The 72089-nt window shown below is 39.0% G+C and overlaps 1 protein-coding gene, 1 long non-coding RNA gene and 1 other non-coding gene across 3 annotated transcripts; 2 read left to right on the top strand and 1 right to left on the bottom strand.

Moving 5' to 3' along the window:
* The first annotated feature begins 39372 nt into the window (after positions 1-39372).
* LOC140885055 (uncharacterized) lies at positions 39373-40871 on the top strand. Its single transcript, XR_012150793.1, has 2 exons — positions 39373-39600; positions 40651-40871. It is a non-coding gene; the product is annotated as an uncharacterized lncRNA (long non-coding RNA).
* A 16144-nt stretch (positions 40872-57015) lies between these two features.
* Positions 57016-57558, bottom strand: LOC140877613 (uncharacterized). The gene is made up of 2 exons (XM_073281150.1): positions 57240-57558; positions 57016-57194 (listed from the first exon to the last, which is right to left on the bottom strand). The coding sequence occupies exons 1-2, from the start codon at positions 57556-57558 to the stop codon at positions 57016-57018; spliced, it is 498 nt and encodes a 165-aa protein (XP_073137251.1).
* A 6399-nt stretch (positions 57559-63957) lies between these two features.
* On the top strand, positions 63958-64063 carry LOC140885812 (small nucleolar RNA R71). Its single transcript, XR_012151228.1, has one exon. It is a non-coding gene; the product is annotated as a small nucleolar RNA R71 (small nucleolar RNA).
* The last annotated feature ends 8026 nt before the right edge of the window (positions 64064-72089 follow it).

The raw sequence follows: 72089 nt of genomic DNA, 5'->3' as shown, positions 1-72089 counted from the left end.
TTCCTGCCCCTCTTCCAAATTCGGATTCAGAGAAATTCTTTGGGACTCAACTTGAATAGGATTGACTTTTGGTTGGTAATCAATTTCAAGTGTTAGATTTTCATCCATTTCACTCAGATCCCTGGGAGATAAAGGATCCATCGGCTTTATAGAAGCAAGCTCACAATTCAACCTCGCAGTATCCTCTTCCATTTCTTGGTATTGGTCATTCGGGGACTCATTAATTTGTGTGCTATTAGACTTCAAAGGTTGAAATTTCCTTTCCCCCAAGTGGTACGACGCCCTGAGCCAGTTACCAAAAAAAAGGTTCAACTCGTACCTCAACTTACTTATCACAGTCACGTAGTACATGTCCTATCCTACCTCAAGTAAAACAAAAGTTTGGAAGGTGTTCATAGACTAGGAAAACGCATATCTCTTCCTTTGAACCTTCCGGTTGGACCCATATTCCTTGGCCTAATAGCTGAGAGATATCATGAGCTACCCTGATACGAGCAAATTTCCATGTATAGTTACCGTTCTCCCCTGCATCCACTTCAATAACCCTTCCTATTCTTGATCCAATATTAAGAAGGATGTACAAATACATGTAGGCCAGTGGAACATTATGACACTGCACCCAAATGGGTATTTAATCAAATACCATATCTGCTGCTTTTTGTAACCCAATCAGAACTTTAAAAACCACTAGGTCCTTGAAAAAATTACATGGAACATCTAATAGAGCATGTATACGGTCAAGGGGTGAGGTTAATTACAGAAGAAAAATGTTCTCACCAATAACCTCATTGTTCACCTACTTTCTGACCTATAAGTGCGAGGCATTTGACTCCTAAATGTTTCTCGATTAACTGCTTTGGGAGATAGCACCTTACCCACGAGACATGACTCCAACCTTTGATGCCCAAGAGATGCTAGATCTATTGTGATGATGAATGGTTCTTCAACATTTCTTGTTGAAAGCTTCAATGAACTAACGCGCCTGGCTATTTCCTCTGGATCCATGGTAAACCCTTCCTGGTTGAACTAGGAAAACACCTATTTTCAGATAGGAAATCGCCTCACATCAGAACCAAAGGGGAAGGAGAGAGAATTAACAAATTCGCGTGAGACTATATTATTGATTGATTATCGTGTGAACAGAGCCATACAATACGCCAGATTCACTCTAGCTTCTTCTTTATCTCAAGAAACTCTATCTGAATACATGTTTACTCTCTAGTAGACTCGGTGGATTAGCTTCTTCATAAAACTTCTTCTTGCTCGTGTGTCTCACTGAGTTCATTACCAAATTATCCTTTTTTATATCTCAAGGTCCAATTTATCATTTGTCTTCTTGAACCACTAGTGCAAGGAGCAGTTATGAGAGCCAGATCATCATATTTGGATTTGATAAACATCATGAACTCAGTAATGGATTGAGAGCCTTTGGCTGGATTGCAAAGTTGTGTCTCTAATTGTGCTATGTAGCCATGAGAGAGCTTGCCATAAGTGAGATCAAGGGTGTTTCAGGCTGCTGCAGATGTGCTGGAAGTCATAATGAACATAATCGAGGATGGAGATAATGATCCAATGATGGCCTTCAATATACACGATCCGATGATTCGGCGTTTGAGTGTTAAAGACCATGACCGATTTGGCCGGACATGGATGAGAACCATAAAAAATCCAAGAAGATCATGACCAGTGAGGAGGGTCTTGTTGAAGAAAAAATTAAGTTTTGGTGTTTAACAATTAAAGGCAAAATAAGACGACTGATAAAAATTTACTCAACTGAACAATATCAGTCGACAACAGAATCAGTCACACGCTACATTGGATATCTCTACGAAGATTACGATATTTTCTCGACTGAATCTAGCAAAGTATTTGAAGATTGAAGTCAACGACGGAACTCAACACCTTGACTGAACCATGACTGGATAAATATATCCAATCAATCAAGTGCACTCAACTGAAGATCGGGTGACTGACAGCAATCAAAGAACAATAAAAAAAATAGTTTCAGTCAATCCAAACTTTCCTAAACTATTAGATTCAAGTTATTTGAAATATTATCATATATTGAAAAAGACAAAAGAGTATAACAGAATGGTGCAATAGGGTAGTGTGCAAAGATGTACTTTGAAATCGATGGTTATAAATAGGGATGAAGATCAGTTGAGGGAAGCACTCTTGAACTGTAGTAGCCCGACTCTTAATTAAGATAATCAACTACCTAATCATGTTTAATTGTTCAAAACACAATTAAGGAACCCTCGTTTGGGTAATTAGAAGGTAATAATCAAGGGCTTGAGCAGTTCGTAAGATTCGAACTTGGACCAAGACAAGATCGGTGGATCCAAAGTGTTCGGATGACAATGTATAGGATCGGAGATACCGAGCAGTTCGGAAGTTCCGTACTGCAGATCGGAAGATCCGAACCCTACTCCGACAGTCAAGCATGGGCTTATAATTGGTGATTTTACTTGAGAGAGTTTGGAAGTTCTGAATTCAAGTTTGGAAGGTTCGAACTCTGCAAGCATCAGTGAGTTGTCCAATAAAAGAACACACATTCGGTGGTTAGAGATCAGAAGCTCCGAAGTACGTTCGGAAGCTCCGAATGAGGGATCGGACATTCAGATCGTTGCCTATATAGAGGGACCGAGAACTTCATTTTCCTTGCTCATTCCAACCTCTTCTCTCTAGATTCTAGCAAGATTTTTAGTGTTTTCAGGCATCGGTTTAATGTCTAGTCGATAACGAGGCATTAACGAGATCGTAGTGGAAATTTGCCTAGAGTTTGAGGCCGTCGCCATCAAAGGGATAAATACGGACTCATGTATAATGCTAAACTCTGATATGCTTCTATGAGTAGCTATTAGTATAGTTAAGGCTTTTAGTATGCAAAGAGTGATATGTTGATTACTTGCTTATAGGCTTGGAATTTGAGTACCTGAGTTGCTAAGTTGCTTGAGTTACTCGAGTTGATGTACCAATATACTATATGAGATATCCTGGTTGAGTATGCATGTTATATATTTGCCAGTTTATATGTCATATTTTATGTGCATATATTATGCCACGATTATTATGTTGCATAAATTATCATGTTGAGCCAGTACCTTAATATAACACGTAGAGGGGTCGCTCAGCCCTGACTACTTGAGTGGATGGTTGGATCCGATGGTATTGGATTAGATCACAGATATCCATAGTTTTATTATGGTGTGTGAGACAACTCTTGATGCGACGGATCAGTGTGCTACATACTATGACACCACTTGACTGAGCAAGATTTTTACCGTGATAGGTTTTTGGTACCCGTTCATTTACATTAACATTTATAGCATGTGTATACTTATACTTCTGTACTGGCCTTTATCGCTCACATCCTTGGTTTTATCTTGGACACCCTATTCCGTAGGACAGGGCTTAGACTGGATGGACCAGAAGGTAGCGGTCGTTGAGCTACAGCAGTCCCGAGGTTGGCGTTGCTTCCGGTATCATATTTTGATTTGAAGATATTATATTTTTAATACTTTATTCGATGGGGTTTTATAAAAAATGTTTCACCGATTGGTTTAAGAGCCGGTTGTATTCCGTCGGTTGTTTCGTTGTTTCGATTTATTTCCATTGTTTAGTGGTTATTACGTTTGAAGTTTTAATTTTGATGCCTAAGTATGATTAGTAGGTGATTCCGGAGCAGGTCAATACATGAACACTTATTATTTTCAAAGCTACTATTGTGATCAAGTTTTCAGTTGATGTATCAAAGTCTCAAAGTTTACACAACTCAAAAGCACATTTATTCAAATTAGATATTTGATCATCGGTGATCACATTTGTGCTAAAATATTCAAGTCTTTCATACATTTTTGTAAGTCAAGGACCAAATTTGTGTTCAGTCCAGGAGTTTCAGTTTAAGGCAGTGTTAAGTCCTTGCTAAATTGGGTTGTACAAGGAGTTGTATCACTGAAATATTCTAGTATAAACCTTTCAAGTTGAAGAAGGGGTGACTTAGGAGTTTCAATCTCTGAACATCCATAAAAAACTATTGTGTTCTTACATTTCAGTCAACTCTTTCTACTTTGTGGTCTATCTGTTAAGTTGTTCTTATCCCACACATTTCATTTGTTAATCACTTAATTTCATTTGTTGATCAATTAACATCGACAGTCAAGAAGGAACAAGTCATTTAGTTGTAACCACAACTGAACTAAGTCTTTAATTCAAAAAAAATAGCAAGTGTTGTATTCACCCCCCTCTACACGCACTTCCAGATTCAACAAGTGGTATCAGAGCGAGGATACATTCTTGCTTTGAACACACATCAAGATTTCGTCATATAACAAGATCCCGATGTTCTCAAAAGAAGAATTTGATGATTGGAAGATTAGAATGCAGGCTCACTTGGAAACTCAAGACGATGACTTGTAGTATGTCATCACAGATGGTCCAATCACTACAAAGTAAATACTATTGTTCCTATCAGCAGTGGTGCAACTCGAATGATTGAAAATACAAGAGGTAAATGGACTACTGCCGATAAAAAGAAAGCTAATCTATATAACGTGGCTATTGAAATTCTTTACAAATCTCTTGATAGGAATACCTTTAGTAAAATCAAGATGTGCGAGACCGCAAAGGAAATTTGGGAGAAGCTAATCCAGTTGTATGAAGGCAATGAGAAAACCAAAGAGAACAATCTATCATATCAGTCACCACTAAAAAATTGAGAACATAAAGATGACGACTGGAGAGTCTATGTCTGAATTCGATGAACATATTAGCATCATCATCATTGAGTTGGTAGCACTGGGAAAAATCTATCCAAACTGAGACATCATCGTGAAAGTCATGCGTGGACTGCCAAAAGAATGGGATGTCAAGACTATGAACATGAGAGAACCAAAATATCTGAATAAACTTTAGTTACATGATCTATTTTCAGACCTGAAGTCTTGTAGTAACCCGATGCCAATCGAGAAATTAAACTATCTAAGCATGTTTAATTGGTCAAAACATTATTAAGGAAATCTTATTCGAGTAAAATAAGTAGAAAATCGGATTCAAGACGTTCAGAAATATCCCAAAGGGTATCTAGGGTCTGAGAAGTTCGGAAGGTCCGAACTAGAGCATGTTAAGTTCGGAAGATCTGAACTAGTTCAGATGGAAATGTTATGTTCGGAAGCACCGAGAAGTTTGAAAGCTCTGAACTCGAGATCAGAACATCCGAACTCTTCCAGACAAGACAGGATATGGGTTTCTGATTGATGATTTGACTCAAGAGAGTTCGGAAGGTCCGAACTCTGCAAGCAGCAGTAGGTTGTACAATCAAATGACACACGGTTGGTGGGTATAAATCGGAAGCTCCATTGTGAAATCGAAAGCTCCAAAGTGTTTTTAGAAGCTCCGAAGCAGAGATCGGAAGTTCCGAACTTCTGTCTATAAATAGGGGTCGAGACCCTCATTAAAAAATGCAAATTTCTAGCTTTCCTCTCTCGTTCTTAGTCATAGCAAAGTTCTGCCTAAGATTTGGGGCCATCGCCATCAGTGGGCTATCAAGGACGTAGGTAATACTCCGAGATTATTGATAATTTTGGGAGTATCTATTAGCTTAGTTAAGACTTTTAAAATGGTGTAAGTGATGCAATATACATTTGATTATAAGCTTGGATACTAGGCTGTTCACCTAGACTTGACCTATAGAGGTACGTAAGTACTGACTGAGATATTCAGCTGAATATACATTCTTATGTGTTATATTTTATCTGTCATGATATGCATGTATATATTACTGTTCATATGTTACATGTCCATATATCACGTTGATCCAAATCTCCTTTGAGATAGCCATGTTTAGCAGGGTCTCTTAGCCATAGTTTGGGGAGTTTTGGACATCATGAGACACATCGCCGATGGGCTTAGAAGTATGTGATGTTTCCAGGATATTTTTGGATCCATTTCCAGATGATTGTGCTAGTTACCTAGAGGGGTATTTCCGAGTTCGTACTATGAACTCCGGCGCCTCCAGTTTGAGCATGAGTTTTCCCTATTTATCCAGTTACCCAGTTCATGTCATATGCATACACATATAGGTTTGTATACTCATATTTGTTATACTATACGTTATCGCTCACATCTTTGTTTTCATCTTGGACATCCCATTCTACAAGGCATGCCTCAGGTTGGATGATTCAGGCAGGAGTGAGCCCCGAGGCAAGGAGCAGTGCCATTGAGTTGTCGGTTATTTGGTTTGGTTGTTTTATCTGGGATTGTATTTGATACACTTATTCGATATGGTTGTACTTTATCCAGTATTATAACTAATGTTTTCGTTTTAGGTTTGATGTATTCCAGTTTCCGCTGAATTATCTGATTATTGTTAATTAAGATTTAATTTCATGCTTAGAATTTGAATTAATAGGTGATTCCAGTGCGGGTTACGACAAATTTTATGAGTTTTAGCTTAGAGCAGAGTAGGAGATCAGTCAACCACTTTAGTCACCTAGGTGCTCGTAGCAGTGAGACTGGAACAATCAGTCTCAGTTTAAAAACTGCAGAACAATTGAACAATGATGCGATGTCACTATTCTTGGAAAAGTATGGAAACCTTCTAAGAAATAATCAAGGAATTTTCCACCAACCACTATTCCAAGAAACCTTATTAGAAGGAGTCAGTTGAGGACTCTGGAGCTTGCTACAACTGTGGCAAGACTGGTCATTTCATTGCCGATTGCAGAAAGCCAAAAAAAGATGACAAGCGAGCAGTCGAGAAAGACTAGAGAATAGTTGAGAGGAGAAGGATATCCAAGGATGATAGGAGGACTCACAAAAAGAAGCACGAAGCTCTTGTGGCTGAGGACAAAAAAGCCAAATGTGCGGATACTGAGAGTGACTCTTCAGAATGCTCTACTAGTTCTCGTGATGATGAGGAAGTCGAATGCCTTGTGAATGATGACAGTCAACCATCAACAATCAAACATGTATCTGAATTTAGTTATGAATATTTTACATGAGAAGATTTGATCACTGCACTGCAGATATGGTAAATGAGTACCAAAGACTATCTTTGTCACTTGATCAAGTTAAGGCAAAGAAACATGACCTATCAGACACCTCGACTGAGCCCAGTTGGGAATAGTCAGTCGAGAGGATAAGCCTTGAAGTAGAGATTTCTAGGCTTAAAACTTAAAATGATAAAGTCTAGGCTGATTAGCAGAAGATGAGCAATGAGAATCAAAGGTTAACTGATCTGATTAAAACCTGGAACAAGTATTCACTGACCCTCACTAAGTTGCATGAGTTGCAAAGGCTAGTGGGAGAAAAGACTATTCTAGACTGTGCAATAATGAGTGCACTACTGAGTCGAGTACTTGTCCAAAACTGGACATGTTCGAAGGAAAATACATTCACTTTGTGAAATCCACTATGGGATATGAGCATGGTGACATTACCCCAAAGATTGAGCAACCAGTAAAATCTCAAGAAACTGGAAGGAGATTTGGGATTGACTATGTGCCAAAAAGATCGACTGATAGGCACGATTGGAAGCCTTTGCAGACCAGTCTATCTCAGCATCACTCAATGAATGGTCCACATAAAAACTACTACAACTCCAGACCAGTTCAGAGGAGATATAAGCAATTGAAGGATTTGGGGAAAGTAAAAAAATACACAGTGTCAAGCACACACAGATCAAGTTCTGTATCTTTACCTGCATGCGCACACACACACACACACACACTTTTGGATGCACACAAAGGTCATTCAATTAGGGTGATACAAGTGTGGGTTCCCAAAGGCCTAATCTTTGATGGAACCAAATAGATGTGGGGACCATATCATTCAACTCTGTGGTTGCAGATACAAAAGGAATCAAAGGAATTACAATCATTGATGTGATACCTTGACAATGATTGATCCAGGCGCAGGATAGGAAATTCACAACTGCTCACTAAACTGAACCATTGCTCAGGACAACAAATCAGATTTGGACAATTCCAAAAGTAGAACCGTGGGTAAGGGTAAGATTATCCATTGTAAAATTATTATTTAAGATGTTTTAATTGTTAATCTCTTAAAGTATAATTTGATAAGCATCAGTCAACTGTGAGATAAAAAGTACTCATGCGAGTTCATGAAAAAAAGTTGTCTGGTAAAATCCTCTTCTGGTGATATACTCTTAACAGGTGTGGTAACACATATAAAGTGAGTTGGATGTACCAACCAATTGAGCCAGTCGGCTTCGTAGCTGCTAATCAAAAAAAGAACTGGCTCTATCACAAACGACTGAATTACCTTAATTTCAAGGATATTGCTAGTCTGAGCAAGTAGGCCTTGGTCACTGGTCTGCCAAAATTAGATTTTAACAAAGACAAAGTTTGCGTTGCTTGTCAGCTTGGAAAGAAAATTTTATCATCTTTTAAAAACAAAAGTTGTAACTCATCAACCCAATGCTTAGGACTGCTTCGCATGAACTTGTTTGGTCTTATACCAGTCATGAGCTTAGGGGGAATGAATTAAACTCTAATAGTTGTAGATGACTATTCACATTTCACTTGGGTCAATTTTTTGAAATCAAAAGAACAAGCTGCTTCTCAACTGATAAAACTTTTTAAACGCCTTTTAAATGAAAAATGTTTTGGGATTTACAATTAAGAAGTGATAGGGGAATTTAATTTTCCAATTGTCTTCATTTTTAGAATATCATGGGATCAAACACGAGTTCTCAACAGCTAGAACACCATAGAAAAATGGTATTTCAGAAAGGATAAATAGTTCTCTAAAAGAGGTTGCTAGTACTATGTTGGATGATTCTGAGGTGTCTCAACGTTGTTGAGCAGAAGCACTGAACACAGCTTGATACACCCAAAAAAGTTCAATGATTAATAAAAAGTTTGGAAAGACACCATATGTTACCTGAAATAGCAAACATCGTGTGATATCCTACTTTAAGGTGTTTGGCTGCAAGTGCTTCATTCATAACAAAGGTAAAAGTTATTAGATTGTATTTGGTTCTAATTCAGATGAGGTTATCTTTATGGTTACTCTTTTGTTAGCAAAGCTTATCGAGTTTTTAACAAAAGAACTCTGAATTTTGAAGGATTGTGCAAGTTATTTTTGATGAAACAACCTCGACTGACATGATGACTGATCTAACTCAACTGACCAATCACCTAAAGATACAACTCTGTAAGATGACAGTGAAGATGATGTCCGATTAAGGACACTCCAGTCTCCAAAACCTGATATTATAGAGCAAACAGTTGACCAAGTTGATCCAGTCGCTCCGACAATCGATGTACATGTAACTGAGGAGTATCTGACTGATGGACAGATGACTAATTTCAATCCATTCGAAGGGAATGCAACTGAAACCACTCCAACTAATCATATTCCACCAATCAACAAAGTTGATTTAGATTACAGATGGAAGAAATAGCATCCACACACTCTTGTTATAGGTAACCCATCTGATCCAGTCAAGACCATAGGGAAACTACTCAATCTATTTATTCATTTAGCTTTTATTTCTCAAAACGAACCTAAGAAAATTGAGGAAGATCTTACTGATCCAAGCTGGATAGAAGCTATGCAAGAAAAGCTGAATCAATTCACCCGTAACCATGTCTGGGACTTAGTTCCAAGACCTAGCCATCAATCAGTTATAGGTACAAGATGGGTGTACATGAACAATCTCAATGAATATGGAATATTCGTGAGAAACAAAGCACGACTAGTTGCCTGGATTTAGACAAGAAGAAAGAATTAAATTCAATGCAACTTATGCCCAGTGTCATGACTAGAGACCATACAAATGTTTCTTGTTTATGCCTCTTTCAAGAACTTTAAAGTATATCAAATGGATGTGAATAGTGTATTCCTGAATGGACAACTACAAGTAGAAGTATATGTTAAGCAGTCCCCTTATTTCATCAGTCATCAATTTCCAGACCAAGTTTATCATTTATTAAAGCTCTATATGGACTGAAACAGGCTCCAAGATCTTGGTATGAAACACTTCCCAAATTCTTAATCGATCATGATTTTACAATAGAAATAGTGTGTAACACCCGGTATTTTAATACGTAAATTCGCATGCATAATTAGGAAATTTATTTATTTAAAATTTTAGATTATTGGTTAAATATTTATGTGAAATTATTTGTGCATGTTTTAAGTTATTTTTAAGCATTTAACCCATAATTAGTGATTTTCATGATTTATGCAAATTTAATTATTTTATCGCGTAGACGGGACCATGGACGGACGAGATGACAACTTTCTATCCAATTTATTTCATGAGCATTTTTAGAGCCCAAAAATATTATTTTGAGTTTTATTTCCTCAAAATTATCAGTATTTAATTTTATATACTTTTTGGAGTCCGTTTTTATTCAAAATAAGCCAAAATAATAACTTTTTACTATCTTTAAAATTTCCTTAATTATATATTTCGGGATTTTATTAAAGTTATCAGATTTTAAATATTATTTAGAGCTTTTAAGTTATATATTTCATAATTAAAATCCTTGTTAATATTTTTAATTATTCCAAAACTTTATTTTAATTAAAAACACCCTAATTCTACCCCCAAACCCCACGACCCAAAGCATTCAGCCGCCACCTCCTTGTTCTTCAGCCTTCCTCATCAGATAGCAATCTCCAAGGGTTCCATAGCCGAGATTTCTTCGAAGCTTCGAGTTGTTCATCGTCCCGTTGTCCCGAAATCGTCACCTTCGCTTTTTTTTCTCTTCAAACATCGGTGAAAGGCATGTTTTTCTTCTACTTTTTCACGCAAATCAGTTTATATCATGTATTTTGGGTGTAGCATTGATTTTTCTTCAAATTTTCAGATTAAGGATCGGTTTTTGTTGTTTGAAGCTTGTGTATGCGGTTGTTCATTCATCTCACAATTTTTCCTTGACATGGCTTGTTCTAGCTGCTGGTTATGGTTGGAAAGAGGTCTAAGGTGGGTCTAGGCTCGAGTGGCTCGAGCCAAACGAGCCCAAAAATCAGCCATGGACGTTCGGCTCTTGTAGTGCGCAGATTAGGGCTTCGTGGAAGGGGGCTCGGGTTCGGTTCTGTGGGTTGCATGAGGTTGGGTCTGGACTGTGGTTCGGACCGCCCAGACATGGGCCACGTCTGGGCGGTGCTGCTCCGGCCAGTGGCGGCCGGAGCAGGGCGGCCGCAGCTCTAGAAGAGCTGCTGCCCATCGCCGAACGAGAAGGAGGTAAGGGGAATGGGTTTCGGGTTTAGGGTTTTTATTGCGGGTCCGGGTCGAGTTATGGGTCCGGGTCGGGTCTGGAAGTAAGTGGGTTAAGTTAGTTGGGTCCGGGTCCTGGTTAAGTTAGTTGGGCTCGGGTATTTTATTTTTTTAAGTTAATTAATAAGTTTAAGTGTTTAATTGGGCTAATTAGTTTAATTAAATTAATGGGCTATATTTAATTTTCTTAGTGGGCTTAAATAATTAATTTAAGTTAGTCCACTAATTTTTATGGGCTTTAGAGCCCATGAAAATTATTGGGCCAGTCTTTGGGCTTTTGGGCCCATTGGGCCAGAATAGAGTGTTATTGGGCCAGGAAATTTTATTGGGCTTAGAAATGTGTTAATGGGCTTTTGTATGTTAATGGGCCAGTTTCAATGTTAGTGGGCCAGATTTAAGAAAGTGGGCTTGAGCGTTTAGGGCCACCAGTTCAGTACAACCCATGAGAAATTGCATGTGTCCTGAATATATATTTAATTATTTTTATGCATGGAAGTTATTTTTAATATTTATATGTTAGTATGAAATTAAATTAAATATATATGAAGGACACACATTTTATTTAAGTACATGCATTCATAAAATAATTTTTATGCATGATTTAATGTTTAAGGTTGAGCAAAAGAAAATAATTTTATGTTGGAAGTTGAAGTAGTGTGACAATTTAAGGGAGATTCGTCCCCATATGTGAACTATTGAAGGGCAGTTTACTGCCAATTTAAGAGGTGATTCGTCACGGCCACGTACGTTGGTTTACCATGCTGATCAGTATTTAATGTATGTATGGTTACACTATGGAGACGACCTTTCGATGTTAGAAAATACTTTGCTCAACAATGTTTATGTATTATTATGATATTCAAGTTTAATTTAAGTTTATGTTATGTTCATGATATTTTTAAGCATGCTCATTCATGTATATGTTATGTATTAGTATTAAAGTGATTTAAATTATTTTAAACCCTTGTTATGTTAGCATGTTGGGCCTCTAGGCTCACTACACTGATATGGTGCAGGTGAGTACGTAGAGAAAGATGTAGTACCCACCGGCGGCGAGGACCTATGAGCGGACAAGCAGTAACCCCGTGACCGTTCTCTGAGTCTACGTCATGTTTTGAATATTTTTATCATGTCATACATTTTATTTATTTTCAGTGGTGGATATTATTACTCATTTTATTTAAATATTTTCAGTGCATGCAAATTTTATTTATTTTGCTTATGTCAGTATTTTATTAAATGTTTGACTCAGATATTTAATTTATTAAAGGTTGCATTTTTATTTAAGTTATTTATTTTTAATTCTATTTATTCTGTGCATATATGTATGGGCATGTATGTACATATTTTTACTTAGTAAGTGTAAAAAAAAAAAAAAAAATTTCCGCATAGTTATTTATATTTAGAGAGTTAGGGTCGTTTCAGTTGGTATCAGAGCACGGTTCTTGGAGGGGTCATTACTGCTATGCGAGCTCAGAAATCCACGCTACCGGTCTGTAAGTTTTAAGTGTTTATAGCATGATTTACTTTTAAGAATTTAAGTTAGCATTAATGTTAAAAGAACTTAGCTATGCATGGCGGTTTACGTAGAGATATATGTGGTGGTGCAGAATGCCTCCCAGACCTGTGAACAGACGTGAGGGATCTCCACCTCCACCCCAGGATCCACTTGCAGCATTGGAGCAGGCCAATGCTAATATGATGGCAGGGATTACTGCTCTGTTGGAGCAGCAGGCTGCACGTCCTAGATTGTCCCACGAGGAGGACGTAGCTGAGCGGTTCCAGAAGAAGGGAATGAAGGAGTTCACTGGTACCACCGATCCATTGGTGGCTGAGGGGTGGATTCGCTCTTTGGAGTCCATCTTTGCATACATGGGGATTACTGACGCCGACAGGGTGAACTGTGCGACTTATATGATGAAGGGAGATGCAGCTCTTTGGTGGGAGGGTGCTGCCAGGGGAGTACATCTTCCTACATTGACTTGGGCAGAGTTTAGGCGTATCTTCTACGCCAAGTATTTCACGGAGGATGTGCGCAGTCGCATGATCCGGGAGTTTATGAGTCTCCGGCAGGGGGACATGTCAGTGATTGAGTATGTGAGTCAGTTCGAGAGGGGCTGTCATTTTGTGCCTCTGATTTCAGACAGTCCACCAGAGAAGATGAGGCAGTTTGTGGAGGGACTGAAGGCGGATATCAAGCATGACGTACGTATGATGGACGTCGCTACATATGAGGTGGCAGTTAGTAGAGCACTGAGGTCAGAGGAGGGTAGGAGAGAGATACAGCGAGAGCAGCAGGGGAAGAGACAGATTCAGTCTGGATTTCAGCGACCATCTTCGCAGCCTCCTGCAAAGAAGCAGTATACTGGGCCATCTAAGGGCCCGAACCAGCAGCAGAGGCCACAGCAGCAGAGGCCACAACAGCCGAGGGGCGGGGCCCCTAATACTGGAGGTTTTCCTACTTGCCCGAAGTGTCAGAAGATGCATTCGGGACCTTGTCTTCTGGGAGCAGGAGTTTGTTTCCACTGTAGAGAGCCAGGGCACCAGATAGCTAATTGCCCGAGGAAGAAGAACACCACTGGTAGAGTGTTCGTTATGCAGGCAGAGGAGGCAGACCCAGATACCTCCTTGATCTCCGGTATATCTTACCCTTAGTATTTTATGATTTCTTCCTTTGGCTAAGAATTTCGATTTTTTTTTCTTGTGGAATATTTGTTATTTGGGATTTCCTATCTGCATGTTAGAATAAGAAGCATGTTTTACTTATGATTAGAATTAAGGGTTATTAGTGACTCATCTTTGGGGGAAAGTTTAGTAGTGGTATGAAATTGTTGGGATTCTTCTGCGTGTAGGGAGAATTCTAGTTGGAGGCAACTCCACGTTTGTGTTGCTAGATTCAAGGGCTACGCATTCGTTTATCTCCCTGGAGTTTATCAGACGGATAGGCATCACACCTGAGATTGTTGACAGTGGTTATGATGTCACTATGCCGTCAGGACAGATTATTTCTACCTCTAATGTCATTCGAGAACTGGAGTTGGAGCTTCAGGGGCACTCCATTCGCGCAGATGTGGTGGTTTTGCCGTTGAGTGGATTTGATTTGATATTGGGTATGGACTGGTTGACAGTCAATGGAGCTTCGATTGACTTTCGTCGGAGATCAGTGTCAGTGAAACCATCAGAAGGCGACCCGTTTACCTTCCATGCATCTCAGAGCAGTGATATTCCTCAGGTGATATTTCTTATTCAGGCGAGGAAGCTGTTGAAACGGGGTTGCCAAGGTTTTCTAGCAAGTATTGTCACGGCCTCAGGACCATCTAGCAGATCATTATCAGAGATAGAGGTGGTTTGTGACTTTTCGGACGTCTTTCCGGAGGATGTTGCAAGAATTCCACCAGTGAGAGATGTGGAGTTCAGCATCAACTTAGTGCCAGACACCGTGCCTATCTCTAAGGCACCATACAGACTTGCTCCTACCGAGATGAAAGAGTTGAAGGAGCAGATACAGGAGTTATTAGAGAAAGGCTTTGTTCATCCTAGCTTTTCTCCATGGGGAGCTCCAGTATTATTTGTGAAGAAGAAGGATGGCAGTATGAGATTGTGCATCGATTATCGAGAGCTCAACAGGGTCACAGTGAAGAATAAGTACCCACTACCGAGAATAGAGGACCTATTTGATCAGTTATAGGGAGCTTCGGTGTTCTCCAAGATCGACCTGTGATCTAGTTATCATCAGCTGCAAGTTAGAGATGCAGATGTGTCCAAGACTGCTTTTCGGACACATTATGGGCATTACGAGTTCTTAGTGATGCCATTTGGGATGACCAATGCTCCAGCGGTTTTCATGGATCTCATGAACTGGGTTTTTCAGCCGTATCTTGATCAGTTCATCATAGTCTTCATTGATGAAATCTTGATCTACTCTAGGAGCGTTGAGGAGCATAGGCAGCATCTACAGACAGCCTTGTAGACTTTGAGGGAGCATCGTTTGTATGACAAGTTCAGCAAGTGCAAGTTTTGGCTCGAGCAGGTGGCATTTCTTGGCCACATTATTTCGAGAGATGGGATTGCAGTGGATCAGTCGAAGGTTGAGGCAGTGCAGAAATGGGGTATTCCGAGGAATGATTTGAAGATTCGCAGTTTCTTGGGTTTGGCAGGATATTATAGGAAGTTCATCAAGGGTTTTTCCTCTATTGCAGTACCCTTGACTTCCTTAACCAAGAAGAACACGAAGTTTATTTGGAGTTCAGACTGTTAGAGGAGTTTCGATTAGCTGAAGGAAGCACTCACTACTGCACCGGTTTTAGCGATGACAGTACCACACGAGGAGTTAGTGGTGTACACCGACGCGTCTAAGCTAGGTTAAGGCGCAGTACTTATGCAGTGTGGTAAGGTTATTGCTTATGCGTTGAGGCAGTTGAAGATTCATGAGCAGAACTACCCGACACATGACTTGAAGTTAGCAGCAGTGGTCTTCGCTTTGAAAATCTGGAGGCACTATCTGTATGGCGAGAAGTGCAAGATTTTCACTGATCACAAGAGCCTCAAGTACTTCTTCACTCAGAAGGAGTTGAACATGAGGCAACGGAGATGGTTGGAGTTGGTGAATGATTACGACTGTGACATTAGCTACCATCCAGGTAAAGCTAATGTAGTGGCCGATGATTTGAGTCGGAAGTCGTCAGTGGTATCGTGTTTGTCAGTGCAGTTACCACTGCAGAATGAGATTCAGAGGTTTGATTTGGAGTTTTACTCGAGTGGTCATGCACCAAGCTTGTCAGTGTTGACGGTGCAGCCAATTCTACGGGATCGGATCAGAGAGGGACAGTCTACAGATGAGGAGTTGCAGTGTTGGAGACAGTGAGATGAGGCCAAGGGTGGTCTTCTGTATACAGTTGTGGATGGCATTGTTTAGTACCGAGGTAGGATGTGGGTACCGAATGTCGATCAGTTGAGAGCTGAGATTCTAGCAGAGGCTGACACATCTCCGTACTCCATTCACCCCGGAAGTACGAAGATTTACCGAGATTTGCAGCTATTGTATTGGTGGCCCGGGATGAAGAGAGACATCGGGAGAGTTGTGTCAGAATGCTTGACATGTCAGCAGGTCAAGGCTGAGCATCAGCGTCTAGCAGGACTTCTTAGACCTCTTCCTATTCCGGAATGGAAATGGGAGAACATTACGATGGACTTTGTAGTTGGTTTACCGAGGAGTGCCAGAGGTTGCACAACTATTTGGGTGATCGTGGATAGACTCACCAAGTCAGCTCATTTCTTACCGGTGAGGACTACTTACTCGTTGACACAGTATGCAGAGCTTTAAAAGGAGATTGTTAGACTGCATGGCATACCAGTGTCGATAGTATCAGACAGAGATCCGAGATTTACGTATGCGTTTTGGAAGATTTTGCACACTGCATTGGGGACTAGACTTTTGTTCAGTACAGCGTTCCATCCCAGACATATGGACAGTCTGAGAGGGTGATACAGATTCTTGAGGATTTACTGAGAGCCTGTGTCATCAATTTTCAGGGCTCATGGGAGACTTGATTGCCGTTAGTGGAGTTTACCTATAACAACAGTTTTCAGTCGTCTATAGGTATGGCTCCTTATGCAGCATTGTACGGGAGGAGATGCAGATCTCCTGTTCATTGGGATGAGGATGGTAAGAGGATTTTACTTGGTCCTGAGATCGTGCAGCAGACAGCTGACATTGTGACTCAGATTCGGGATCGAATGAGGACTGCTCAGAGTCGTCAGAAGAGTTACGCAGATACTCGACGACGAGATTTGGAGTTCGCAGTAGGTGATCACGTGTTTCTGAGAGTGTCACCTATGAAGGGAGTGGTACGATTTGGCCGGAGAGGGAAGCTTAATCCAAGGTATATAGGGCCATTCGAAATCTTGGAGAGAGTTGGCACGTTGGCCTACCGTTTAGCTCTACCGCCAGGGCTTGCAGCAGTGCACAACGTCTTCCATGTATCCATGCTTCGGAGATATGTCTCTAACCCGTCGCATGTGTTGGATTTCGAGCCCTTGCAGTTGCCACCTGATCTAGTTTATGAGGAGAGGTCAGTACGGATCTTGGCTAGGGAGGAGCGGAGACTTAGGACGCGAGTCATACCGATGGTCAGAGTCCAGCGGCTGAATTACTCGGAGGAGGAAGCTACTTGGGAGACCGAGGCAGACATGAGGACTCGCTACCCGGAGTTGTTCGGGTTAGTACCTTAATTTCGAGGATGAAATCCAATTTAAGGGGGGGAGAATTGTAACACCCGGTATTTTAATACGTAAATTCGCATGCATAATTAGGAAATTTATTTATTTAAAATTTTAGATTATGGGTTAAATATTTATGTGAAATTATTTGTGCATGTTTTAAGTTATTTTTAAGCATTTAACCCATAATTAGTGATTTTCATGATTTATGGAAATTTAATTATTTTATCGCGTAGACGGGACCATGGACGGACGAGATGACAACTTTCTATCCAATTTATTTCATGAGCATTTTTAGAGCCCAAAAATATTATTTTGAGTTTTATTTCCTCAAAATTATAAGTATTTAATTTTATATACTTTTAGGAGTCCGTTTTTATTCAAAATAAGCCAAAATAATGACTTTTTACTATCTTTAAAATTCCCTTAATTATATATTTCGGGATTTTATTAAAGTTATCAGATTTTAAATATTATTTAGAGCTTTTAAGTTATATATTTCATAATTAAAATCCGTGTTAATATTTTTAATTATTCCAAAACTTTATTTTAATTAAAAACACCCTAATTCTACCCCCAAACCCCACGACCCAAAGCATTCAGCCGCCACCTCCTTGTTCTTCAGCCTTCATCATCAGATAGCAATCTTCAAGGGTTCCATAGCCAAGATTTCTTCGAAGCTTCGAGTTGTTCATCGTCCCGTCATCCCGGAATCGTCACCTTCGCTTTTTTTTTTCTCTTCAAACATCGGTGAAAGGCATGTTTTTCTTCTACTTTTTCACGCAAATCAGTTTATATCATGTATTTTGGGTGTAGCATCGATTTTTCTTCAAATTTTCAGATTAAGGATCGGTTTTTGTTGTTTGAAGCTTGTGTATGCGGTTGTTCATTCATCTCACGATTTTTCCTTGACATGGCTTGTTCTAGCTGCTGGTTATGGTTGGTAAGAGGTCTAAGGTGGGTCTAGGCTCGAGTGGCTCGAGCCAAACGAGCCCAAAAATCAGCCATGGACGTTCGGCTCTTGTAGTGCGCAGATTAGGGCTTCGTGGAAGGGGGCTCGGGTTCGGTTTTGTGGGTTGCATGAGGTTGGGTCTGGACTGTGGTTCGGACCGCCCAGACGTGGGCCACGTCTGGGCGGTGCTGCTCTGGCCAGTGGCGGCCGGAGCAGGGCAGCCGCAGCTCTAGAAGAGCTGCTGCCCGCCACCGAACGAGAAGGAGGTAAGGGGAATGGGTTTCGGGTTTAGGGTTTTCATGGCGGGTCCGGGTCGAGTTATGGGTCTGGGTCGGGTCTGGAAGTAAGTGGGTTAAGTTAGTTGGGTCCGGGTCTGGGTCCGGGTTAAGTTAGTTGGGCTCGGGTATTTTATTTTTTAAGTTAATTAATAAGTTTAAGTGTTTAATTGGGCTAATTAGTTTAATTAAATTAATGGGCTATATTTAATTTTCTTAGTGGGCTTAAATAATTAATTTAAGTTAGTCCACTAATTTTTATGGGCTTTAGAGCCCATGGAAATTATTGGGCCAGTCTTTGGGCTTTTGGGCTTATTGGGCCAGAATAGAGTGTTATTGGGCCAAAAAAATTTTATTGGGCTTAGAAATGTGTTAATGGGCTTAAGTATATTAATGGGCCAGTCTCAGTGTTAGTGGGCCAGATTTAAGAAAGTGGACTTGAGCGTTTAGGGCCACCAGTTCAGTACAACCCATAAGAAATTGCATGTGTCCTGAATATATATTTAATTATTTTTATGCATGGAAGTTATTTTTAATATTTATATGTTAGTATGAAATTAAATTAAATATATATGAAGGAGACACATTTTATTTAAGTACATGCATTCATGAAATAATTTTTATGCATGATTTAATGTTTAAGGTTGAGCAAAAGAAAATAATTTTATGTTGGAAGTTGAAGTAGTGTGACAATTTAAGGGAGATTCGTCCCCATATGTGAACTATTGAAGGGCAGTTTACTGCCAATTTAAGAGGTGATTCGTCACCGCCACGTACGTTGGTTTACCACGCTGATCAGTATTTAATGTATGTATGGTTACACTATGGAGACGACCTTTCGATGTTAGAAAATACTTTGCTCAACAATGTTTATGTATTATTATGATATTCAAGTTTAATTTAAGTTTATGTTATGTTCATGATATTTTTAAGCATGCTCATTTATGTATATGTTATGTATTAGTATTAAAGTGAATTAAATTATTTTAAACCCTTGTTATGTTAGCATGTTGGGCCTCTAGGCTCACTACACTGATATGGTGCAGGTGAGTACGTAGAGAAAGATGTAGTACCCACCGGCGGCGAGGACCTATGAGCGGACAAACAGTAACCCCGTGACCGTTGTCTGAGTCTACGTCATGTTTTGAATATTTTTATCATGTCATACATTTTATTTATTTTCAGTGGTGGATATTATTACTCATTTTATTTAAATATTTTCAGTGCATGCAAATTTTATTTATTTTTCTTATGTCAGTATTTTATTAAATGTTTGACTCAGATATTTAATTTATTAAAGGTTGCATTTTTACTTAAGTTATTTATTTTTAAATCTATTTATTCTGTGCATATATGTATGGGCATGTATGTACATATTTTTACTTAGTAAGTGTAAAAAAAAAATAAATTCGCATATTTATTTATATTTAGAGAGTTAGGGTCGTTTCATAGTGGACAAGACCTTGTTCAATTTCACTAAGGATGAACACACACTACTTGTTCAAATTTATATTGATGATATAATTTTGGGTTAACTAACCCCAAGCTAAGCAAAAAGTTTGTTAAATTGATACTGGATAATTTTGAGATGAGCATGATGGGCGAACTAACATTTTTTCTTGGACTTCAAGTGAAGCAACTGGATAATGGTATTTTCATTAGCCAAACCAAGTATACCAAATAAATACTCAAAAAATTTTGCATGAAGGATTGCCCAGCTGTGACTACCCCGAGTTCTTCAGTTAAACTTGATAAAGATGAAGGGGAAATTGCAGTTTAGGTAACACTATGTCGAGGTCTCATAGGATTCTTGCTATATCTAAATGTTAATAGACCATATATTGTGTTTTCTGTATGTTTGTGTGCTAGATTTCAACCCAATCCAAAGCAATCTCAGTACTTAGTATCCAAACGCATTTTTATGTGCCTTAAATCCACCCAAAATGTGGCGCCTAAAATCCAATCTATTAAATTACATGCATTAAATTAAATAAATATTAGGACTATTATTTTTAAGTTTATCTGATTTAAATTTTTTATTTGAATTATGTGTTAATAAAATATTTTATTATTTATTCAAAATGATTTTTATTGTGCAACTTAATTGTTTTAATATTTTAAAGGTTTAAGCTTGCATATTTAAATGATTTTAATTTAAATTATTTAGTTTATTCTTTTAAATAATTTTAATTGTTTAGCTTATTTGTTTAAATATTTTCGAGTGTCCAACTTATTTATTTTAAATAGCCTAAATTTAGCGGTTAACTATTTTAAATTATTTTAAATGTCTAGCTTATTTATTTAAATCTTTTTTAATTGTTCCAAATCATTTTAAAGATTTTTATTTTCGCTTGTGTATTTATTTAAATTGCTTTTAAACGTTAGCTTAGTTTGTTTAAAATTATTTTAATCGCTCTGCTTGTTATTTAAATATTTTACTCGTTGCCGTGACATCAGAATATTTAAAGTGTTTGGATTTTAAAGCTTGTGCTTTATTTAGTGCAATTTAATTTATAGTCCTAATTTCCAATTGGAGTAGCATTTTGTAAAAGTGTGTAGCACTTTTTCTTCTAAAACTCACACACTCACAATTATATACATACACCTATACTTACACACTTGAACTTAAATTAAACCTTAGCCTCAAAACACACACACTCATGCCAAACACACACAAAAACTCACGACACACTTCCTTTTTCTTCCATGGAAAGGCATCGGCTTCACCTTATTCTTCTTTGAACTCGTCGCTGCCTCCATCTTCTTTTCTTCTCTGGCGAATCACTCCAAGAAAGCTGGTCGAGATTTCCTTTACCCTTGTGCTCGATTTTGGCTCATTTCCACCTCAAAGCAACTCCATTATTTTTTCCTTCGATTTCGGATTTAGCTCCTTTGCGATCTCCCATTTCGATTTTCTAGCTTAGGCAAGAACGTGGATTTCTTTGACTCGCCAAGTAGCTTATTTATGTCTTGTGTTGGTATTTGTTGAGTGTTCGATTTTTCAAAAAATGTGGGAGTAATATTTCAAAAATTTCAAATTTTTATGGTGCTAAATTATTGTTTATATTGTTCAAATGTGGTTTTATATTGATGAAAATGAGTTGAGTTGGATATTTGAAAATGCCTCTCTTGATGCCCTTGTTATTTTTGAAATTTTCAAAAATGTATGTTGCATTACTTGGTTCGAATTGTGCGTTGCTTTTTGTGTTTCTTGGATTGTGGATAGGGTCTACCATGGATGAGAATGTAGCTCACATGGTAGTGCTTAGGACGGGTTGAAGATAGCTAGTGAATTTGGAGATGAAAGGCTATTGAAATGGGGGCATGTTGGTTTTGGTTCTGGGGCAGGGCAGGGCAGGGCAGGTACTAGTATTCGAGCTATGTTAGTATTGAATGGGGGCAGCAGTGTTAGAGGTACGTAAGTACTGACCGAGATAGCCGGCATGATATATTTGCATGTATGTTGCATGGATATGTGCTATATATTTTATCATGTTTTAGCATGTTTTACCGCCTTAGCACATGCATGATTTTACGTGTGGCTGCATCCTGAGAGATGTGAGTCATTGACAGTTTTCATAGGGGACAGTGATCTCATTTTGGACTTGAGTCAGGTATGACGATTTCCATGTGGGACTTGTATCTTATTTTGGATTCGGTTCAGGATGGGGTTGGATCAGCCCTGATATAGAGTATACGTGTACCCCGCGGAGTCGCTCTCTAGCCGATACGGTATATTCCTGGCGCCATGAGCAAGTGTTTTACCTGGGATTTAAATCATCTTTGTGCGCATATTTGTACATATATCATTTTTTTTATGTACTGAGCGTTGTCACTCACGCCCCTGTGTTTGGGTATTGTGGTGTACCTTGTGGCGGGGCAGGTTTGAGGCTGGACGGTCCAGGCGGCTCTCAGCAGGATTAAGGATCTGAGAGTGTGAGGTTTTAGAGGGTAGGGATTTGTTACCCTGAACCTTCGATTTGGTTTTATAATAGTATTTATACACTTTTGTTATCGTCAGTTGTATTCTGCCGATTGGATTTGTTGTATTTTAAATTATCCGCTCCTTACGCTTTAAGTATTATTGCATGCGCTAATTTACTCTGATTAGATAGTGGATCTGTGTTGGGTCACTACACTTTTTGGTATCAGAGCCAGGTTGCACTGGGAATTTCGTAAAAGCGGATTTAGTAATTATCTGTTCTTATGCAACAGATGGCAGATTACGATAAAAGCCACGATAACGGAGGCGGCGGTCGATGGGGCGATCCGAGTGATCGTCGACATCCTCGAGGTCAGCATGAGGAGCGCAGACGAGTGAGCATGCACAGATTTAAGGAGGTTAGCCCGAAGCCCTTGACAGGAGGTGAGACGCCTGAAGAGGCTGAAGATTGACTCGAGAGGATGGAGAAGTGTTTTCAGGAGTTCCGTTGCATAGACGAGGATAAGATGGAGATTCTTGCCTTTATGCTTGAGGGTCGAGCGAGGAAGTGGTGGAGATCTACTTCCGCATAATTCATAGCAGCGAGAGGAGTAGCTACGTGGGGCGAGTTCCGTACAGCTTATCAGAGACTGTATTTCCCTTCAGCTCTACGACAGGAGAAAGCCAGTGAGTTACTGAGTCTTCGACAGGGTACGATGACGATCGAGGAGTACCAGCAGAAGTTCTTTGATCTACTACCTTATTGTCCTCACATTGCTGACAGTTCTATAGCAAAGTACAACCATTTCCTTCAGGGTCTGAACCCTGAGATTCATCGGATGTTTGTTGTGGGCAGTGATATGACCTACGAGGGCTTGGTGGACCGTTGTCGCCAGGCGGAGGACAGTATCCGGAGGAACAAGGGACTCTTCTATTCTTCTTCCAGGTCAGCGAGTGCCAGTACTTTGGGTCCGAAAGGACAGTCTTTCAAGAAGCCAGGAGGTACTTCTTCTTCTTCATCTGGATCTGGTGGAGTGCATAATTTTGGTGGTCAGAGACCAAACCAATGTCATCAGTGCAGACGAAGGCATCTGCCAGGACAGTGTGGTAGATCGACCAATGCATGATTCCAGTGTGTCCAGGAGGGTCACATGAAGAGGGATTGTCCGATGCTGATTGGGGCAGCGAGTGGTTCAGGAGGTTCTCAGGCATCTGTTCAGCCACCTCAGTACCAGCAGCCACCTTTTCAGCAGCAGTATTCGCAGCAACATCAGCGGCCGCAGCAGTTTTAATGGAAGCCTGCTCAGACTCCTTCTCGGTGTCATTCTTCTTTGCGGCCACGTGCCCAGGGCCAGGTCTTTGCGCTTAACCAAGAACAAGCAGAGGCTGATAGTGATCGGATGATCGCAGGTACCTGTAGTTTATGTGGTTTTCCTGCGTATGTTTTGATTGATACTGGTGCATCGCATTCTTTTGTCTCAGCACGTTTTGCTAATAAGTATAAGTTGCCATTCATTCCTTTAGACGTCTTGCTAGTAGTTTCTACTCCTATGGGTAGCGAGGTTTTAGCCAAGCGTCTAGTTGTGGGTTGTGTTTTGAATTTCGAGGGACATCAGCTTATTGCTAACCTGATGGTTCTAGCTATGGAATATTTCGATTGCATCATTGGGATAGATCTCTTGACTACCTACCGCGCAATAGTGGATTGCTATCAGATATTTGTTCAGTTTCGACCAGAGGATAGTGAGTCTTGGTATTTCTATGGTGAGGGCGCGCGACCCTTGATGGCAATAGTTTCTGCTCTGAAGGCCCGACGTGCTTTAGAGTTTGGTGGGGAAGGATACCTTATCTACGCCATTGACGCATACTTAGAGGAGCCAGATATCCAGGAGATACCAGTGGTTCGTGATTTTCCAGATGTGTTTTCGGAGGAAATTCCAGGTTTGCCACCAGTACGGGAGATCGAGTTTGACATTAAGTTACTGCCAGAGACTGCACCGATTTCCAGAGCTCCTTATCGTTTAGCGCCATCAGAGATGAAAGAGTTGCAGAAGCAATTGCAAGATCTTCTTGATAAGGGCTACATTAGACCCAGTGTTTCGCCATGGGGAGCCCCCGTACTTTTTGTCAAGAAGAAGGATGGTTCGATGCGGTTGTGTATCGATTACCGTCAGTTGAATCAAGTGACAGTGAAGAATAAGTATCCTCTTCTGCGGATAGATGATCTCTTTGATCAGTTGCATGATACTTCTGTCTATTCGAAGATTGATCTTCAGTCTGGGTATCATCAGTTGCGAGTTCGGCAGGAGGATGTTCCTAAGACAGCATTTTGTACACGGTATGGACAATATGAGTTTCTAGTTATGCCGTTTGGTATGAAGAATGCTCCAACTGTTTTTATGGATCTGATGAACAGGGTGTTCCGCGACTTTTTGGATAAGTTTGTGGTAGTTTTCATCGATGATATCTTGGTTTATTCTCGCAGCATTGATGAGCATGCCTACCATCTCTACACTATACTTCAGGTCTTGAGGGAAAGACAGTTGTACGTGAAGCTGAGCAAGTGTGACTTCTGGATTGACCGAGTTGTATTCCTTGGTCATGTCATATCTCAGGAGGGCGTATATGTTGACCCCAGCAAAACAGAGGCTTTTTTGAATTGGTCGCGTCCGACTACAGCTTCTGAGATTCGTAGTTTCCTTGGTTTGGCAGGGTACTATCGGCGTTTTGTGGAGAACTTCTCTCAGATAGCTAGGCCTTTGACACAGTTGACGAAGAAATATGCTTCTTTTGTATGGTCAGATGCTTGCGAATATAGTTTCCGTAAGTTGAGACGTCGGTTGACGATAGCTCCAGTACTTTCCTTACCGTCTGGATCAGGTGGTTTTGTAGTCTTCACCAATGCTTCTCTCCAGGGTTTGGGGTGCGTGTTGACTCAGAATGACCACGTGATTGCGTATGCTTCTAGACATATGAAAACTCACGAGGAGAACTATCCCGTACATGATCTAGAGCTAGCAGCCATTGTCTTTGCTCTGAAGATATGACGTCACTATTTGTACGGAGAAAGATTCGAGATCTTCACCGATCATAAAAGTTTGAAGTATCTATTCACTCAGGCTGAGTTGAACATGCGACAGCATCGTTGGATGGATTTGTTGAAAGATTATGATTGTGAGATCAAGTACCATCCAGGTTCTTCGAACCCCGTTGCTGATGCGCTTAGTCGCAAGGTCTATGTGAGTTCCCTTCGTACCAGTTTGGTTTTGAAGGCAGTGGAGGAGTGTTGTTCTTTGGGATTCACGTTCCGTCATAAGAAAGAACAGCAAGGGATTCGTGTTTCTTTTGTGCTTGCAGAGCCAGCCTTGTATCGACGAATCCGAAAAGCCCAGAATTCCGATCCGAAGACTCAGAAGTTAGCCCGTTTGGCTGAGGGTGGTAATAATTCTGGTTTCCATCTACAAGGAGACGGTCTGTTGTGTCTTTCTGGTCGAGTTGTAGTACCCGAGAATTCTGCTTTGAGGGATGATATCTTATCACAAGCTCACTGCAGTCGATTCTCTATACATCCAGGCAGCATGAAGATGTATAAGGATCTTCGCACTCGTTTTTGGTGAAAGGGATGAAATGCAGTGTCTATCAGTTTGTATCCCGATGCCTTGTGTGTCAGCAGGTCAAGGCAGAGTTTAGACGACCCGGAGGGTTACTTCACAGCTTAGAGATTCCTGAGTGGAAGTGAGAGCATGTGACGATGGATTTTTTCACCCACTTGCCTATGTCTTCAATGAATTGTGATGCTATTTGGGTTGTCGTGGATCGATTATCTAAGTCAGCGCATTTTCTTCCCTATAACCGCGACTACACCTTTGATAGGATGGCGCAATTGTATGTGCGGGAGATCGTTCGATTGCATGGCATTCCATTGAGAATTGTCAGTGATAGAGATCCGAGATTCACCTCGAGATTTTGGGGTAGTTTCCAGCGAGCCCTTGGTACTACTTTGAGTTTGAGTACGGCTTATCATCTAGAGACAGACGGAGAGTCCGAGCGTACTATTCGTACTTTAGAGAATATGCTTCGCGCAACAGTGATGGATTTTTGTTCGACGTGGCACGGTCATTTACCATTGGTGGAGTTCGCTTACAACAATAGTTTCCATCGCAGCATTGACATTGCACCATTTGAAACTCTTTATGGACGTTGTTGTCGTACACCTTTGTTTTGGGACGAGGTTGGCAAGCGTCAGGTTGAGGGTCCTCAGATGATTCAGCAGATGACTGATGCAGTGGAGTTGATCCGACGCAGGATTGAGGCGACCTAGGATTGACAGGCTAGTTACGCAAACACTCACCGGAGGCCATTACACTTTGAGGTAAGAGAGCATGTATTCTTGCGTGTGTCACCTTTCCGGAAGGTGATGAGGTTTTGTCGCAAGGGTAAGCTGACACCGAGATTTATTGGTCCTTTTGAGATTCTCGAGAAGGTTGGGGACGTGGCTTATTGTCTATCCTTGCCACCAGATCTTTCAGGGATTCATGATGTGTTCCACGTGTCCTTGCTGAGACAGTACGTGGCAGATCAGTCGCACATTTTGCATCCGACCGAGGTTCAGTTGGATCAGGATTTGTCGTATGTGGATAGACCCCTACGGATTATAGACAGGAAAGACAAGGTACTTCGTAACAAGCGTATACCGTTGGTGATGGTACAGTGGCAGCACAGAGGTACAGAGAAAGCTACTTGGGAGTTAGAGAGCCGGATGCGAGCCGAACACCCCGAGTTATTTTGAGATTTTGTACTTCCTTGTATCAATTTTGTACTTGTTCAGTTGTAATAAAGATCATTTGGTTGACTATTCATGTTTTCCTTTAGACTTAAATTTCGAGGACGAAATTTCTTAAGTGGGGGAGAATGTAGTGACCCGTATCCATAATTAATGATTAATGAGTATATGAATAGTGTGATCATGTTTTGCATTATTAATACATGATTAAGGAAGTTTCGGTTGGATTAACGGACTTCAAAAATGGATTCAGAATGATCGAAAATGGCCCAAAGGGTGACCAGGAACGGAAGCAAAGTTCTGGCAGCTGATGTCATCCGTGAAGCCAGCAAGATATCACTTCATGGGACATCGGAAGCAATGAAGAGGAACGGACGCAACGCTGGTCAGGCAGAACAGACGCAATGATGGAGAACGGACGTTTCGTTCCGTGTCTATAAATATGAGGGCCGTGACTTCATTTGAGGTGCACCAATTCCTCTCTTCTCTCTCAACTCCTAGGCCTTCTAACTTAGATCTAGGGAGATCTAGGCATCCTATTGGGATTCCGGAAGTGGCACAGCGATCTGGACGTCGTAGCGAAGCTGTGGCCTAGTTTTGAGGCTATCGACAGCAAAAGGCTAACGACAGATGCAGGTATAGCTTTGGCTTTATAAAAATATTTAGGAGTTTTCAATAGCTTAGTTAATGCTTTTAGAGCTTAATTATTGATGCATGGATATTTGCATTGAAGTAGCAGTAGATTGGACTAGTAGGCTTGGAGTCTATACCAGCGGAGCTAGGTTTTGACCAGCAGTGTTAGAGGTACGTAAGTACTGACCGAGATAGCCGGCATGATATATTTGCATGTATGTTTAATGAGTATGTGCTATATTTTTTATCATGTTTTAGCATGTTTTACCTCCTTAGCACATGCATGATTTTACGTGTGGCTGCATCCTGAGAGATGTGAGTCATTGACAGTCTCCATAGGGGACAGTGATCTCATGTTGGACTCGAGTCAGGTATGACAGTTTCTATGTGAGACTTGTATCCTGTTTTGGATTCAGGTCAGGATGGGGTTTGCTCAGCCCTGATATAGAGTATACGAGTACCCCGCGAAGTTGCTCTCTAGCCGGTACTGTATATTCCTGGCGCCATGAGCAAGTGTTTTACCTGGGATTTTAAATCATCTGTGTGCGCATATTTGTACATTTATCATTGATTATGTATTGAGCGTTGTCGCTCACGCCCCTGTTTTTGGGTATTGTGGTATACCTTGTGGCGGGGTAGGTTTGAGGCTGGATGGTCCAGGCGGCTCTCAGCAGGATTGAGGATCCGAGAGTGTGAGGTTTTAGAGGGTAGGGATTTGTGTTAGAACCTAATGGGGGGGATTTAAGTTCTATTGGCAACTTTAGCAATTTAAAGCGATTATGAAAATACGCAAGCGGAAGACTTAAAGCAATCAAATATAAGTGCAGTAAATAAATGTGTAATGTAAATAAAGCAGTAAAAAGGATAAGATATGTTTATGAAAGTTCAACGATAAATCGTCTACGTCTCCCCTTCTTGGTTAAGATCGATTAACCAAGGATCCACTAGCACTTCAACGTCTTGGTCTTGATGGCTCCAAGGATAGCCATACAACTCAACACGATCACCGCGCCGATACAACTCAACACTTGGCCTTAAGGGCTCCAAGGATAGCCTCAACAATCACACAACACTTGGCTTCACACTTAAGTGTTTACACCAACTATTTTCACAACCCCGGATACAACTTGATATATGAATATATTTTGAAAGCTCAAAGGGGCTACAAATTGCTCAACAAATAGCTCAAATAATGCTTAAGAGGATTGAGAGACTTGAAAATGTTGGGATACTTGAAATGGTCTCAGAATGCCTCTATTTATAGCTGAAAATTCGGCATCGATCGGAACTTCCGTTCCCAGCATCGGAGCTTCCGAAATTTGAATTCTGAGTCACGCGGTTTGTACAGGATTGGAACTTTCGATCCCACTTCGAAGCTTCCGATCGGCGCATTAAATATGTTGTCGGGCAAAAGTCTTCCGGACAAGATTATCAGGCCGCCGTTGCAGATCGGAACTTCCGATCTATGATCGGTGCTTCCGATCTCGTCACTTCGTAGCTTCCGTTCTGCTTCCGAACAATATAAAATTCCTTGAAAATAGATCGGAGCTTCCGAACCTTGATCGGAACGTCCGATCGTCCCTTATCTTCCGAAGGTCCTTCTGATCCTGATCGGAGGTTCCGAACTCCAATCGGAGCTTCCGAACTCATAGCAGTATAAGTCTTTGAATTTTGTTTCTGATCTTGAATAAACTTGTACGCAATTGAGCTTTGAAAATTTTAACTCTGTAATAAGCTCATTGTAAACATTAGTAACATTTTAACCTAGTTTTGTTAATCATCAAAACATAGACAAAAGGGCCTTGTTAATGCATTAAAAACATTAATCTCAAAATCGAGATTTATATGCGTTTAAGGCGTACAATCTCCCCCTTTTTGATGATCACAAAACTTGGTTAAAAATAGAAAATAAAAATAGACAGTAAAAAGCATATAAGTATTTAAATTGCATTTAAAAACTCCCCCTGAAATAAGCAAAAAAGTTTTTAACAAATAAATAGTTTTTACTCAATTTAACTGATTAACCAATTAATTCTTCCCCTTTTTGTGATAAGAAAAAAGTAATAATAAGTGAATAAAAGAGAATGAATATAAACTATTTTATTCCAATTGAATTTAAATTTTACATAAGACCAAATACAACTTAAAATGCAAAATAAAAATCTAAGAGTCATCATCGCGAGTCGGTGGAGGATAGCGAGAGGTGAACTCATCAAATCGGGTCTCCAAAGAAGCAAATCTAGCAGTCAACTCGGAAAAGTGAGTGTGCATGCTCGTCTCCATACGATGAAGTGTCTCGAATAAACGGTCGCTAGGGAATTGGTTTGCTGGGGTTGCAGGAACCTCAGGAGTTTGGAAAGGAACATCTTCAAGGTTGGCCGCAAAGGCCTCAAAACCGGAAGAGGATGGAATATCAGAGTTAGGAGGACCAGTCAGAAAACCTTTGATTTGAATAGAGTGGGGAAGAGAGGAATATGATAAATGAAAGGCAGAAATAGGTGAAAATCTAGAAAATACTCTTCCTCGATCTTCAACCCATCGAGAGTACACAGGATTCCAGGATAAATCCATCCTGGTGATAGACTGATGGTTAAAGATGTGACTTGGTGGGATTTCAATAGAAGGTATCCCCTCAAATTCAGCATCGAAACGACTCAAAACCCGGTTGATAAACTGGGCATAAGGAAAAGAAACCTTTTTCACCGTCTTTGCCGTGTGATGCATAGTCTACATAACAAGGCGCGGAAGGTTAAAAGGTCGAGATGAAATGATATGAAATAGAATGTATAAATCTAAATATTTGCAAGTGGAGAGGTCTCCACTGCGAGGAACGATAGAAGTGGTAATGAGTTTTTGAATGATTTGAAAATCAGGACAAAGACTCTTGAGGTGGATACGATCATCAGCAGCAGTAGCTGGACGACCAAGAATGGTAGAAAGTAACAACTCGCGATCAAAAGTAGGATCATTTTGGGGCCAGTTTTGCGAGAAGTATTCACCGGGTCCATTCCTGTGAAGATCAAACCAGGAGGACAAATCAGCAGAAGAAAAATGAATATGCCTGCCTTGAACAATCGTGGCAATGGTGATCTCACCATGACCTAATTCGAGTTCAAGATTGGCATAGAACTCGTGAATGAGAGAAATGCAGATGGAGTCAGGGACAGATGGAAGAAAGAAAGATTCCAACTGTTGAGCCTTGATAAGGTCCAACAGAAGGAGATGAGACTGTCCAAATAGGCGGAATCTAAGATACGACCAGGATGAATAGTACGGCCCTGATAGTCTTCGGGAATGGGCCTAGAGATGGCAGGCTGGGTCGGATCATGGGATTGGGCTTGGCTTGTAGTGGCTAAAGCACGAAGGCGTTTGGATGCCATTTAGAGAGGTTTAGATCGGATTAAAGGGAGAAAAGAAGATGATTTTTAGGTGTGAAAAATCGGAATGAGCGATTTGATATTTATAGGGACGGAATCGATCGGAAGCTCAGATATGCGATCGAACGTTCCGATCGTGCGGTCGACTTAAATCAAGACACATATCGATCGGAAGCCCCGAACGTTCTTCGGTCGTTCCGATCCTAAAGCGGTAATTAAATTTTAAGGCGGTGAAAATAATTCAAGAAGCCGGATAAGATGCGGATCGGAAGTTCCGATTTATGATCGGAGGTTCCGATCTATGTCTTGGAGGGAAAATTACCGCGCAGAATAGGAAATGGCGGGATAGGGATCGGAAGTTCCGATCTAGAATCGGTAGTTCCGATCCACTTGAGGTAAAATTGCGATTTTTGACTCTTTAATTTTAAAATTTTCAAATTAATTCTTAAACAGATAAACCATAAAAAATGTGAGCTTTATAATATTGAAAAATACAATTAATTTGTATTATCCAACATTAATTTGCTCGAATTTTAATATTAAGCTCCCCCTTAATATGACATTAATTTTAACTTATGTCTACAAGAGATTACAACTCAATCATGCCAAGTTCACCACGCAAACGAATAAAAGTATTTTCATCTAGTGGTTTTGTAAAAATATCAGCAATTTGATTTGATGTGTCAACATATTGAAGTTCAACTTCATTTTGTTCGATGTGGTCACGAATAAAATGATGACGAATGTCAATATGTTTGGTGCGCGAATGTTGAATCGGATTCTTTGTAAGACATATGGTGTTAGTGTTGTCACAGAAAATAGGGATTTTTGAAAAAGATATACCATAGTCAAGCAATTGATGCTTCATCCAAAGAATTTGCGCACAACAACTACCAGCAGCCATATATTCGGCTTCGGTCATTGACAACGCAACACAGTTTTGCTTTTTGGAAAACCAAGAAACTAAACAGTTTCCTAAAAAGAAATAGGTTCTACTAGTGCTTTTCCTGTCCACCTTATATCCACCAAAGTCGGCATCACAGTATGCTTTTAAATCAAAGAAAGAATTTTTCGAATACCACAAGCCGAGATTTGGAGTATTTGAAAGATATTTGAAAATGCGTTTTAAGGCGAACAAATGTGATTCCTTTGGACATGATTGAAATCGTGCACACAAGAAAACACTAAACATAATGTCCGGCCTACTAGCAGTAGCATATAATAAGGAGCCAATCATACTACAAAAGGAAGATTGATCTACAGTTTTACCATTTTCATCCTTGTCGAGTCTGATTGATGTGCTCATCGGTGTGGATGATGATTTTGTGTTCTCCATCCCAAACTTCTTTAAAATTTCCTTGATGTATTTTCTTTGGTTCACAAAGAACCCATCCTTGCACTGTTTGATTTGCAATCCGAGGAAATAGTTAAGTTCCCCCATCATGCTCATCTCAAAGTGTTCCTGCATAAGCTTGGAGAAATCTTGACAAAGAGATTCGTTAGTAGAACCAAATATTATATCATCAACATAAATTTGCACAATTAAAAGATCATTTTTGACATTCTTGGTGAATAAAGTAATGTCGATCTTTCATCTTGAAAAACCATTTGAAAGCAAGAAAGTAGACAGTTTATCATACTAAGCTCTAGGAGCTTGTTTCAATCCATACAAAGCTTTGTTTAATCTATACACATGATCAGGTAGTAAAGCATCAACAAAGCCATCAGGTTGTTCAATATAAACTTCTTCTTTCAATTCACCATTCAGGAAAGCACTCTTAACATCCATTTGAAATAACTTAAAATTTCTAGAGCAAGCAAAAGAAAGTAGCATGCGAATGGATTCTAGTCTAGCAACAGGCGCATAAGTCTCATCATAATCAATGCCTTCTTCTTGACTATATCATTTAGCTACAAGCCTAGCTTTATTTCTAGTGATAGTGCCATGCTCATCAAGTTTATTCATAAACACCCATTTAGTTCCAATAATAGATCTATCATGCGGCCTAGGAACAAGATTCCAAACATCATTACGTTTAAACTCATTCAATTCATCTTGCATAGCAATAATCCAAGAATCATCTAATAAAGCATCATCAATGCACTTAGGTTCAACATGTGAAACAAAAGCAAGATGATTGCAAATATTATTAAGAGAAGAACGAGTGGTTACTCCCTTCGAAGGACTACCAATGATAAGATCTATAGGATGATTTTTGTGAAGCGTCCAATCCTTTGGAAGTGGTGTTTCCTCAACAGAAACATCTAAATCATTTAGACTTGATGAAGCCATCTTTTCTTCGAGTAATTCTATATCATCGTTAGTAGTACGAGAAACTATAGATTCATCAAAGATAACATTCATGGATTCTTCAACAAGTAAAGTGCGTTTATTAAATACTCGAAAAAGCCTTACTTGTGGTAGAATATCCGAGAAAAATACCTTTGTCAGATTTGGCATCAAATTTGCCAAGGTTGTCCTTACCTTTATTATGAATATAACATTTGGAACCGAAAGCTCGAAAGTATGAAATGTTAGGCTTTATCCCTCTCCATAATTCATATGGAGTTTTTTTGAGAATTGACCTTATTGATACACGATTGATGATGTAACAAGCAGTGTTCATTGCTTCAGCCCAAAAATATTTTGGTAGAGAATGCTCACATATCATGGTCCTCGCAATCTCCACAAGTGTCCTATTTTTCCTCTCAACGACCCCGTTTTGTTGAGGAGTCCTAGGACAAGAAAAATTGTGACCGATGTCTTTCTCTTCACAAAAGTTTGAAAAACTCTCATTTTGAAATTCAGTTCCGTGGTCACTACGGATCTGTTTTATAGAAAGATTTTTCTCATTCTCAACTCGTTTGACAAAAGTTTTAAAATAATCAAAGACATAATTTTTGTGGGATAAAAACAATGTCCACGTGTAACGTGAAAAATCATCCACAATGACAAATGCATAAAGCTTCCCTCCTAGGCTAGCGTTCCTCGAGGGACCACATAGATCTAGGTGGAGAAGTTCACGGGGCATAGAAGTTGATACAAAATTTTTGCTTTTAAAAGATTCTCTTGTATGTTTGCCAAGTTGACATGCATCACAAACAGAATCTAATTTTAAATTGAGTTTTGTCATACCAACAACTAAATCAAGTTTAAAAAGTTTTTCTATGGTACTAGGACCAACATGACCTAGTCGTCTATGCCAAAGAATGTTGTCATCAACATTCAAGGATACAAGGCTTTTAATATTTGATAAAGATAAATTATTTAAAGAAACCTTGTATACATTTTCACTTCTATATCCTTTGAAATTTATAGATTTGTCAGTCATGAGTGATATAGTGCAGTGTTGGGGAGTGAATTTGACTTCATAACCTCTATCGCACAATTGACTTATGCTTAGTAGATTATGTTTAAGCCCTTTCACTAGGATTACATCATCAATCAAGCAGGATTTAGAAATACCTATTGAGCCGATTCCTTCGATAACTCCTTTGTTGTTGTCTCCAAAGGTGACAGATCTCTTCTCCTTTGGTTTGATGGATTCGAGTAGCTCTTTGTTTCCCGTCATATGTCTAGAACATCCACTGTCTAGATACCATATGCTAGGGAGAACAATTTTTCTATTTCCCTGCAAAAATTGGTTTTGGTACCCTTTAGTTCTTTTGGGTCCACAATGTTAGAAAAGAGAGATACAAAATAGACTTCTAAGAGTTCAGTCTCTCATAGCAACATCATCGCCACTTTCTAAGAGTGCTCCCAGTAGTAGGTAGGGCTATGACCTCTTTAAAAACCTATTTTCTTGGACAGAGCAGCGTTCATCAGGAAGACCAGTCGTAAGTCAAGGCAGTTTAAACCGGTCTATGATGAACTCCCTAAGATCATGATCTCATAATGCCAACTGATGAGTTGTTAAGAACTCTTAGGCCTCCATTTCATATAAATCTTTTGATCATATTGAAATCTCAAGGATCTACATTTATATCTAGCATGACCAATTTTACAACAATAAGAGCATGTAGGGAGTGATCTCATTTTTGCTTTAGCAATTAGACTAGTAAAGTCTATTGATTTCTTACCGTACCCTATTCCACCCTTATCAAAACTACATTTCTGCATGCTAAGTAGATTATTCAATTTATTACTACTGACATTGAACTTATTAAAAGATTTTTCTAAGTGGGCTATGTCATCCTTTAATCTTACGTTTTCATGCCCCTTAGTTTCTAATTTATTTTTAAGGTTTTTATTTTCCTTTCTAAGTGACTTAGCCATATCAAACATTTGTTTATATGCATGTAGTAGTTTGTCATAGGAAGGTACCTCGTCATCGTCGTCGGAGACGATGTCATCACTTTTAGCCATGAGGCAAATGTTAGCTTCCTCCTCATCATCGTTGCTATCTCTCCAAGTGGCTAGAAGTGCTTTCTTCTTTCCTTTGTTAGATTTCTTCTTAAGAGGGCACTCATTTGCATAATGCCCTTGTTGTTGACAGTTGTAGCAAGTAACTTCCTTGTCCATCTTCTTTTTGAAGTTGTTTCCTTGCATAAATCTTTTGCATTTTCTTGCGAAGAGAGCCATATCATCATCATCTTCTTCTTCGACTTGGGTAGATAAGGCAATCCCCTTTGCCTTGGTCTTTTTATCTCCTCTCTTTGACTCTTTCCTTGTAGATACTTCCAACTCATGGGTTTTTAGGGTCCCATGGAGTTTATCAAGATCATACAATGTGGTGTCACCTTTGTTGGACTCAATGATGGCAGTCCTCTTTGCATCCCACTCTTGGGTAGGGCGCGTAGAGCTCTTCTCCAAACTTGCTTGGATGGATAATTTTCTCCAAGTTGGGCTAACTCATTGATGATTTGAGTAAGCCTTCGGAACATTGTGTCAACATCCTCATTGGTTTCCATCTCAAATGTTTCGTATTTGAGTTGGAGTAGATCGATCTTCGTCTCTTTGACTTGATTTGTCCCTTCATGGCATATCTCCAACTTGTCTCATATCTCTTTAGCGGATGAGCACATCGAGATCCGATTGTATTCGTTCATATCTAAGGAACAATGAAGAATATTCATGGCTTTAGCATTTTGAGATATAAGTTTCATATCATCCTTAGAAAAGTCGTCCATTCCCTTAGGAATTTTGACACTCTCAACCTCTTTAGTAGGTATGTAGGGACCTTTCACAGTAACCTTCCAAAGGTCATAGTCTACGGATTGGATATATAGGGACATTTGGTTTTTCCAATATCCGTAGTTTATGCCATTGAAAAGAGGAGGACGATTTGTTGATTTCCCTTGAGCATTGTCGCTCGCTAGATTTGCCATAAGAACCTTTTTGAAAATATTTTGAAAAAGGTGGCTCTGATACCACTTGTTAGAACCTAATGGGGGGGGGGATTTAGGTTCTATTGGAAACTTTAGCAATTTAAAACGATTATGCAAATACGCAAGCGGAAGACTTAAAGCAATCAAATATAAGTGCAGTAAATAAATGCATAATGTAAATAAAGCAGTAAAAGGGATAAGAGATGTTTATGGAAGTTCGACGATAAATCGTCTACGTCTCCCCTTCTTGGTTAAGATCGCTTAAACAAGGATCCACTAGCACTTCAACGTCTTGGCCTTGATGGCTCCAAGGATAGCCGTACAACTCAACACGATCACCGCGCCGATACAACTCAACACTTGGCCTTAAGGGCTCCAAGGATAGCCTCAACAATCACACAACACTTGGCTTCATACTCAAGTGTTTATACCAACGATTTTCACAACCCCAGATACAACTCGATATATAAATATATTTTGAAAGCTCAAAGGGGCTACAAATTGCTCAACAAATAGCTCAAATAATGCTTAAAAGGATTGAGAGACTTGAAGATGTTGGGATACTTGAAATGGTCTCGAAATGCCTCTATTTATAGCTGAAAATTCGGCATCGATCGGAACTTTCGTTCCCAGCATCGGAGCTTCCGAAATTTGAATTCTGAGTCACGCGGTTTGTACAGGATCGGAACTTCCGATCCCTCTTCGGAGCTTCCGATCAGCGCATTAAATATGTTGTCGGGAAAAAGTCTTTCGGACAAGATTATCAGGCCACCGTTGCAGATCGGAACTTCCGATCTATGATCGGTGCTTTCGATCTCGTCACTTCGTAGCTTCCGTTATGCTTCCGAACAATATAAAATTCCTTGAAAATAGATCGGAGCTTCCGAACCTTGATCGGAACGTCCGATCGTCTCTTAGCTTCCAAAGGTCCTTCTGATCCTGATCGGAGGTTCCGAACTCCAATCGGAGCTTCCGAACTCGTAGCAGTATAAGTCTTTGAATTTTGTTTCTGATCTTGAATAAACTTGTACGCAATTGAGCTTTGAAAATTTTAACTCAGTAATAAGCTCATTGTAAACATTAGTCACATTTTAACCTAGTTTTGTTAATCATCAAAGATAGACAAAAGGGTCTTGTTAATGCATTAAAAACATTAATCTCACAATCGAGATTTATATGCATTTAAGGCGTAACAATTTGTTACCTTGAACCTTCGATTTGGTTGTATAATAGTATTTATACACTTTTGTTATCGTCGGTTGTATTCTGCCGATTGAATTTGTTGTATTTTAAATTATCCGCTCCTTACGCTTTAAGTATTATTGCATGCGCTAATTTACTCTGATTAGATAGTGGATCCGGGTTGGGTCACTACAATTAGTCTAAGTTTTAATTTAGAGATTTTATTTATTTTATTTTAAGTTACTAATAAATTGCTGTTGTTCTTAACTGCAGTTTATGCGAAGATCTCAAAGCGCGAATTCTTTTCTCTTTGATCCAGAGATCGAACGAACTGCACGTATTTTGAGAAGAGCGAGGAGAGAAGAACAACAAAACATGGCTAAAGAAAATGTTATTGAAATTCCATTGGTGCCAATCAGAAATCATTTCAGGCAGACGATCCAGGCTCACTATTCTGAAATCTCTCGAGGGACGATAAATGCCAATGACTTCGAGTTGAAGCCGACATTAATCAACATGGTTCAGCAGAACCAGTTCAATGGAAGCTCCACAGCTGATCCTCACTTACACTTGCGCACTTTCCTGGATATTACTAATACGGTAAAAATGAATGGTGTTTTTGAGGATATTATACGTTTACGCTTGTTCCCTTTTTCTCTTAGGGATAATGCACAGATCTGGTTGCAGTCGTTGCCGCTAGGAAGCATAACTACTTGGGAGGATATGTGTAGTACCTAAAATCCAATCTACTAAATTTCATGCATTAATTTAATAAATATTAGGATTTTTATTTTTTAGTTTATATGATTTAAATTCTTTATTTGATTTATATGTTAATAAAATATTTTATTATTTATTCAAATAATTTTATTGTGCAATTTAAATTGTTTTAAATATTTTAAAAGTTTAAGCTTGCATATTTAAATGATTTTAATTTTAATTGTTTATTTTATTCATTTAAATGATTTTAACTTTTTAGCTTGTTTATTTAAATACTCTTGATTGTCCAACTTATTTATTTTAAATAGCATAAGTTTAGCGGTTAATTATTTTAAATGCATATATTATTTATTTAAATTCTTTTTAATTGTTCAAATCATTTTAAAGGCTTTATTTTTGCTTGTGTATTTATTTAAATTTCTTTTAAACGTTTGTCTAGTTTGTTCAAAATTATTTTAATCGCTCCATTTCTTATTTAAATATTTTACTCGTTACCGTGACATCAGAATATTTAAAGTGTATAAATTCTTAGATTTTCAACTTTGAGTATTTGTCGGAATTTTGGGCCTTACACTTTTACTCGCACTATATAAAATACATGTTATATTTTGTGTATTATGTTTCCTATCCGCTTAAACTTATGTGTTGTCCCAGCCCAAAGGAAATTTTTCTCAGCCCAAATCCACGGCCCGTTAGGTTTATACTTACCCATTTCATCTGCCCCATTTCCTTTCCCCTTCTCCAAGCAGCGATGCGATTTTTCCCCTTTTCCTCTCCAGCTATCGCATCAATCGACAATCCCATTTCTCCTTCATTCCCAGACTTCCGCCGCAGTAGCTGGACCTTCCCGGCGTGGTCTTCCCCTGAGCTTGCCGTCCGAGCTATTACTTGCACTTCTTGGCTCGGTCATAGCTCAACCGAGCTTCTCCTCCCCCATTTCCGATTCATGAAGCGTGAGGCAAGTATATGGGTTTTCTTTGGCCACCAAGTAGATTACCAAGTAGATTACTATGTTGTGTGCTTGTTTTTAGTGCTTTTTCATAAGTGCATTTCGAATTTCTCGATTTATCGAAGCATGTCCGATTTTTCTCTGTTTCTTTTCCGATGGCCAGTTCGAGTTCCCCCTTTAATCTTTGTTGTTCTGTTTGATGCTTCATATTTTCATTTGGAGAAATATACATGCTTATGATTCGAATATTGTTTGATTTTATGGGCTGTCCCTGTATTTTGGGCATTTCTCGAATAGCCGTGAGTTCCCTGCTTCCCTTCCTTGTTGATTAGCCATTCGAAAGCTTCAGGTTTCCTGTTTGTGTTGTACGTGTCAATGATCTTTATGTGTTGTAATTCTTGCATTGGACCGATATGAGAAGAAGTTCTCTGTCTATCGTTAGCACCTGTCTCTGTATCGAATATTCCTTGTCATTGAGCTTATGTGAATTGATTTTTTGTGTGGTCTTGGAGACGTTTTGGCCTCCCTTACCAAATAATTATGGGTTTCCTTACCTTAGCATGTGTTCGTGTGGGGCCGAGAGATATCTCGGCCTCCCTTACCAAATACAGGGCAAGATTGGGTTGGGTGTTATCCTAACCTCCTTGCGGCATAGTGCACTGCAGCCATGATCATGATCAAAATCACAGAGTCACAATCAAGGATCTAAGTTCACAGTTACAGATACAGTTACAGTTTATATGTTCACAGTTCAGTTTATCAATTTACATCTTATATTATCAGATTACATTTCAGTTTATCAGATCTCAGTTCAGTCCTTTCAGTCCTCATGTTCAGTCTTGCTATACATTTGCAGTTTAAGTTCGGTTTCAGTCAGTTAGATTCAGTCTTTCATGTGATGTTTTCAAGTTACTCTCTTTGCTAGAGGTTCAGTTAAGAAAAGAAAAAGTATTTTCAGTATAAGATATTTGTAATGGCGTGTGCATGTATATTTATTATTCGTTATTTCACCTCATATTCTTGTTGGGCCTCTATGCTCACTACATCTACTTGGTGCAGGTATAAGTTATCATTGAGATCGAGGGGCAAGACTATCAAGTGGAATGCGACGCGGGCGCGGCACATCCCTCGGAACTATGCTAGTCTTCCGCAGAAGTTTATTTTAAACACTTTATAGGTATTTATTTTGTTGTTTCGACAAATGTAAATGCAATGACTTATTGACCGTCTTTGGGCATGTAAATATCAAAGTGTTAATTATTGTGATGGTTGGATTGTCAGATCATTTTCTCGGGTTCTCGTTTCTTTCTCGGTCTAGTCTTTTCCTTTTGGTATTGTTGGTAGTATTTTTAGTTGTGAGGTCATGACGAATTTTTTTTTAAAAATCCGCATTTTCTTTATTAATTAATTTAAAATAGAAGTCAGGGTCGTTTCAACATGGCTGTGAAATTTTTAGCGAAGTATTTTCCACCCGCCAAATCCAATTAATTGAAGATTGAGATCAACACCTTTCATCAGCATGATTCAGAACAGCTATATGAGGCATGTGAAAGGTATAAGGATTTGTTGAGACGTTGTCTTAACCATAATTTTGCATATTGGGAAAAAATCGAGCTTTTCTACAATGGTTTGAACACGCCTAGAAGAATGTTAGTGGACTCTGCTTGTTGTGAAAAATACTTGCAAGCGTACGAGTGTCAAGTTTTAGTAAAGTGAAAGAGAGAGTGTCGATCCTACAAGGAGTAATTTGAAAATATTCAATACTTGTAATTAAAATAGTTTTAATTTTATTTAGAAAATCGAACTTTAGAAGATTAATAACAAATTAAATAAATAAAGAAGATTAAAAAGCGCGCACAAACACAATCCTTAAGAGATTAACAATCAGAGAAAAATAGTCTAGAGGTTTGATTTCACCTGGTCTCAACAATATTCAATCCTAATCAATCTATTTTCATGAATTCCTTTCAATTAATAACCAAGAACACATAAATTATACTATTTCCCTCTCCCGAGTATCAAATAGCATGTATCAATTACAGATCGATTCCAATATCCCTATTAAAAATCTACTTGTAATGATATGTGTAAAACAATGTTCTTTTTAGGCTCTATTAAAGCTATAAGCTCTCCCGAGTCATATAAACAATTAAAAGTGCAAATTCTATTGATCCTATTCTAAATCCCCTCTCTCGAGTGCCGGATTTTGAATAAATATAACAAATCAATTTATGGCCAATAAATTGAAAAGGCTTTCAAAACTAGAATCGAAGAACTCAATTCATTAAAATCAATAATTCATAAATATGTCTTGACCATGCTACATCGACCTCTAGACTTAAAGAGTTTAGTTCATAATAAAATTCATAGCAACATAAATCATGTTTAGAAATTCAAACATAATTCAACTCAAAAGAAATAAATAAAATAAAGATACAAAGCCGTCGTCTTTCTTCCGTGTTAAATCAAAAAGTCTTCGTCTTTGTTTCAAACAACTTCAAATCTCGATCGAAACTTCCACGAATTTTCTCTCAAGATTTTTCCGTGTCTTTGGCGGCTCCCCCTTTCAATTAGGTCTGAAAAAACCTTAATACGCCCCTAAGATTCATCCAAACACATTCCAAAAGTAACCCAAAAATTTCCAAAATTAAACACAACATTCGTCACACAGACAACGACGCGCGGACGCGCATGGAACACTGTCTCAATAACTTCACTCATCGACTTCACACACGGGCGTGCGTGAATCATGCGTGGGCGCGCATGACACTCTGTAAAAATTCCATAACCCTGTTCAATTGATGCGCGGGCGCGCATGACCTTCTGCCCTGTCTTCATCTACTCTTCAAAATATGAACCATCTTCGCTTGCTTCGCTCTGTTCTTGAATCTTTTGGTTTCATTCATCATTAATTCATTGTTTCCTGTCATCTAACAAAAATAACAACTTCTTCCACATAATTCCGCTCGAAACCCAGCAATTATCCAATAATATCAACACAATTTAAGTGCACAAAATGCACTTATCAAATTCCCCCAGACTTAAATGTTTGCTAGTCTCGAGCAAAACCAATCAAGACTCAAGCACAAAACACTAACTATTCCACTCAACAAATCAAGACCAACCAAGAATTACTATGAAACAATGGCCTTAGCAAAATATTCAGAAAAATTTCATCCATTCATATCAAACTATCACTTTTTAATTTTCAACAAACACATGCTAGTGAACCTCCAAAACTTACAAATCCCGCAACTCACGTTCAAAATACTCTTATCCAAATCAATTCACACATTCATAGATCACGAGGACTTTCAAAGGTAAATGGATCAAACAACAGGTTAGGTACCTTTGAAAAACACACAAAAATCAGGTTATTTCACAAAAGAAACATGTGTGCGTGTTTTGGTCAAAATTTCATATTCATTAAGAGTGGCAATCAATCATCCATAGGCTAGATTCTCGCAACCCTTCTCCACTAGTATATTGGGCAACTGAGACTCGGTCAATAGGACTTAATTAGCTTATAATGTAAGGCCTGGCTCATGGCTACAAATAAAGGATAAAAATTCAAAATAAGGAGTAATTCATAATTATGCTCAAACTCTAATTTCAACTCCTTTTTCATCCACACTTTCATACTTATTTCTTCACTTCATTCTTTCAACTGTCATTTTTTTTTTCACAACTTTTTTCAACGACAAATTTTCTTTTTTTCTTCTTTGTACTACCTCTTTTCATTCTTTTCAATTCACCATCACACCATTCCATTTTTTTCAAAAATATCAACTAGGAGCATATAACATTTTAGCATTCAAATTACTCCCTTAAGGATAGGAAATAGTGTTTAGGCTATTCAGGTAGTTAATGTAGGACCTTGAAATAATGCGAATGGGGGTTTATCACACGTTTACACGCATGCCATTCGATTTTCAATAAAGCTCAAATAAGGTACTATGGATAACATGCATTACAAGGTAGCTTGAAAGGCTCAAACAGATTCAGAAAAAAATGCCTAAATCATCCCTAATCTCAGTATTGCCCGTATTGCGCCTCAAAGGGTGTCCGAACTAGTCCTAGACAATCTCAATTCACAAGTAAATCATACAAATTTTAACCAGTGCAGAAAAGAATCAATCATCAACAGGGAACGATGATTTCAAACACGACTCAGATCATGTACCTAAAATACTCGTGTATATCTTGTGAAGGCTCTAAGGGCAACTAAGGATAAAATAATGTCAATAAAGATCAGGCCCAAAGATCCAAAAAATTGCCTCATTTATTTCTATGTTTGTATGTTTCAACTCAGATTTAAGCACAATCACAGAATATGTAGGAATTCATTCATATCATTAGTTCACTCATAAAACTTCTTTTAGTTCAATCATGGAGTTTAGCTAAAAATAATTTTTTGCATCATTGGCCAATGTCTTTTCATTTCTTTCATGGTTTCTTGAATTTACTCACATTCACTCAACAATTCACCCTTTCACAACCTCACAAACTATTCCAATCTCACAAATTCATCCCAATACCACACAACACAGGAGACTAAACACAATAAACGAAAACAAACAAAAATAAAACACAAAAAGGAATAAAAAGAACTCAGGAACAATTTCAGCAATTTGGAATCACAAAACAAAATCCCCCCAAACTTGGTACAATCAGTGTCCTTAATGATTTAAACAAGAAAGAAATAGGACATGTACCTCAAACAACGACCGTTAGTGGTCTTCGCTGTCATCACTCATATCATCACTATCAACAGCAGGTGCCGGGTTTGAAGTACCAAAGGCAAGTGGCCACTGAGGATAAGGGGGAAAAGGATGAGCCGAGCTCGCCGCTTGAGGAAATTGGTGGCTCAATGCACCAGTGAATCCCATCATGTAATCTATGAAAACGTCATGTCTTTGCTGAAAGTGATGGAATTCTTGACGATGTTGGCACAGATCCACCTCAAGAGATGTCACACGCGCTTCCAAAGATGGTGATGCTTGAGTCTGTGAGGCAGAAGCTCTACTAACTGCTGTGGTAGCATTGAACGCTCTTTGGGCAGCACGTTCTCTCTGTTCGCTAGCTGATGGATGGCGCGTGGAAGAACCCCCACCGGGTATCAGGGCCGTGGGCTTCAATAACTCCTCATTAGGGCATCAATCTACACCCACTGCTTCGCATAAATCCGTAATAATAGATGGCAAAGCTAGGCCCCCCCTCGAACGATCAGTGAAGACGTTCTGAATGGTCTCTTGACAAATTTGGCCTAAATCCATAGACATGCTCTCTACAATGCAATATATTAGAATTTCCCTCTCCCTTGTGACCTCATGATCATGGTTAGTTGGTTTTAGTTTAGCGCAAACCAGAGCATACCACCTCTTGGCATCCCTTTTCAAATCAATCTTCCTCAACTTGGATGGTTTCAAATCACTTCCCAACCTCCATACAGCGCCCTCGACACAGATAGACTGGATAATAGCATCATAATCAATATCCCCAGATCGATATGCCACATACTCATCATTGTCTATTGGCGGGATATGAAATAGAGTGTTAATTTCAACCGAATCAAACGGCACCATGTGTCCTCTCACTAATACTTTAAAGTCAACGTGTTTCACCTTCAGGTTGGCATAGAACTCTCGCACCAATGAAATAACAGCTTCTTGAGGCTGCTTAACAAATTTAAGCCACTGACGCTGTAGCACCTCATCCCCAACATTACACCGTATGATGCCATTCGGCTCAAAACCAATTGTGGTATCAAATCCTCTTTCAGGAAAAATATTTTTGGATAGCAACGCTTGATAGTTCTCCTCGGCCTGTTTATTCCAAAAACGATGATCATCGAAATTTGGAGCCGAAGAAGGGGATTCGCCCAACTTTGTTTCTTCTTTGGAACCATAAATCAAACACTTGGAAGACACAATACTAACTTGCAATTCAACAAGAACAAATCAACAATCTTGACACCCCCAAACTATCAATTCAACTTTCTCGTCAACGTGAAACAAGCATCAACAAAACTAATGCAAAATACCCCAACTCGTAGACAAATCAACGCTACAATCTCCATTATTTCAATAACCCCATAAACAGAACCGTGCACACTCGTGATCAGAAAAACTTACCACCTTCGCTAGATGAAACTCCGCACAACCCGGAAAATAGAAATTTGGACTGAGCTCTGTGTTACGCCCTTGAACGAAGAACAATTAGATAGGATGAAGAATTTAGAAAGAAAGGAGAAAGGATGTAAGGAAGAACAATAATGTAGAGAGAAAAAGGAAAATAAAAACAATAGAGGAATAGATCTAGTGTAATCGGCACTATGGAGAGAAACAATGGAGAGAAGAAAAGGAAATAGAGGGTAAAATTAGAAGAGAAAATGAGATTAGAAGGAAAGGAATTGGGTTATATTTGCAGACGAGGCGGGCGCGCGTAAGACAAGGCGGGCGCGCATAGCCCACGGCTCCTTGTTATTTTTTCTTCTTAAATCGACGCGCGGGCGCGCCACAATGACAGGCGCCCGCGCATAGCCCTCTGTAAAAGTTCACTTGTTTTCATAATTGTCAGGCGCGGGCGCGCCACGTCATGCGTGGGCGCGCATAATGAAACGACCCTAACTCTATAATTAATAAATAAATATGCGGAAATTTTTTTTTTCTTACTAAATAAAATATGTACATATATGCCCATACATATATGCACAGAATAAAAAGACTTAAAATAAATAAATAAATAAATAACTTAAATAAAAATGCATTCTTTAATAAAATAAATATCTGAGTCTACATTTAATTAAAATACTGTCATGAGAAAATAATTAAAAACTGCATGCACTAAAAATATTTAAAAATAACATTCCAAAACCCAACCACTGAAAATTACTTAAAAATGTAACATACTAAAAATATTCAAAACATGCATAACGACTCAGACATCTATCACGATCACAGGGTCACTGCATGTCTGCTCATATGTCATCGCCGCCGGTAGGAGCTACATCCTCCTCTACGTACTCACCTGCACCATACCAGTGTAGTGAGCCTAGAGGCCCAACATGCTAACATAACAAGGGTTTAAAATAATTTAAATCAATTTAATACTAATACATAACATATACATGAATGAGCATGCTTCAAAATATCATACCATAACTTAACTTAAATTACTCAAATATCATAATACATATCTATTGTTGAGCAAAGTAATTTTCTAACATCGCATGGTTGTATCCGTAGTGTAACCTTAAATCATACATTAAATACTGATCAGCGTGGAAACCAACGTACGTGGCGGTGACGAATCACCTCTTAAATTGGCAGTAAACTGCCCTTCAATAGTTCACATATGGGGACGAATCCCCCTCAAATCTCAAATTGTCATACTACTTCAACTTCCAACATAAAATATTTTCTTATTGCTCAACCTTAAACATTTAATCATACATAAAATTATTTCATGAATGCATGTACTTAATTAAAATGTGTGTCCTTCATATATATTTAATTTAATTTCATACTAACATATAAATATTAAAATAACTCCCATGCATAAAATAATTAAATATATATTCAGGACACATGCAAATTTCTCATGGATTGTACTGGACTGCTGGCCCTAACACCCAAGCCCATTTACTTAAATCTGGCCCATTAACACTGAGACTGACCCAATAACATACTTAAGCCCAATAAAATTATTCTAAGCCCAATTAAATAATTAAAGCCCATTAAAACATCCTAGGCCCAAAAAACAACTTAATCTGGCCCAATGTGCCCGAAAGCCCAAAGACTGGCCCAATGACTTCCATGGGCCCTAAAGCCCATAAAAATTAGTGGGCTCACTTAATTAAATTAATTAAGCCCAAATACTTAAATTTAACCCAAAGTAATTAAATGGAACCCAAAACATTTTATTTCAAATTAAATGGCCCAAAAACCAATTAAATCATAAAATACTTTAAAATTAAAAAGACTCGAGCCCGGCCCACCAACCTGAACCCGGACCAACTTAACCCGACCCACTACCCTACTGACCCGACCCGTACCACTCTGACCCTGCCCAGACCCGAAACTAACCCAAAACCTCCTCTCCCTACCCCTTTCTCGGCCAACAGTTTGAGGAGTTCCACGAGATTCGTTCGTGCCATCTGATCCAGAAACATTTGGCCGTGAAACCACCTCACGAACGTAGTGCACTCAAAGACGTTTCCAAAAAGCTAAAAACCAGCCAAAATGATGGCATAACAAAGGAGAACGGACCTCTGCAAGTCAGCCTATCCTAGACTTGCGTGCAGACCTGAGCAGTGCCGGGACTTTCGATCGTTCTTCCTACTCCGGCCATATTTTTCCGTGAAACCACTTCTCAATCCTAACCAACATCTAGATGGTTCAAACCCTTCAGGCCTCACCCAAAATAGTGGCCTGGAGAAGGAGAACGAAGTCTTTTCCTCAGAACCCTGAACCTGCGCACCCTTGGACCTAGAACTGATGCAGCTCGACTCCAGCCCTGTTCCAGCCTTAACCATCCAACCAAACCCAGCCTAGGGACCCTAAGACCCCCTATGAACCGTGGACCAGCAGCCATGCATGCCCATAATCATAAAAACGTGAGTATGTTAATGAAATCAAAGAACCATGTGCATACCTCCAGAAATCCGATTTGTTTTACTGAAAATTTCAATGAAAAGTTTGATGCCTACACACACACACGCATAATAACTGATATGGCACGAAAAATAGAGAAAGAATCATGCCTTGCACCGAAGTTGAAGAGAAAGCAACGTGTAAAACGATTCTGGGACGACGGGACGACGAGCAACCTTGAAACTTCGAAGAAATTCGGCTATGGAACCTCCTTGGCTGTGGTTCGAGGAAGAAGATGATGGATATGGGGTGGGGTGGCGGCTGATGGAAAATAACGTGGGGTTTGGGTAGATTAGGTTTTGTTTTTGTTTTAATTAAAATATAGGTTAATTAAATATAGATAAAAAGTTTTAAATATAAAAATATACAACTTAAACTTTCAAATAAAAGTTAAAATCTGATAACTCAATTTAAAATCCCGAAATTACAATTTAAGGGAATTTTAAAAATAATTAAAAGTCATTAAAATGGCTAAATTTGGATAAAAATGGACTCCTAAAATTATATAAAATTAAATACTAAAAATTTTGAGGTAATAAATCTCAAAATAATATTTTTGGGCTCTAAAAATGCTCATGGAATAAATTGGCTAGAAAGTTGTTATCTCGTCCATCCACGGTCCCGTCTACGCGATCAAAACAATTAAAATACTAAAAATCGTAAAATCACTAATTATGGGTTAAATGCTTAAAAAAATTAAATTAAATCATGCAAAAATAATTCACATAATTATTTAACCCATAAATCACAAATTTAAATAATTAAATATCCTAATTATGCATGCGGATTTACGTATTTAAATATCGGGTGTTACAATTCTCCTCCCCTTAAATTGAATTTCGTCCTCGAAATTTAAAGTACTTACCCGAACAACTCCGGGTAGCGAGTCCTCATGTCTGCCTCGGTCTCCCAAGTAGCTTCCTCCTCTGAGTGATTCAGCCACTGGACTCTGACCATCGGTATGACCCGCGTCCTAAGCCTCCGCTCCTCCCTAGCCAAGATCCGCACTGGCCTCTCCTCATACACTAGATCTGGTGGCAACTGCAAGGGCTCGAAATCCAACACATGCGACGGGTTAGAGACATATCTCCGAATCATGGATACATGGAAAATGTTGTGCACTGCCGCTAGCCCTGGTGGTAGAGCTAAACGGTAGGCCAACGTGCCAACTCTCTCCAAGATCTCGAATGGCCCTATATATCTCGGATTAAGCTTGCCTCTCCGGCCAAAACGCACTACTCCCTTCATAGGTGACACCTTCAGGAATACGTGATCATCTACAGCGAACTCCAAATCTCGTCGTCTGGTATCTGCATAACTCTTCTGACGACTCTGAGCAGTCCTCATCCGATCTCGAATCTGAGTCACAATGTCAGCTGTCTGCTGTACAATCTCAGGACCCAGTAAAATCCGCTCACCAACCTCATCCCAATGCACAGGAGATCTGCATCTCCTCCCATACAATACTGCATAAGGAGCCATACCTATAGACGACTGAAAACTGTTGTTATAGGTAAACTCCACTAATGGCAGTCTAGTCTCCCAAGAGCCCCGAAAATCAATGACACAAGCTCTCAGAAGATCTTCGAGAACCTGGATCACTCTCTCAGACTGACTATCTGTCTGGGGATGGAATGCTGTGCTGAACAAAATCCTAGTCCCCAATGCTGTGTGCAGACTCTTCCAAAACGCAGATGTGAATGTCGGATCTCTGTCTGACACGATCGACACTGGTATGCCATGCAGTCTAACAATCTCCTTGATGTAAAGCTCTGCATACTGTGTCAATGAGTAGGTAGTCCTCACCGGCAAGAAATGAGCTGACTTGGTGAGTCTATCCACAATCACCCAAATCGCTGTGCAACCTCTGGCACTCCTCGGTAATCCAACCACAAAGTCCATCGTAATATTCTCCCATTTCCATTCCGGAATAGGAAGAGGTCTAAGAAGTCCTGCTGGACGCTGATGCTCTGCCTTGACTTGCTGACAAGTCAAGCACTCTGACACCACTCTCCCGATGTCACTCTTCATCCCGGGCCACCAATACAATAGCTGCAAATCTTTGTACATCTTCGTACTTCCGGGGTGAATGGAGTACGGAGATGTGTGAGCCTCTACTAAAATCTTAGCTCTCAACTGATCGACGTTCGGTACCCACATCCTACCACGGTACTGAACGATACCATCCACCACTGTATACAAGAGGTTACCCCTAGCCTCATCTCTCTGTCTTCATCGCTGCAACTCCTCATCAGTAGACTGTCCATCCCTGATCCGATCTCGCAGAACTGGCTGCACCGTCAACACTGACAAGCTCGGTGCATGACCACTCGGATAACACTCCAAGTCAAATCTCTGAATCTCGCTCTGTAGTGGTAACTGTACGGTCAAACATGAGACCACTGACGACTTCCGACTCAAAGCATTTGCTACTACATTAGCTTTACCCGGATGGTAGCTAATGTCACAGTCATAATCTTTCACCAACTCCAACCATCGGCGCTGTCTCATGTTCAACTCCTTCTGTGTGAAGAAGTTCTTGAGACTCTTGTGGTCTGTGAAAATCTTGCACTTCTCGCCATACAGATAGTGCCTCCAGATTTTCAAAGCGAAAACCACTGCTGCTAACTCCAAGTCATGCGTCGGGTAATTCTGCTCATGAACCTTCAGCTGCCTCGACGCATACGCAATAACCTTGCCACAATGCATAAGTACTGCGCCTAAACCCAGCTTAGACGCGTCGGTGTACACCACTAACTCCTCGTGTGGTACTGTCACTGCTAACACCGGTGCAGTAGTGAGTGCTTCCTTCAGCTGATCAAAGCTCCTCTGACAGTCTGAACTCCAGATAAACTTCGCATTCTTCTTGGTTAAGGAAGTCAAGGGTACTGCAATATAGGAAAAACCTTTGATGAACTTCCTATAATATCCTGCCAAACCCAAGAAACTGCGAATCTCTGAAGCATTCTTCGGAATACCCCAATTCTGCACTGCCTCAACCTTCGACTGATCCACTGCAATCCCATCTCTCGAAATAATGTGGCCAAGAAATGCCACCTGCTCGAGCCAAAACTCGCACTTGCTGAACTTGGCATACAAACGATGCTCCCTCAAAGTTTGCAAGGCTGTCTGTAGATGCTGTCTATGCTCCTCAATGCTCCTAGAGTAGATCAAGATATCATCAATGAAGACTATGATGAACTGATCTAGATACGGCTGAAAGACTCGGTTCATGAGATCCATGAAAACCGCTGGAGCATTGGTCATCCCAAATGGCATCACTAGGAACTCGTAATGCCCATACCATGTCCGGAAAGCAGTCTTGGACACATCTGCCTCTCTAACCCGCAGCTGATGATAACCAGATCGCAGGTCGATCTTGGAGAACACTGAAGCTCCCTGCAACTGATCAAATAAATCCTCTATCCTCGGCAGTGGATACTTATTCTTCACTGTGACCCTGTTGAGCTCTCGATAATCGATGCAAAATCTCATGCTGCCATCCTTCTTCTTCACAAATAACACCGGAGCTCCCCATGGGGAAAAGCTAGGACGAACAAAGCCTTTCTCTAATAACTCCTGAATCTGCTCCTTCAACTCTTTTATCTCAGTAGGAGCAAGTCGATACGGTGCCTTAGAGATAGGCACGGTGTCTTGCACTAACTCAATGCTGAACTCCACATCTCTCACTGGTGGGATTCCTGCAACATCCTCCGGAAAGACATCCGGAAAGTCACGAACCACCTCTATCTCTGACAAAGAACTGCTAGATGGTTCTGAGGCCGTGACAATACTGGCTAGAAACCCCTGGCAACCCCGTCTCAACAACTTCCTCGCCTGGATGAGAGATATCACCTGAGGAATATCACTGCTCTGAGATGCATGAAAGGTGAACGGGTCGCTACTGTGGGTCTCACTGACACTGATCTCCGACAAAAATCAATCGAAGCTCCATTGACTGCCAACCAGTCCATACCCAAAATCAAATCGAAACCACTCAATGGCAAAACCACCACATCTGCTCGAATGGAGTGTCCCTGCAGCTCCAACTCCAGTCCTCGAATAACCTTCGAGGTAGAAATAATCTGTCCTGACGGCATAGTAACATCATACCCACTGTCAATAATCTCAGGTGTGATGCCTATCCGCCTGATAAACTCCAGGAAGATAAACGAATGCGTAGCCCCTGAATCTAGCAACGCAAACGTGGAGTTGCCTCCAACTAGAATTCTCCCTGCACGCAGAAAATTCCCAACAATTTCATACCACTACTAAACTTTTCCCCAACGAGTCACTAAAAACCCTTAATTCTAATCACAAGTAGAAACATGCTTCTTATTCTAACATGCAGATAGATAACCCAATTAACAACAATTTCACAAAAACAAAATTCTTAACCAAAGAAGGAATTATAAAAAAAATACTAGGGATAAGATATACTGGTGATCAAGGAGGTGTCTGGATCTACCTCCTCGGCCTGCATGACGAACACTCTACCAGCAGTGTTCTTCTTCCTCGGGCAGTTAGCTATCTGATGCCCTGGCTCCCTACAGTGGTAGCAAACCCCTGCTCCCAACAAACACGGTCCCGAATGCATCTTCTGACACTTCGGGCAAGTTGGAAAACCTATGGCATTAGGGGCCCCGCCCCTCTGCTGCTGCGGCCTCTGCTGTGGATTCGGGCCCTTAGCCGGCCCAGTAAACTGCTTCTTCGCAGGAGGCTGCGAAGGTGGTCGCTGATATCCAGCCTGAAACTGCCTCTTACCCTGCTGCTCCCTCTGGATCTCTCTCCGACCCTCCTCGGAACGCAAGGCTCTACTGACTGCAGACTCATAAGTAAAGACGTCTGCCATGCGAACATCATGCTTGATATCCGCCTTCAATCCCTCCACAAACTGCCTCAACTTCTCCGGTGGACTGTCTGAAATCAGAGGCACAAAGCGACAGCCCCTCTCGAACTATCTCACGTACTCAACTACTGACTTGTCCCCCTGACGGAGACTCATAAACTCCCGGATCATGCGACTGCGCACATCCTCAGTGAAGTACTTGGTGTAGAAGATACGCCTGAACTCTGCCCAAGACAGTGTAGGAAGGTGAACTCCCCTGGCAGCACCCTCCCACCATAGAGCTGCGTCTCCCCTCAGCATATACGTCGCACAGTTCACCCTGTCGGCGTCTGTGATCCCCATATAAGCAAAGATGGACTCCAGAGAGCGAATCCACCCCTCATCCACCAAAGGATCGGTGGTACCAGAAAACTCCTTGGGTCCCTTCTTCTGGAACCTCTCAGCAACGTCCTCCTCATGCGACAACCTAGGACGAGTAGCCTGCTGCTCTAACAGAGCAGTAATCCCTGCCATCATATTCGCATTAGCCTGCTCCAATGCTGCTAGAGGGTTCTGCGGAGGTGGAGGTGGAGGTGGAGGTGTAGGTGGAGATCCCCCACGTCTGTTCATCGGTCTGGGAGGCATTCTGCACCACCACATATTTCTTTACGTAAATCACCATGCATAACTAAGTGGTTTAAAAGTAATGCTAACTTAAATCCTTAAAAAAATAAATCATACTATAAACACTTAAAACTTACAGACCGGTAGCGTGGATTTTTGAGCTCGCATAGCAGTACTGACCCCTCCAAGAACCGCGCTTTGATACCAACTGAAACGACCCTAACTCTATAATTAATAAATAAATATGCGGAAAATTTTTTTTTTTCTTACTAAATAAAATATGTACATATATGCCCATACATATATGCACAGAATAAAAAGACTTAAAATAAATAAATAAATAAATAACTTAAATAAAAATGCATTCTTTAATAAAATAAATATCTGAGTCTACATTTAATTAAAATACTGTCATGAGAAAATAATTAAAAACTACATGCACTAAAAATATTTAAAAATAACATTCCAAAACCCAACAACTAAAAATTACTTAAAAATGTAACATACTAAAAATATTCAAAACATGCATAACGACTCAGACATCTATCACGGTCACGGGGTCACTGCATGTCCGCTCATATGTCCTCGCCGCCGGTAGGAGCTACATCCTCCTCTACGTACTCACCTGCACCATACCAGTGTAGTGAGCCTAGAGGCCCAATATGCTAACATAACAAGGGTTTAAAATAATTTAAATCAATTTAATACTAATACATAACATATACATGAATGAGCATGCTTCAAAATATCATACCATAACTTAACTTAAATTACTCAAATATCATAATACATATCTATTGTTGAGCAAAGTAATTTTCTAACATCGCATGGTTGTATCCGTAGTGTAACCTTAAATCATACATTAAATACTGATCAGCGTGGAAACCAACGTACGTGACGGTGACGAATTACCTCTTAAATTGGCAGTAAACTGCCCTTCAATAGTTCACATATGGGGACGAATCCCCCTCAAATCTCAAATTGTCACACTACTTCAACTTCCAACATAAAATATTTTCTTATTGCTCAACCTTAAACATTTAATCGTACATAAAATTATTTCATGAATGCATGTACTTAATTAAAATGTGTGTCCTTCATATATATTTAATTTAATTTCATACTAACATATAAATATTAAAATAACTCCCATGCATAAAATAATTAAATATATATTCAGGACACATGCAAATTTCTCATGGATTGTACTGGACTGCTGGCCCTAACACCCAAGCCCATTTACTTTAATCTGGCCCATTAATACTGAGACTGGCCCAATAACATACTTAAGCCCAATAAAATTATTCTAAGTCCAATTAAATAATTAAAGCCCATTAAAACATCCTAGGCCCAAAAAACAACTTAATCTGGCCCAATGTGCCCGAAAGCCCAAAGACTGGCCCAATGACTTCCATGGGCCCTAAAACCCATAAAAATTAGTGGGCTCACTTAATTAAATTAATTAAGCCCAAATACTTAAATTTAACCCAAAGTAATTAAATGGAACCCAAAACATTTTATTTCAAATTAAATGGCCCAAAAACCAATTAAATCATAAAATACTTTAAAATTAAAAAGACTCGAGCCCGGCCCACCAACCCGGACCCGGACCAAATTAACCTGACCCACTACCCTACTGACCCGACCCGGACCACTCTGACCCGGCCCAGACCCGAAACTAACCCAAAACCTCCTCTCCCTACCCCTTTCTCGGCCAACAGTTTGAGCAGTTCCACGAGATTCGTTCGTGCCATCTGCACCAGAAACATTTGGCCGTGAAACCACCTCACGAACGTAGTGCACTCAAAGACGTTTCCAAAAAGTTAAAAACCAGCCAAAATGATGGTATAACGAAGGAGAACGGACCTCTGCAAGTCAGCCTATCCTAGACTTGCGCGCAGACCTGAGCAGCGCCGGGACTTTCGATCGTTCTTCCTACTCCGGCCATATTTTTCCATGAAACCACTTCTCAATCCTAACCAACATCTAGATGGTTCAAACCCTTCAGGCCTCACCCAAAATAGTGGCCTGGAGAAGGAGAACGAAGTCTTTTCCTCAGAACCCTGAACCTGCGCACCCTTGGACCCAGAACTGATGCAGCTTGACTCCAGCCCTGTTCCAGCCTTAACCATCCAACCAAACCCAGCCTAGGGACCCTAAGACCCCCTCTGAACTGTGGACCAGCAGCCATGCACGCCCATAATCATAAAAACGTGAGTATGTTAATGAAATCAAAAAACCATGTGCATACCTCCAGAAATCCGATTTGTTTTACTGAAAATTTCAATGAAAAGTTTGATGCCTACACACACACACGCATAATAACTGATATGGCACGAAAAATAGAAAAAGAATCATGCCTTGCACCGAAGTTGAAGAGAAAGCAACGTGTAAAACGATTTCGGGACGACGGGACGACGAGCAACCTTGAAACTTCGAAGAAATTCGGCTATGGAATCTCCTTGGCTGTGGTTCGAGGAAAAAGATGATGGATATGGGGTGGGGTGGCGGCTGATGGAAAATAACGTGGGGTTTGGGTAGATTAGGTTTTGTTTTTGTTTTAATTAAAATATAGGTTAATTAAATATATATAAAAGGTTTTAAATATAAAAATATACAACTTAAACTTTCAAATAAAAGTTAAAATCTGATAACTCAATTTAAAATCCCGAAATTACAATTTAAGGGAATTTTAAAAATAATTAAAAGTCATTAAAATGGCTAAATTTGGATAAAAATGGACTCCTAAAATTATATAAAATTAAATACTAAAAATTTTGAGGTAATAAATCTCAAAATAATATTTTTGGGCTCTAAAAATGCTCATGGAATAAATTGGCTAGAAAGTTGTCATCTCGTCCGTCCACGGTCCCGTCTACGCGATCAAAACAATTAAAATACTAAAAATCGTAAAATCACTAATTATGGGTTAAATGCTTAAAAAAAATAAATTAAATCATGCAAAAATAATTCACATAATTATTTAACCCATAAATCACAAATTTAAATAATTAAATATCCTAATTATGCATGCGGATTTACGTATTTAAATACCGGGTGTTACACATAACCATCTGGACAAAGACTCCGCATATTGAATTTTTCACGCGCGGGCGCGCCAAAAGTAAGGCGGGCGCGCATAACCTTCTGAAAATGGTTCCTGAGAAGAATTAAAAGGAAAAAAAATAAATAAAAAACGAGAAAATGACAAAATTCAATGCAAAAACCGAAAAGACAAAAAATTAAAACAAAAAGAACAAATGGGTTGCCTCCCATTTAGCGCTTGTTTTATAGTCCTCAGCCGGACTTTCACCAGTTTTAAGCCGGGTCTGTGAGGAGAGTACTCTCAGTACTTCGTACTTCAGTACCATAATAATGTTTCACCCTTTGCCCGTTCACTTTGAATATTCTTCCATCTGTACATCGCAGCTCAATCGCACCGTGCGGATATACCTTCTCCACCATAAAGGGTCCAGACCACCTGGACTTCAATTTTCCTGGAAACAATTTTAGACGGGAGTTAAATAACAATACTTTCTGACCTGGTTCGAATATGCGAGGTACAATGTTTTTGTCATGCCACTTCTTCGTTTGCTCCTTGTAGATTTTGGCATTCTCATAAGCGTCATTTCTAAACTCGTTCAATTCTGTCAACTGTAATTTACGTAACTCCCCCGATGCTTCGATATCCATATTCAGCTTCTTGACCGCCCAAAATGCTTTATGCTCTAACTCCAAAGGCAAATGACATGTCTTAGCAAACACCAACCTATATGGTGACATCCCAATCGGTGTTTTAAATGCAGTGTGGTATGCCCATAATGCGTCATCCAGCTTGATTGCCCAATCTTTTCTATTCATCTTCACCGTCTTCTACAATACTTGCTTGATTTCTCGGTTAGAAATTTTCGCTTGACCATTGATTTGCGGATGATATGCACACGCCACCTTATGCCTGACACCATACTTAGTGAGCAAGGTATTAAAAATTTATTACAAAAATGCGTACCTTCGTCACTGATTATTGCTCGTGGTGTTCCAAACCATGTAAAAATGCTATTCTGCAGAAATTTGACTACAACACGAGCATCATTAGTAGAGGTGGCAATTGCTTCCACCCATTTCGACACATAATCCACTGCCAATAGAATATAAGTGTATCCAAAAGAAGGGGGAAAAGGACCCATAAAATCAATACCCCACACATCAAATAATTTCACTTCTAAAATGTTTGTGAGGGGTAATTCATGCCTTCTAGAAATATTTCCCGTTCTCTGGCACTTATCACATGATTTCACTAAGGTATAACTATCTTTAAATAATGTAGGCCAATAAAAACCAGATTGTAATACCTTAGCGGCAGTCCGGGTGGCTCCAAAATGTCCTCCATAGGGAGAGGAATGACATTGATCCAAAATTTCAGCTGCCTCTTTTCCCGCCACACATCGTCTAATCACTTGATCAACACAAAGTTTGAAAACATAGGGATCATCCCATAAGTAGAACTTAAAGTCATGGAAAAATTTCTTTTTCTGATGTCGGTTCAACTCTGGAGGCATAGCACCACAAAACAAAAAATTCGCAATATCAGCAAACCATGGGATATAGGAACTTACCTCCAAGATCTGTTCATCCGAAAACAGTTCATTTATGCTCTCTTCCTCTTTAACGTCTTCTAGTTCCAATCTCGACAAGTGATCTGCAACGTGATTTTCACTCCCCTTCTTGTACTTGATCTCAAAATCAAACTCTTGTAAAAGTAGAATCCACCTTATCAAGCATGACTTAGCGTCCTTTTTGGCAAACAAATAGCGAATCGCTGCATGGTCAGTATAAACAACTACTTTAGTACCAATTAAATATGGACAGAATTTATCAAAAGCAAAAACTACTGCAAGCATCTCTTTTTCTGTAGTAGTGTAGTTTTGCTGGGCGGCATCCATGGTGCGACTGGCATAATATATGGCTCTGAACATCTTATCTCTCCTCTGGCCTAATACAGCGCTGACTGCATAGTCACTAGCATCTCACATAAGCTCAAAGGGCTCCTTCCAATTTGGCACAATCATGATGGGTGTTGTGGTCAACGCCGTCTTGATATTTTCAAAGGCCTGCAAACAATCATCATCAAAAATGAATGTAGAATCTTTTTCAAGTAAATTACACAGGGGTTTTGTTGTAACGCCCTCAACCGATGAAGATGTTACAAAACTAACATAACCATACAATAACGCGGAAAAGAAATTTTTTTTGAAAGATGTATGTATACATCAAACCTTACTTAAAACATTTCAGAATAGTTTACAAACCAAATCCAAACCTTAAAATTTATAAAACTTGTTTACAACCTTAAAATACATCATAAAGTTGCAAATAGCTCAAGACATAGCATATCACACTCAACACATAACACACTCATGCATCGCCCGCCGGTCCGACTCCTTTCTCTTCTTCATGTCCGACATTAAACTCGTCGACATATGCATAAATGTCATCCTCATTACCTGCACCATTCAAGTATAGTGAGTCTAAAGACTCAGCAAGTATATGCAGTAAAAATCGTGAGATTTCAAATATCATTTAAACGTAACATAACATAACATAAACTCATCATTTGGTGACGAATTATGCGAAATTGTGGCAACCGTTATAATCGGCACATTCATCCTTTTCTTGTTGATCAACAATCATATGGCATTACGCCTCATAACTTTCGTTCATTCCTTTTCGGAGGCTCCTCCGGAGCTCATCCCGGAGGACCTAACCCGTACATTGAGCCGTATTTGGGAGGGATACTCCGGAGCCCAAACCGGAGCACCGTTCCCGTATTGCCACCACAAAGACACATAAGACATCAAAATATTTTCATGCATCAACATATTATATCTTCATAATTCAACATAGCATTATTCATTCATGCTTCATCATTTTCATTTCATCAACATATCATTTCATCCATCATGAAGCATCATTGAAACATCATAATTTTCATCTTAACTTTTGTTTCATGAACATAAAACTTTACTCGATAACTTCGTACATGTAATAAATGATAAAAATCATACTTTCATATTGAACATAGGTTTCATGAAAGAAACTTAGACATGTACATGCACCACATAACGTAATCGATCCACGTAAGTCGTTCTTGGCTTAAAACTTGAAACCTTTTCCATAGAAACTCTTAAATATATTTTAGAAGCCTTAAAAGATCATAACCATGAATTTATGACCCTAAAATAAAATATAAAAATCCTAAATTTCGAATGAAAGGGGCGCTCGCTCAACTTATAGGCGCGGGCGCGCCTAACCTGCGCAACTGGTTCATCTTGCTCGCTCCAAAACTCTATTTTTAAGTCAGAATCGGAAAATGTGGTATACAAGAAAGTTGTAGATCTTGATCTTGGCTTTCGAATTCCGAAAATTTCACCTAAAATAGATTTTTCAGTAAAAGGTTATGCTGATTCTCCCGAGATGTGTCACTGCAGGAAATTCAAAACATTTGACACACTTCAAGGCAATTTTGGTCAATCTTCCAAAATGATTTTAAGAAAACTCAAAACACGAAAGTTGTAGATAAATAAGCTACCTTTCCAATAAAATTGGCCTCATATCATTTAGATAAGTAAACTAGTTAAAATCGTAAAAAAGGTAACAAGTGCCGCTAATCCGAAACAATTCAGCACATGCAACATTTCAAAGTTTTAACTCAAACTAACTCAAGACTTCAAAATTCAACACACGCCTTCAAAAGTAGTCCTTTATCAACTCTAAAAAATAAGAATCTATCATCACACATTATTTATCAAGAATTTCACAAGAACGACTTACATATCATGATATCATAAACTTCATGCTTTTATGCTTCTCAAATCTTTAAAATCATGCTTAAACTCATCAACAAACGTCATTTCTTATCAAAATAGATATATCTTGAATGGTGGTTTAAAATTCTTTATAAACTTGCCTTGAATGGAGGAGGAGTTGATCCGGAACTTCGGAGACGAACTAACCACGAAGAGGAGCAAGATTGAAGTTTAACTTTGAAATTTCTTGTAGGAACCGTGTAGTGTTCAGAGAATAAGAGAATAAGAATGAAAATAAAAGAAAGAAGAAGAAGATAGGCGTGAAGGAGGGCAATCATGGGGAGACAAGTCCATAAATAAGTGGGGAACGTGGTAGAAGAGTGTTGCTTTCAACACTTAATTCGCATCGTGGTTACTAATTAAAATGAAGTCTACCACTCTTCCTTGACTCGACTGATAAAAATACTATCTCCCAACTCTTTTATTCAAAGTATATCAATATTATACTTAAAATACTCGTGAAAATACGTTCTAACACTTCGTTCGTAAGTTAGCCTCGTCCCGAGAGTCTAGAATCAAACTCAACCTGAAATCATTTACTTAATCAAATTGTTAAATGTAAAATAAACATAATCATGAAATCATAATCATTAAATCATAACTTAAACAATTTAAGGCATAAAATCATTAAAAATTTATGTTTAAATAATCGTGAGCAAGTTTAATGGATTTTTGGACTATACATTTGTGATGTTAGAAAAATCCTTGATGAAACGCCGATAAAACCCTGCATGGCCTAAAAAGCTTCTGATGCCCTTGATATTCTTTGGAGGTGGAAGCTTCTCAATTGCAACCACTTTGGCGCGATCCACCTCTAACCCATTGGATGACACTTTATGTCCAAGGACAATGCCCTCTTGAACCATAAAGTGACATTTTTCCCAATTTAGCACTAGATTCTTTTCCTGGCACCTCTGCAAAACAAGAGACAGATTATGCAAGCAATGATCAAAAGTGGTACCAAATACAGAAAAGTCATCCATAAAAACTTCCTTCACGTCCTCCACCATATCTGCAAAAATCGCCATCATACACCATAGGGACACGTAAAAGTAGTCTTCTCCTGATCCTCTAGCGCGATAGCGATTTGATTATAACCTGAATACCCATCTAAGAAGACGTAATAGCAATAACCAGCAAGTCTGTCAAGCATTTGATCAATGAAAGGAAGTGGAAAATGATCCTTACGAGTAGCTTTGTTCAACTTCCTATAATGTATACAAACTCGCCAGCCAGTTACTGTACGTGTGGAGATTAACTCATTATTTTCGTTTTTAACCACATTAATCCCACCCTTCTTACGCACCACTTGAACAGGAGATACCCAACTACTGTCAGAAATAGCATAAATCACTCCCGCATTCAACAGTTTTAACACTTCTTTCTTAACTACTTCTTTATAGCGGGATTCAACCGCCTCTGATGATCAACATAAAGGGTATAAGACTCTTCCATCAAAATTTTATGCATGCAAATTGTTGGACTAATACCCTTAATGTCAGAAATTGACCATCCTAACGCAGTTTTAAAATTTCTCAGAACTCTCAACAACTTATCTTTCTCTACAGCAGACAAATGAGCAGATTTAATAACAGGACAAGTAGAATTTTCACCAAGGAATTCATAACATAGGTGCGCAGGAAATGCTTTCAGATCATGAGTTTCAGGGGATACCTCTGGTGCACTATTTTCCAATGTTTCAGATTCCTTAGAACTCACCATTTTTTCTTTCGGAGCACTGTCTAGGAATACTTTTTGTTCATGTAACTCCCAATCCTCTTCCTTATCAACCATCTCGTCCGCCACCAAACATCGTTCGAGCGGATCAGTACTTCCTGCACATGAAAAAGAGTTATGAGAATCAATAATTTCAATGCTCTTACATGTACTTACCTCATTTGGGCCCCTCATGGTGTGATAAATATTAAAAATCACCGCTTCACCACCAACTCGAAGTGTGAGCTCTCCTTTATGGACATCGATCAGTGCTCGTGTAGTAGCTAGAAAAGGTCATCCATAGATCAAAGGAGTTTCTTCATCTTCATCCATGTCTAAAATTACAAAATCTGCTGGAAAGATGAACTTGTCGACCTTCACCAAAACATCCTCCACAATACCTCGAGGATATGTGATACTCCGATCAGCCAGCTGTAACGTGATGGTGGTTGCTCTGACTTCTCCAAGCTCCAAAGTCCTGTATACAGAAAAAGGCATCAAATTAATACTTGCTCCTAAATCACATAAACCTCGATTAACTTTAGAACCACCAATAAAACAAGGGATAGTAAAACTCCCTGGATCTTTAAGCTTTTGTGGCAACTTTTTCTGCAGGATTGCACTACACTCTTCTGTCAGATTTACCACTTCATTGTCTTGCAATCTCCTCTTTTTGGACATTACATCTTTGATGAATTTTGCATAATTAGGCATTTGTTCCAAGGCATGTGCAAATGGAATATTGATGTGTATCTTCTTGAAGATATCTAGAAACTTGGAAAACTGCTCATCAAGTGTCTTCTTCTTAAACCGCTGTGGATAAGGAAGTTGTGGCTTGTACATCGGTTTAGATTCAGCTTTCTTCTTGGGTTCTTCAACCACAATTTCTTCAGCCACTGGTTCTTCACTTTCTTTGGCTTCGCTCTGCTCTTTCGCTTCTAACTTTTTCCCACTTCTTAACTCAACTGCTTTGCACTGCTCTTTTGGATTCACTTCAGTATTGCTGGAAAATTGTCCTCTGTTTTGATCCTTCAAAGCATGTGCAAGCTATCCAATCTATGTTTCCATAGATTTCATCATAGCCCCCAAACTGCACATGTGTGTCTCCATGTTGTCCATTCGAGTTTCAGTCCTCGACATCCTCTTGTTAGATTCAGTCACAAATGAAGACACAACATCCTCCAAAGATGCTTTCCCTTCACCTTGATTTGTATTGAATCCCGGAGGGGGTTTCAACACATTTTTGTTGTTGGCATAGGAAAAGTTTTCATGGTTACGTAAACCAGGATGATAAGCATTAGGTAGAGGGTTACCTCGATAGTTTCCATAGCCTCTGGGATTGACATATTGAGCTTCCTCAGGTGGATGAGATTCATCTATGGCAACCGACACACCTGTAGGTTCTGCGATATTCACCTTGTTCAGAGAAGCCACTTGTGTACTCAATGCCGATAGCTGTGCAGTGATGGATGTTTGATGATCCACACTGTACACTCCTTTCTTGACTCTCATACGTTCAGACGACCATTGATAACTATTGATAGTCATCTGTTCCAGCATATCATAAGCCTGAATGGGATCCTTGGCAAATATGGTACCTCCAGCAGCAGAGTCCACAGACATTCTTGTAGGCGTATTCAGTCCATTGTAGAAAAACTCTATTTCTTCCCAATCTGCAAAATTATGATTAGGACAATGCCTTAATAAATCTTTGTACCTTTCCCATGCCTCGTATAGCTGTTCTGAATGATGCTGTTGAAAGGTACTGATCTCAATCTTCAGCTGGGTTGCCTTGAATGGTGGAAAGAATTTCTCTAAGAATTTCACAGCCATGCCCTCCCAAGCTGTTATGCGTCCTAGTGGCAATGACTGCAGCCAACTCCGTGCCTTGTCCCTGAGAGAAAAAGGAAATAAACGTAAGCGTATTGTATCCTCAGAAACACCATTCATTTTAACAGTATCAGTAATCTCTAGAAAAGTGCGCAAGTGTAAGTGAGGATCAGCTGTGGCAGTTCCATTGAATTGGTTCTGCTGAACCATGTTGATTAAGGCCAGCTTCAACTCAAAGTTGTTGGCATTTATTGTCCCTCTAGCGATTCCAGAATAGTGAGCCTGGATCGTTAGCCTAAAATGATCTGTAATTGGCACCAAAGGCAATTCATTGACATCTTCTTCAGCCATGTTTAATTGTCCTTCTCTCCTAGCTTTTCTCAAAGCTCGTGCAGTTCGTTCAATCTCTGGATCAAAGAGCAAAGAATTCGCACTTTGAGATCTTCGCATAAACTGCAATTTATTAGTACTTAAATTAAAATAAATAAAAGCTCTAAATTAAAACTCCGACTAATTGGTAACAAGACTAAAAAAATAATCAAAATTATTCCCCGGCAACGGCGCCAAAAACTTGTTGTGAAAAATACTCGCAAGCATACGAGTATCAAGTTTTAGTAAAGTGAAAGAGAGAGTGTCGATCCCACAGGGAGTAATTTGAAAATATTCAATACTTGTAATTAAAATAGTCTTAATTTTATCTAGAAAATCGAACTTTAGAAGATTTATAACAAATTAAATAAATAAAGAAGATTGAAAAGCGCGCACAAACATAATCCTTAAAAGATTAACAATCAGAGAAAAATAGTCTAGAGGTTTGATTTCACCTGGTCTCAACAATATTCAATCCTAATCAATCTATTTTCATGAATTTATTTCAATTAATAACCAAGAACACATAAATTATACTATTTCCCTCTCCCGAGTATCAAATAGCATGTATCAATTACAGATCGATTCCAATATCCCTATTAAAAATCTACTTGTAATGATATGTGTAAAACAATGTTCTTTTTAGGCTCTATTAAAGCTATAAGCTCTCCCGAGTCATATAAACAATTAAAAGTGCAAATTCTATTGATCCTATTCTAAATCCCCTCTCCCAAGTGCCGGATTCTGAATAAATATAACAAATTAATTTATGGCCAGTAAATTGAAAAGGCTTTCAAAACTAGAATCATAATTAATTTCGAAGAACTCAATTCATTAAAATCAATAATTCATAAATATGCCTTGACTAGGCTACATTGACCTCTAGACTTAAAGATTTTAGTTCATAATAAAATTCATAGCAACATAAATCATGTTTAGAAATTCAAACATAATTCAACTCAAAAGAAATAAATAAAATAAAGATACAAAGCCTTCGTCTTTCTTCCATGTCCGGTCGAAAAGTCTTCGTCTTTGTTTCAAACAACTTCAAATCTCGATCGAAACTTCCACGAATTTTCTCTCAAGATTTTTCTGTGTCTTTGGCGGCTCCCCCTTTCAATTAGGTCTGAAAAACCCTTAAATACGCCCCTAAGATTTGTCCAAACACATTCCAAAAGTAACCCAAAAATTTCCAAAATTAAACACAACATTCGTCACACAGACAACGACGCGCGGGCGCGCATGGAACACTGTCTCAATAACTTCACTCATCGACTTCACGTGCGGGCGCGCGTGAATCTTGCGCGGGCGCGCATGACACTCTGTAAAAATTCCACAACCCTATTCAATTGACGCGCGGGCGCGCCACACCAGGCGCGGGCGCGCATGACCTTCTGCCCTGTCTTCATCTACTCTTCAAAGTATGAACCATCTTCGCTTGATTCGCTCTGTTCTTGACTCTTTTGGTTCCATTCATCATTAATTCATTGTTTCCTGTCATCTAACAGAAACAACAATTTCTTCCACATAATTCCGCTCGAAACCCAGCAATTATCCAATAATATCAACACAATTTAAGTGCACAAAATGCACTTATCACTGCTGCTGGTGGTACCAAATTTTCCAAGGACCCAATTCAGGCCTATGAGATGCTGGAACAAATGACCATCAATACTTAACAATGGCCATCTGAACGCATGGGAGTCAAGAAAGAAGTGTATAGTATTGATCCTCTCACCTTCATCACTGCACAATTATCTGCGTTGACTACACAAGTTGCTGCGTTGAATAAGGTGAGTATAACAAATCCATCAGGTGTGTCAGTTGCTATCGAAGAATATCATCCACCTGAGGAAACTCAATATATAAATCGCAGAGGCTACGGAAATTATCGAGGTAACCCTCCTCCCAATACTTATCATCCTAGTTTACGTCACCATGAAAATTTTTCCTATGCCAACAACAAAAATGTGTTGAATCCCCCTCCGGGATTCAATACAAATGTTGTGAATATTACTCGCAAGCGTACGAGTGTTAAGTTTTAATATAGTGATAAAATCAAGAATCGATCCCAGAGAGAGTAAAATGAAAATATTCAGTGCTTGTAATTAAAATATTCTAAACTTTATCTAGAAAATCAAACTTTGAGAGATTTGCATAAAAGTAAAAATAAGCAGATGATTTTATAGCACGCACACAACTTTCAGATAAATATCAATCAGAGAAAAATGGTCTAAAGGTATAGATTTCACCTTGTTTCAACAACAATCAATCCTAATTAATTAATCTTCATGAATTTCAATGAATTAATAGCTAAGAACACTTAAGTGTATTATTCCCTCTCCCGAGTGTCGAATAAAATATATCAACTACAATTCAATTTCAATATCCCTATTAAGAATCTAATTTCAGTGATCAATTCAAAACAATGTTCTCTTTTAAAAGCTCTGTTAAAATTATACACTCTCCCGAGCAATATAAATAATTAACAGTGTATTTTCTAATGGTCCTATTCAAAATCTCCTCTCCCGAGTGCCAGATTTCAAATAAATATAACAAATCAATTATTGATCAAGTAATTGAAAAGACAATCAATTCTAGAAAAAACAATTAATCTAGAAGAAATTCAATTCAATAAAATCAATAATTCATGAAAGCGTCTACACCAGGTTTCATCCGACCTCTAGACTTCAAAAAATTAGTTCATAATAAAATTCTGAATAAAACAAAACATGTTCAAAAATCCAGACATAAATTCAGAATTAAATAAAAAGTAGATAAGAATCAAATCCGTCGTCGGCGCCGTGTCCGGTCTATCGATCTCCGTCTTCGTTCTTCAGATAAAAGCTCAGAAATCCTTCCAGAAAAATCCCACGATCAACTCTGATGTATGTGTATTTGTGTGTGTGGCGGCTCTCTCTCTGTTTGATAAAAAATTCCTTTTTATATTGCATGAAAAAGCCCACTCAAAAGCCCAAGAACATAAAACTTTCCTTCCGATAAAAACTCTAAAACGCTGAAATCTCGGACGGGCGGCCGCTTCATCCATCACGCGCCCGCGCATGACCCTCTGTCTTGAATTCTCAAATCTTACCCAATCTAGCGCGTTTGCTCTTCCTTCTCACTCGTTAGCGCTAAGTCAAGCGCTAACAATCTCCTCCAAGCCCATTAAGAAAAAGCCCATTCCGTTTCTTCTGTTCATTCTTTCTTCTTTTCTTTTCCTTCCCAGCCTCTTTAAATTCTCTTATTAATTTCTCTTCTTCAATCTCATTTTTCTTCCTTTTCCACAATAATTCAATAATTTTCTACAATCACAAAAACAACAAAACACCCACATAAATCTGCTCGAAACCAACCATTAACAATAAAACTCATAACTAAATTATGTGTATAAAATACACTTATCAAATACCCCCAAACTTAGACTTTTGCTAGTCCCGAGCAAAACTATTCAAAATCAAATTCCAAAAACTCATTCTATCAAACCAAGAAGAATAGTTAAGAAATATTATGGAGCAATGACCTTAGAAATAATTTCAAAAAAATCAAATCCAATCCCATCCAACCTACTAACACTTGAAAATTTTAATCATAACAAATAACCGCATAAACTCACAATCTCCGCAGCTCACGTTCAAAACACCCTTATCCAAGTTCAATTCACACATTCATCGATCATTAGGACTTTTCAAGGTAGAATAGGATCAAATAAAGGATATGAATCAAAAACACTCACAATCAAATAAATTCAAATAATAAAAGTGTGTGCGTGTTTCGATCAAAAATTCATAATCATTAAAAGCACTAATCAACAGTCCATATGCTAAATTCTTCCAACTCTTCTCCACTAGTATATTGGGCAACTGAGACTCGGTCAATAGGACTTAATCAGCTTATAATGTAAGGCCTGGCTCATGGCTACAAACTAAGGATTAAGAATTAAAAATAAGGAGTAATTTACATTTATGCTAAATCTAATTTCAACTCCTTTTCATTCACAATTTCACACTTATTCTTCACTTCAATGATTTTTCAACTTTTCACACTTTCTTTCATAACTCTTTCTTCTACCATTTTTTCATAACTTTTCAAACCTCTATTTTTTCATCTCTTTTTAACTACCACCTTCTTGACCTTTTTTTTTTCTTTTCAAATCTTCCATCACACCATTCCATATTCACAAATAACACTAGGAGCATATAACAATTTAGCATTCAAATTACTCTCTTAAAGGTAGGAAATAGTGTATAGGCTATTCAGGTAGTAAAAGTAGGACCTTGAACAATGACGAATGGGGGCTTTATCATACGTTTACATGCATGCCATTTGATTTTCAATAAAACTCAAACAAGGTACTAGGGATAAAATATATAAATAGGTAGCTTGAAAGGCACAAACGAATTCAGAAAAATTGCCTAAATCATACCTAATCACAGTTCTGCACGTATTTTTCCTCAAAGATTGTCCGAACTAGTTCTAGACAAGTCACAATCCACAATTAATTCATACAAATATCAACCAGTGCAGAAAAACTAATCATAAACAGTAAACGATGATTTTCACAACAAAATTCAGAATTTTGTACCTCAAATAAAGCATAAATTGAATAAAAATAAAAAAATAAAATAAACCAAAAATAAAGAATAAAAAAAAATAATTTTGGGTTTCCTCTCAAAAAGCGCTTGGTTTAGAGTCGTCAGCCCGACTTTCACCGGTATTAAGTCTTTCCCTTCTCTTTCACTCGCCAAATAAATTCCACGAACCGCCGTTTAAATTTCACTCTCTTCTTCGTGGCCTTCTTTGTTAAATTTGGTGCTCTCTGTTTCGATGAATCAACCGCAAAATCAGCTCTTTGACATTTCTCCAACTTCACAACCGGTTCAATTAAGCACAAATCTTCGATATCAACAACATAAAAAAGACAACGGTTTTTAAAAAAATCGTTGTCTTATGGTTTTCAACAACGGTTTTTACGAAAACCGTTGTTGTTGGCCATATTTTAATAAAAAAAGACAATGGTTATATGTCAAAGACAACGGTTTTTAAAAACCGTTGTCTATGAGCGTGTTTTTGTGGTTTACGACAACTGTTTTTTAAAAACCGTTGTCTATTAGCGTGTTTTTGGAGGTCTACGACAACACATCTAAAATCATTGTAATGTTTTAGGGTCAAACCTTTGTCCTTGATTTTTTATTTTCTAAAAAAAATTATATATTATTTTCCTTGGCTTGCTCGTTCATTTTCATCTTCTTCAAGTCTGTGTCGTGTGATTCTTTTTTCGTCTCTCAACCCTAGCCGCCCACTCTCGCCGTCGAGTCACCTTATTTTTCTCCTGAAACATAATAATCGTTTTGTGGTTGTGTTCCCCACGACATAATCATCGTTTTGAGCCAAAGTTCGACTGATTTGAAATCTTAGTTTTGTTCCTCCCGTCAAACTTTTTCCTCTCAATTTCAAGTCATCGAATCGATGCTCGCTTGCCGGAAAATGGAAATTAGCTGAGGGTTTTTGTTCGTCGCACTTCAAGCTTTGATCTAAGCCTTGAATCTCGAGTTTAAAATCCCCATTTGTGTGACTCGAAGCTTTGAGATTGAGACAGAACGGCGCCCTGTTCATCTTCTTTTCGTTTCAGGTTGTTTCGTGTACTTTAATTTAGACTTGATTCAAAATTTTAGAAAATATCCAAGCCAAGCCCAATTTTTTTCGAGCCCTTCATTCACGTTCGGAAAATGAGCAACAAATCGGAGAATCTCGAATCGTCATCTGCCAAAATAGTATCGTCTCTTCGAGATCTCGAATCGAACAGGTGTGTGGATTGAGCAATGAAGTTTTTGTTGAAAAATTTGCTCTTCTGAGATTTCAAATAACGATGATTCCATAATCTCTGTAAATTTTTATAATTCGAAGCTAATTCAGAACTTATTTCTTGTTTTTGCGTTGAATTTTTAGCTGTTTTGGTGCATCAGGGATGGGCGCAGGTTTATGAAAATTTCAATCCAATCGAGTTGCTCAATGGAATCTTTTGTCAATGGAAGCACGCTTTTGAGTTGCCATCATTATCGACAGTTTTTATGTACACTTTGGGATCGTCGAGTACACCAAACCTCTCTTCGTTCTCCATAAATCACGGACAAGTTGAAAATAAAAATTTGAATGGAGGCATACAGTCACTTCATGACTAAGGTATGAGATCTCTGTTTTACCATATGATGAAATGTTGGTGACTTTCAGCTTTCATTTCATTCAAAAAACTAAAACCTAGAGACTGTATTAACAATATATATTTTGCATGCCCATACTAATGCTGATGTTTGTGTTGAATTTATTGTTTCGATGAGGCAACTATGTTTTATGAAACTCCGGTCCAAATTTTTTCTGTGCAAACTTTGAACTATCATCATTATTTTTTGAGTCCTTTTGGCACAAATGCACTCATTTAACAGAACTGGAGCAAAGAAGGGGACAAGGACTTGGGATATATTCTCAAGAGATTGCTTGAAATGAAAATCTATGGACAAAGAACATAGAAGAGGAGGTAATGACAGAACCTGAAAGATTATTAATAAAAACTTTTGGTATCTTCTTTGCATATATATGTCTAGCTATTATTTATGTCATCTTTTTGTTACTTTCTTTTAATAACATTATTATGATACGTATATGTGAAATTTGTGCAGTAGAAAATATGGTGAAAGAGCTTGGAATGGTTCTTCTCAAAGTAAGCTGCTGAAACTATGAAGCTGCAATCAACTCAACTCGATGGTGTCACGAGACAGTCGCGGAGTATGCATAATAAGTCTATATCGTTTTGCGTGCTTTGGATTTCATTCCGAAAAAAGGTTTGAATCTGAATTATTATGTTTCTTAAACTTAAAACCGTGCTTTTACTCTTACTGCTTCTGGAAGTTTGCTTCTTCGTTGTCGTGTGGTGATGAAATGTTAAAATTTATATAGATAATTTTTGTTCATTCCAAACCTTCAGTTGCTGGACTCACTGGGTACCGTACACACTCTAATTAGTCAGTCGACGAAATCATACGTAGTCTTAGGCTATTGTAGGGAATCTATTTGCGGGATAAACGTGTATTCTCGTGGATCTGTTGATTTGTTCATTGTTGGCATCGACGTGCTCATTGCTGGCCCGGGTCCGAGCCTTAATAGATTAAGATTTGATATAAATCAGTGGATCACGGTCGTGGGTTCTCAAGTTAATTTGTGTGGGTGAGAGTGGAAAATTAGCCTGTAAGATCGATGCTTCTTTGTTTGTTTGTTTTTCAATCGGTAAATATAAATATTTAGATCAAAGATTCTAATACAAATATCACCATATGCTTCTTTTGTTTTGTTTGTTCCGTAAATGGGCAATATTAGTGTTAAACTTTTGGGTTGTTTATTCCATTCACTTCACATTATATTGAAATAAAAGTTATATGTCGTTTCTGTTTCTTGTTAGTTTCTAGTCTTCTGTAAAAGTTCAATCAACAATTTAATAATAGAGGTTAAATGATCATGAGGTTGCCTCGAAATTATTAAATCAGCATTAAATAATTCACTGAAAGTCGTTTCTCCCCTAGCCTGACTTCAGCCCAATCTCATGAAGTCGTTGTTTCA

Source organism: Henckelia pumila, chromosome 2 (assembly GCF_033568475.1).
Source record: "Henckelia pumila isolate YLH828 chromosome 2, ASM3356847v2, whole genome shotgun sequence".
NCBI classification, from domain to species: domain Eukaryota; kingdom Viridiplantae; phylum Streptophyta; class Magnoliopsida; order Lamiales; family Gesneriaceae; genus Henckelia; species Henckelia pumila.
Note: the sequence above shows the minus strand (reverse complement) of the source record. Positions and strands in the feature narration are given on the sequence as shown.

Coding starts and splice junctions, on each gene's coding strand:
- LOC140877613 (XM_073281150.1), bottom strand. CDS start 57,558: ATGAATAGAAAAGATTGGGCAATCAAGCTGGATGACGCATTATGGGCA. Junction 57,195..57,239: donor ACCTCGCATATTCGAACCAG/GTCAGAAAGTAT, acceptor AATTGTTTCCAG/GAAAATTGAAGTCCAGGTGG.